Genomic DNA, 61,454 nt, shown 5'->3' with positions numbered 1-61,454 from the left:
CTAACTACATGAGGTAAAAGCATTTTTTCAGCCTTTCGGCTATGTATACCATAAATTCTCACAATACCCTTAATCATGGTGTTATGTGTAATCATACAGTAATGGTGTCTGATAGCAGTATTTTCAAACACTCCAGTGCAGCTACAATTTCATAGGTGGACAAGGAATTTATTTGAAGTTAAAGACCATTTAAAAATAGTCCTCGGGTATTTCTCCCAGTAGTCCATGTGCTTAAGATAGGTACTTGTTGTTCTAGAGTTAGAAGGTAGGGCAAAACAAAACACATGTTATTGTACTTTTCTACATATCTTTTCTAATATTTTCAAGGATTTAGCCAGATCTTTTTTTTCTACTCTTTATTCCAATATGGCCATGGTTTTTTTTTTTGTTTGTTTGTTTATTTTTTTTTTTTCGTACTTAAAATTATGGACCAACTCTTCTCTGGAATGTAGTTTCTTATTTTTTTATAGATTTTTATCTTTTATAAAACATTGTATTCCAGAAGTTCATCCCAAATTGGTCTTATTTAACCAATGTAGGAATCCATATTTATCTTGATCTTTTTAAACTTCCAGTTAAAAACACATCCCAACTTAACATTTTGATCTAATATTATGTCATTTCTATGGCATCTTTTAAGTCAGCTTCTATGAATATTTTTATTAATTTCTGCAAGGTTCTCATTGTTTTAGTAAAGATACTAAGATGAAGACCTCAGTAACTGCCAATTGAAATGTCTCATTCTGGAAATCAGATTACTTCACTTTGTTTTCAACAAATCTTTGGAATTTACAAGCACACTGGAAACTTTATGCTACAGGAAGAAGTTTTCCTCTTTTCATGACAAATGAAAAATGAATGGGATGTAGCTATAAGATACATAAGTAGTCCAGTTTATGTTGAGGTATCTATTAAAAAAAATTTTTTTTATTATTATTATATGGCAACCTGAGTATGATTTTTCACTCAAATCAGTGGATCGCAGTGAGTACGTATTTTAATAATTTATTATCTTGAAATATGGATATTTCCTTATTATTTATATTTAGTATAGAAATAAGTTTAGAAAATAGCTATTATGAAATATTTATTACTTTTTAGTTATTTAAGTATATGTTCCATATTTATATTCCATATTCAATCAGAAGATTGGCAGACAGAATGTGCTATTTTATTACTATGAGCCTTTTTCAGTTAATATACTAGAATTGAAAGTAAGAGAGATACTATACAGTAACCTAAAACTAGGCTACAGTTACATGTGAGGTCATTTATGATGAGCAAACAATGGATTAGGTAACAACGAGGAAAATTCTGGAAGTTTGAGTTTGTATGCTGACTAGCAACCACTTTCAACATTTCTGCAAAGCTAGAGAAGGTATCTTCTAATTTAAATTTCTTTAAGAAAGATCTAATGTGTAATATACTGTCAACAGGAGGTCAGTTTTAAAGGATTATTACTGATAACCTGAAAGACTGTGGAAAAGAAACTTTTCCCCCCTTACACACTGATAGTTCTTATATTTGCATTCCTGCAATTTTTTTAGTTCTTGAGTGTATATATATATATATATATATATATATATATATAAACATTGGATTAGCAGCAAGAGAGTTGAAAATGGCAGAAGTTGGGAATGACTGCTATTTCTTTTTTAATTCCACATGCATAAAGGTAAATATTGTACAATTTACAGTACTTCACACGCTTAAGCTTTTAGTAGGATGAAGGGAGAATAGCAGTAATTTGCATTGTTGAATCAAAATGAACTAATTTCGCACAAAATATTTTCTGTATTTAAAATCTAAAGTAAAAGCTTATCATGTGTTTTTCATATACTGAATTTCTCTAAGGAAATCAGGAATAGTGTAAACTTGTGGTTTGTTTGAAACTGCCCTTATCTATGGCAGCTAGATGCCTGTGACTTTTTGACATGTGATACTTTTGCCTAATGATGGCACTTTGAGACATAAAATCCCTAATATTGAAACATGTTAATGTACATCATACTTTTTTTAGTGAATGTGATTCCAACCATATGAATTCAAATTGTTGAATTCAGGTCACTATCAAGCTTAGTTTAAAAAAGTCTAATTGATTCCCTATTTGAAATTCATTAACCTAATAACTGAATTTTTCCTTGTCAAAAGTCTAAAAAACACCAAATATTTAAATATCGTGGGGGAAAAAAAGGGAAAGAAGTAATATAAACACATTAGTCAAGTTGTAAATATTAATTAACGTTTATAAAGTTAAAACCCAAAAGCCCGTTGCTGTTGAGTTGATTCCGACTCATAGCGACTCTATAGGACGAAGTAGAACTGCCCCCTGGAGTTCCCAAGGAATGCCTGGTGGATTCAAACTGCCAACCTTTTGGTTAGCAGCCATAGCACTTAACCACTACGCCAGGGTTTCCATAAAGTTAAATAGAAAAAAAAAAAAATGTTAAAATAATCCAAGGGATTAGGATTAATGAAACCAAATAAACATAGAAACGGTATGATTGGAGCTTCTTCCTCATGGTAGAATGAACCCACTGAAAAAGACTATGTGTCTGGTTTAAAGTGTTTCATCTTTGCTAGGAAACCTGAATGAAGTCAACCTCTTTGACGGTGGAAATTAGATTCACTTCTGTTACCTGTTATTTCAAGACTATACCCTGATGTGATAAATAATAATGGAAGTTATATTCTGTGTGGGCAGAGAGTGCAGTCTGTTTCACACTGGTGCAGTGGTTAAGAGCTACGGCTGAGTAATGTATTAACTTTGTAACTACGGGCAAGTAGAGGAGCCAGAGATTTTGAATACTGATTTATCTGACTTCAAATCTGCCCACAGCCCTGTTGTTTGAGATTCACAGATATAGTTAAAGGGAGGAGGAAGTGAAGATGGGAGTGAAAGGGGGGTAAATGATAAGGGAAAATGGTGGAGCACCTGTCAAAAGACAGAATAATTTAATGGAGTATTTTTATTACATGTTACCCAGCTCTTTTCCCAAGAGACAGTGGCCTGCAGTTTTTTCCAGCTGTGGATCTCTGTGTGTCACTAGCCTCTTGGCTCTATCCTTAGTGAGCCATACAGGGTTATAAAAGTAGTATTGTCTCAGTGACTTGTAGCTTGTACCATATAATCATTTGATTATCTTATCAGTCTTTCACTAAAATTAGATTAATTTGTTAAAATTTAGACTTACACTTTTAGATTTTATAAGGAGCCCTGGTGACACAGTGGTTAAAGCGCTGGACTGCTAACTGAAAAGTCAGTGATTTGAAACACCAGCGGCTCAGCGGGAGAAAGATGTGGCAGCCTGTTTCCATAGAGATTTACAGCCTTGAAAACCCTATGGGGTCGCTAATCCCAATTGACTCAACAGCACTGTCTTTTATTTTTTTTGGGGGGGGTTACTTGTACATTTGCAGTGCATATTTTTCTGAGTATAATTTGATATTCCATATTTTCTTCAGTTAATTAGCAACTCTAAAAAAATTAGCAACTCTAGCATTAAAATATTTTGAGTTTTCTGCACTGATTACTTGTTTTCTTTTAGGGTTCCCAGTGCCGATTCCGACACTGTGAAGAGGCCCTTGGCAGTGACACTGTGTGCTCATTATGGAGAGAGGGAAAATGTTTAGATCCGCTTTGCAGATTTAGACACATGGAAATGCAGGTAGAATTACTCAGCGTCATCATTTTTGTTAAATGTGTTGCCTTTCAGTAATATTCAACTGTATTTTTACAACACAATGATTGTTCCACTACCAATGACAAGTATTTAATCTCTGGCATTTGGCATTTTGCTAAACTTAAATTCTTGGGAGAATGGAAACATGCTTTAGGAACATCCATTGCATCTTTTAAAGAAAGGGCACAGCTAAGAAACACAGGACGCTGGGCACACACATGATCTTAAATCAGTAATTAAAACTGTTATAGCACACTGCATGTACTGTGAACATGGCATCTGATTGTTACGCTTCCCCTACCCCATCTGTCTAGCAAAACTGCAGCATTTCATGCTTCTGGGAAACTCAGCCTCTTGGTTGTGTGAAGATCAGTTGTATATTTTATCACAGCAAACCTCGAAATATCAATGGACTATTTTTGCCACCAAGTAGCAGTGAGTATATTTTCTGAATAACATGGACATAGCGTATTAAAATCTGGTTTTGGAGTAGCAGTATAGAATGGCATTACATAAAATATGCAGGTGAGTAATGTAGTTTTAAAGCTAATAGATTATTTGAGATGATTCTATGAAGAATCATGACATGTTGCTTAGAATGGGTCGTTAAGGAGCTAACAAGATGTTGAAGTGAACACAGAAGACGTTAAATTTTCTCTGACTTTGTGTGTCTAAAATGGATTTTATTCATCTGAAAAGTGCAAAAACTACTGGTTTCACCAGATAAAAGCAGATTGTGTCCCAGCAAAACGCCATGCAACTGGAGGCAAGCTTAGAGGTTAGGGCCTGACTGATGCTCCTATAAATGTGCAGAAACTTATCTGGTAGGTGGGGAGAGCAAAGGTATGCTCTGGACTGCACACTTCTGCTTCTGGCAGAACAAGCTGTATATTGTACTTCTCCCTAAGACTTCAGTTGTGGAAAAAATAAGATTTCTTTGCTGTAAAAGCTAAAATAACATTGCCTTAGAGCATCCATCTCTATGATAGTGCAGTTGAGTGGCCATGACATGATTCAATTCAGGTGAATGGTACTGGGAGCCCTGGTGGTACAGTGGTTAAGCTGTTAACCAAAAGGTCGGTGGTTCAAACCCATAAGTCACTCCGCAGGAGAAAGATGTGGCAGTCTATTTCCATAAAGATAACAGCCTTGGAAACCCTATGGAACAGTTCTACTCTGGAGCAGCCCTATAGGGTGGCTATGAGTCGGAATCAACTGGATGACAATGAATTGAAAGTGGTACTGAGACTGTATGATGTGGTGAACCTTAAGCTAGTCTCTGGGAAGGGGATGCAGAAGACACCATACACTAAAGGAGTGAATGGCAAGAACCTTACTCAAGAGGTTGGGACATCAGGTTTCCATGATGCCGCAGCTACTCCAGTCTCCTGCTGTGGCCGCCATATTTCTCTTCATGTCTTGGTTCTCAAAATGAGCTAAAGGTATATCAGTACTTGAGGATTTTAAAAAATTCACTTCGGATAATTCTCAGCAAGTGGATAACTAAAAATTAAGTCTCCTTGCTCTAGTCTTCTGGAGAACACTCTACCTCATATTATTCATCATGCACTTAAGTCATCATTAAGTCTTCTCTTCCTCACTAGACTGTAAACGTCACGAGGATGGGGATTATAATCTGCCTTACCACTGCTTTGCACAGTGTCTGGAATGCTGTAGGTAAACTAGCAAGCTCTGCTGAATTATACATTGAATTACCACATCATGTATTCGTTTTGGAAATATTTCCATATCTCAGAAGTCATCATCTGATCCTTGGTAGACCTAATGGCCTACAGTATTTCCAGGAGTACTAATCCAACCAAAGTTTACAGTATGTTAATCAAAATTGGTACATAAATCATCTCACATTAGACAAAGATTAAATTATAAATCTGTGCCTTTATTAAAATTCACCCCTTTTTTGTTTCAGTAAGTACATGTGATAAATTGACAAATTCAGAGTGAGTGGAGGTTATTATAATTTTTCTTGGTAGCAAAATATAACTGGCTAAGTATCACTTCATACATACCAAAAAAGAACTGTTGTTGTCGAGTCGATTCTGACTCAGGACCATATTCGGATTTCCCTAATTGTCCAATTGTGGTCATTAGAGCAGTGCTGCTCAAATCTGATATGCAATGGAATCACCTTGAGATCTCCTTACATTGCAGAGTCTGATTCAATATGTCTGCCTTGGGTCCTGAGGTTCTTCATTTCTAATAAATAAGCCGTCAAATTTCTGATACCACATGGCCTTATAATTTGTTAGTTTTTTTTGGGGGGGGGGGTTTCATTTTCAATCTAGGATCCAGTCAAGCATCATCTGTTGTAATTAGTTATTAAAAAAAAAATTATGTTTCTGTTTCTTTAATCTACATTTCCCAGGTTTTTTTTTTTTTTTTCTTCCATATCACCAGCATTTTTAGAGAATTCAGGTGAGTTGCTTTGCAGAATATCCCTTACATGGGTTTGTTTGCTTGTTTCCTTCTAACTAGATTTATATTATCCATTTTTGACAAGAATACTGCAAAGATGATTAATCAGCATATTTTAAAACCTACACAAGTGTCTCTAATGCCTTAAAAGAGGCATTCCTTATAGGTGTTTTTAATGAATTAATAAAAATACAGTAGAACCTCTGCTCTGTGGATTTTACAAAAATTAACACCTTTTTTGTTCTTCCAAGCACAAAGGGAAAGATAGTGCCTGACACCCAGAAAGTTTGAAAACTGAAAACTATTTGGTTATAAATAATGGAATAATAATAAAAAAAAATAATGGAATAGTTCATGCAAAAGATTCTTACAACACACACATTTTGCACTTGCATTTGTGTCATAGTTCTGGAAGGGACTTATAGCAGGAAATGTTGAATTATGACAATTGTCAAAAATTATTGAAACACAAAGAATGTATATAGTGTTTATTCTAGCAGTTCATCTGCATGCATACAGGGTGACTTTTCTGTTCAAAGAGGAAAATAGAAGGCTAGATGCAGGTTGTAGCAGCCCTGGTGGTGCAGTGGTTCTGAAAATTGTCTTATCAATCCCTGATAAAAAATTCTTAGCACTATCTTTTTTTTCTCCATGCAACAAAAATATTCCCTATGAGCCCTTTGAGTTGACTATGAAGCCGTGGTGGCACAGTGGTTAAGAGCTCAGCTGCCAACCAAAAGGTTGGCCCTTAGAATCCACCAGCTGTTTCTTGGAAACCCTATGGGGCAGTTCTACTCTGTTCTAAAGGGTTTCTGTGAGTCAGGATCGACTCGATGGTATTGGGTACTGGTTATAGTGTTGCTATAGGTTGGAATCAACTTGATGGCAATGGTTGTAAGTAAACACAGTTAAACCTGAGCGTACCTTGTTTACTGTAAGCTCTTGTGTACCTTGCTTATTGGTTAATCCTCCGCTGATTGTAAGGATCATGCAGGAATGGGTAATGTTTCTTACACATAAGGTCACTTCATGGCAACTAACAACAAGAACACTGACTGTGGGTCAGACTGGGTTTAAGTGTTATCTCACCATATACTTGCCACTGTGACTTTGAGCAATTTAATATTTCTCTGCCAGTTTCTTCTAGGGGTGTGTGTGTGTATACACTCACAGTATGTAGTACTGTATATATATACGTATATACATTATATATGTATATATACACATACGCATACACATACACAGTATGTAGTACTTCATACAGCGTATATTGGGTTGTTTTGGAGATTTAATGAATTAATACCTAAAAGTTTAAAACAGTACCTGGCAAAGAATAAGCACTTGGTATTTGTGTTCATCAGAAGCACCATAAAAGGGATGAAAAGGCAAGCTACAAAAGGGAGAGGATATATGAAGTACATATAGTTATATGTCCCCAACGAAGGACTCAGTCTCGAAATTTGAATACAAATTAGCAAGAATGGACAGACAAACCTGATGGAACAGGTTTCTCTACATCAGCACTACTGACATTTTTAATTGGATATTTCTCCTAAGCATCGTAGGATGTTTAGCTGTATCTTTGGCCTTGGCCTCTACCTACTAGATGCCAGTAGCATCCCCCCAGTTGTGAGAACCCAAAATACCTCCAGGCATATAAAAATGGACAGAAAGGATAAACAGGCATTTTGGAAAGAGGAAATCCAGATGTTGCCAAAAAATGAAAAGATGGTCAATCTTATTAGTAATCAGGGAAATACAAATGTGATGTGTTATGACAACATTTGTGCCGATTGTTGAATTAGTACCAACTGTACCAATTCTACCAATTGCTGAATATGAGGACATTAGGAATCATTATGCACTGTAGGTGTAGGGGAAACCCTGGTGGCGTAGTGGTTAAGTGCTATGGCTGCTAACCAAAGGGTCGGCAGTTCAAATCCGCCAGGCACTCCTTGGAAACTCTATGGGGCAGTTTTACCCTGTCCTATAGGGTCACTATGAGTCGGAATCGGCTCGATGGCACTGGGTTTTGGTTTTGGTAGGTGTAGTGTCTCTATGAATCAGAATTGACTCAATGGCAACAAATTTGTTTTTTGTTTTTTTGAGTAGGTGGATATGTAGCTTGGTACAGCCATTTTGGAAAACAATCTCGTGTTATCTAGTCAAGTCAAAGCTATGCAGGCCGTACAACCAAACATTTTCACTTCTGAGGCATACATCCTAGAGAAATTCATTCCACTGTGCACCTGGATTCATGTACAAGAATTTTCATAGCTGCATTGTTTGTAATGGTCAAAGACTAGAAACATCCCAAATGTTTAACAGTGGCATATATAAATTACATGTGGGGTATATGAATTAAAGTAGAAACAGGAGTTTAAAGAGAAGTTTAAGGAGAATCATGTATTCATTCAATGGATATAGTTACGAAAAGTAATGAATAAGAGTATTATGCAAGCAAGAATGTATCTTACAGACATAATGTTGAAAGAAAGAAGACACAAAATAATAACATACTGTTGGATTACACTTATAAAATATTTAAAAATAAGCAAAATTAAACTTTATATTTTGGGCATGAATACACAATAGAAAAACCAGGAAGTGATTACCATAAGAGTCAAGATAGAGGTTACCTATTGTGGGTATGGAAAGGAAAGTGATATAATCTTGAGAGGACATAGAGATTGCTGTTTCTTGACCTGGTTATTGGTGTTGTCATGTTCGTTACATATTTTATGTTTGTGCACTATTCTGTGTATGCGTTGTATTTCACAGTTTAAAAAAGTTAACAAATGCTTGAACAAATTTTTTGTTAACATTTAAAAAATTATCTTTTCCTCTTCTTAAACTCCTGTTTTCATTTTAATTCCTTCACAGATTTTATCCTAACGTTTTTGTGCTTGAAAAAGTTTTATTGATCACTTACCAAGCTTAAATGCAATAAAAAGAAGTATGTTAAATTTAAATTTTGTTTTATTTCTATGACCATAAGCCTCCAAGTGTTAACACATTTCTTTAGGTTTCAGTTATTATTACAACTATTGGCATAAAATTTGTTGAAACAATATAATTGTGTTACAAACTTTGATAATTGTTGCACATTAAAGTACAACTTTATTGTGAAAGTATATCTTTGCGATGAGTAATCAAAATTCTCATCCGTTTATGAAACAGAAAGGTATAGATTTGATAAAACTATTATCTTGAACTAGCATATTCTAATTCTTGCTAAGATAATTAGGAGATATTAAACATTATAAAACCTGAAACAGGATGGTTGGCTATGATTAGAATTTGTAATACTACTTGCCACCACTTGTCTGTCAATTTTTCGTATGGAGGTGGCTTGTGTGTTGCTGTGATAGTGAAGGCTGTGCCACCGGTATTTCAAATATCAGCAGGGCCGTACATGGTGGATGAGTTTCAGCAGAACTTCCAGACTAAGACTGACTAGGAAGAAGGACCTGTCTATCTACTTCTGAAAAAAATCGGCCAGTGAAAAACTTAAGGATAGCAGTGGAACATTGATAGTGTGCCAGAAGACGAGCCCCTCAGGTTGGAAGGCACTCAAAATACAACTAGATAAGAGCCAACTCCTCAAAGTAGAGTTGATCTTAATGGCGTGGATGGAGTAAAACTTTCTGGACCTTCATTTGCTAATAATGATAACATCTACAAACATTATTAGTAATCAGAACATGGAATGTACAAGTTTGAATCTAAGCAAATGGAAGTTGTCAGAAATCACTGTTCCTCTTCAATTTATCATTCCTGGCATAATAGACCATATAATTAACTGTCCAATTCAGAATGGCCAATACCAGTTCACTTCAGCTCACTAATGCCCAGGAGATCTCGATCCTTAAGTGTTCCATTTCATTTTTGAATTTTCCTTGGCAATCTTTTCCAGCATCACAGCAACACACAAGCCACCACAGTAGGACAAACTAACAGACTGGTGGTGAAAATTATAAAAACAAAAACATAACTATTTAAAGTCTCTGGAAATTGTCCTAAGGATATACAACAAATGCCAAAACATTTATTCAAGAAATCTGCTAAGTTTTTGTAAGAACAACAGGAGCCTGTGACATTTGAGCCACAACCCGTTTCCCACCAACTCAGTGTGACAGAGGCTCCACCTGGGGCAGATGCAGCCAAGAACACAGACTCCCTCTTCCCCCAAATCTCAGTGAATGGTTGTGGTATCTCCTTGGGAGGAGCAGGCTGCCAGCATTTCTCAACCTCCCTTACTCTGTGTTGCAAGAGTGGCTGACAAGTCTGGGGCTTTCTTCTTTTACCCAGCCTCACGCAGAGGACAGAAGCTCTATGCCATGTATGGCAGACTGAGAATACTGGGACCCTGATTGCCCTTACCCCAGTTTGTACATAGAATGGAGATTCCATGCCAAAAAGACCAGAGGATACCACCCTTGCCCATTGTTTTACCTGTAAAGCAGGGGTGTGACTCTGAGAAAAGTGGGCAAATGCCCCTTTGCGCTGTTATGAAGCAGTAGCCCTGAGGTTCTGTCCAGGGTGAGAGGCAGGCCATAAGAACAGACAGCTCTGAAACTCTTCCCCAGGGAACTGGCTTTATTTGGAACTGAGTGTGCAAAAATTTAAGTTTATGAGCACTCTGGGAAACAATGGAGATTATAATAGTAAGCAATCCGCCAGCAATTAATGGAGCAATGGTTAAGTGCTGGGCAGCTCTGAGGGAGAAAGACCTGTCGATCTGCTCCCTTAAAAAGTACAGCCTAGAAAACTCTATGGGGCAGTTGTACCGTGAGTTGAAAATCTACTCCACAACAACAATGTCTTATTTAAGTTGTCTTTGTTAGTTTGTTGTAATGTGAATTAGTAATCTTATCTCTCAGAATACAGTACTGCTTCTCAGAATACAGTAATACTTGTGATAATTTTGCATTTATATCAAAAATATGCTATACAAAATCATGCTAATAATTGTTGTCTAAATTTTAAAGTCTATAAGTCTAATTGTTGCCTAAAAAATGAGGAAGACCTTCAACAAGGTGGATTGACACAGTGGCTGCAACAGTGGGCTCAAGCACAGCAACAATTGTGAGGATGGCGCAGGACCGGGCGGTGTTTTGCGCTGTTGTACATAGGGTCACTGTCAGTCAGATCCGACTCATTGGCACTTAACGACAACAACAACAACAAAGTTTGTAGCATCACTATCAGTCAGAATCGACTTGAGAGCAACAGGTTTGGTTTTAGGTTTTTTTAAAGTCTGTTAATTAGTATGGAAGCCCTGGTGGCATAGTGGTTAAGTGCTACGGCTGCTAACCAAAGGTACGACATGTTCGAATCCACCAGGTGCTCCTTGGAAACTCTATGGGGCAATTCTACTCTGTCCTATAGGGTCGCTATGAGTTGAAATCGACTTGACGGCACTGGGTTTGTATTTTTTTTGTTTATTAATTAGCATATTTTCCATGCCTTACAGGCAAAATCTGGTTTCTTTTTATAAGTTGGTTTAATAATCTTTCCAGAAGTAAGAAGGGAGACTTTTTAACAAAATGCAGCTTATTAGGATAATAGTTGCACCTTGAGCATCCTCATCATAGTATGTATCTTGAAAAAACTGAAATACTGCATTTTCTTGGCAGATATCACACTACAGAAAGAAACTCAAGAAGGAATTTCACCCCCAACCCAGAGTCAGGAACCTCTGAAACCTCAGGAAAGTATATCACGACCCATTCACCATCCTTTAGTTTTAAAAACTAATTTTGAGGAAGAAGAGGATGAAGAAGAAGAAGAAGAAAATGGTTAGTAAATCTTTTCTCAGATGTACGATGCACATTCAAAAACTTCACAATACTTTCTACAATAATTGCTTAACTATCAGAGGTTTATAATATACTATATAAAGGAGATTTTGGTAAGAAAGTAGCTGTAACTTTTTGTCTATTAAATTCATTGTGTTTCAATTTATTCTCTGTCTACGTGTGCTTGTGGTCACCTGGGTTGGAAGGTTTTTGTTATATGATGGCTAGGAAGTAGTTATCTTGTAGGTAAATATGTGCATGTGCCTGTAGGGATACTAATAACATTTTTTTTTTATATTTAACTTAACTGTTTCTAAAACACATTGATATATATATGTATATGTATGTATATCTGTCAATTTAATGATCTATCATCTATCTGTTCCACATTTAATCCTTGCACTTATAGAAAACTACAGATTACTTTACAGTTTATAAAGCACTGTCATCTGCATTATTCCATGTAACCCTCACAAGATTATAAACAGGGCTAGAACCCAGGTCTTTCATATCCTAGTCCATCCTTTCCCTTCTACGTCATCATAGCACAGTGGTGCCGGTAAGTGTGAATGTATAAGATAAAGATGCAGAAACAGATTCTCACGCTGTCTTTGCCCTGGAGTGTATCCTTCTGTGGGCAACAGGCCACCATAGTTTCTGGGCTTAGGAATACACAGAATGGTTTTTTACTCTTTTTGTGCAGCATCTCCCTGTTTCCCACGCCTACATCCTCAGCCAAGTAAACACAGATCTCAGTATGTTTATAAGAGTATATACTTTCAGTTCTCATGTCAAGAGACATCATGTATCACATTGTATCATGCAGTCATTTCTTTTCTTTTAACTTAAGCCTTTCTAAAACTTACATTGTAGCAGTTAGAAACATTTACCAATGTGTAAAATTCTTGATTTTAAAAATAGAATAACCAGTAATTCATCCATGAGAACACTGTTCGGGATTTTTCTTTCTGGTTTATAAATTTTCAGATTATTTGGCTATGGGACACTTTAATTTAAAACAAATATATCCTGTAGATGCTTCTAGTTTATGGACAAAGACACCTGAAGAAATTGAAGAAAAAAGAGCAATAAAGGAGATGTGTTATAAATCTGGTAAGAAATCAAAAGTTTGTGAGTTTTCTGATACTTGGTGTGACAAATATACTAACCATTATTTTTCCTGTGGGGAGATTAGGTGAATACTACAGATTTCATACTCCTCCAGATACTTCATCATCAAAGAGCATAGCTCCTACAGTGGAAAAAGAGTTAGAAAAGCCTTTGGAAAATGGCAATGACTTACAAGAAGGTAAGAATTTCAAAGGCAGCATTTCAAGGTGATATATAATTGATACTTGGTGATAGACTGAATTATTTAGTAAGATGTACATGAAGAGAAAACTCAAGGCTTGCATTTTTTCTTCAGTTCTTTCAACTTGAAAAGTGCTGATTATGTTCTTCCCTTTTGGCTTTCTAGCCTTAACTTGCAATATTGAAGGTTTCTATGGGCAAAATATTGAATGACACACGAAACATCAAAAGAAGATGGAAGGAATACACAGAATCACCGTACCAAAAAGAATTGGTCAATGTTCAACCATTTTAGGAGGTAACATACAATCAAGAACCAGCGGTATTGAAGGAAGAAGTCTGAACTGCACTGAAGGCATTTGTGAAAAACAAGCCTCCAGGAATTGACAGAATATCAATTGAGATGTTTCAGCAAATGGATGCAGTGCTGGAAAGGCTCACTCATTTATGCCAAGAAATTTGGAAGACAGCTACCTGGCCAACTGACTGGAAGAGATCCATATTTGTGCCCATTCCAAACAAAGGTGATCCAACAGAATGCAGAAATTATCAAACAATATCATTAATATCACACATAAGTAAAATTTTCCTGAAGATAATTTAAAAAATGATCGGATCAGTACATTGACAGGGAACTGCCAGAAATTCAAGCCGGATTCAGAAGAGGATGTGGAACGAGGGACATCATTGCTGATGTCAGATGGATCTTGACTGAAAGCAGAGAATACCAGAAAGATGTTTATTTGTGTTTTATTGACTATACAAAAGCATTCGACTGTGTGGATCATAAAAAAAAAATTATGGGAAGCATTGCAAAGAATGGGAATTCCAGAACACTTAGTTGTGCTCATTAGGAACTTGTACATAGACCAACAGGCAGCCATTTGAACAGAAGAAGGGATACTACCTGGTTTAAAATAAGGAAAGGATTGTTTCAAGTTGTATCCTTTCACCATACTTAGTCTGTTTGCTGAGGAAATAATCTGAGAAACTGAACTATATGAAGAAGAACGGGGCATCAGGATTGGAGGAAGACTCATTAACAACCTGCTTTATGCAGATGACGCTACTTTTCTTGCTGAAAGCAAAGAGGACTTGAAGCACTTATTGATGAAGATCAAAGACTACAGCCTTCAGTCTGCATTAGGCCTCAATATAAAGAAAACAAAAATCCTTACAACTGGATCAGTAAGCAACATCATGATAAATGGAGGAAAGGTTGAAGTTGTCAAGAATTTCATTTTACTTGGATCCACAGTCAACACCCATGGAAGGAGCAGTCAAGAAATCAAATGACACATTTCACTGGGCAAATCTGCTGCAAAAGACCTCTTTAAAGTGTTAAAAAGCAAAGATGTCGCTTGGAGGACTAAGTTCATCTGACCCAAACCATGGTATTTTCAATCACCTCATATTCATATGAAAGTTGGATGATGAATAAGAAAGACTGAAGAAGAACTTACGCCTTTCAGTTATGGTGTTGGTGAAGAATATTGAATGTACCATGGTCTACCAGAAGAACAAACAAATCTGTCTTGGAAGAAGTACAGCCAGAATGCTCCTTAGAAGTGAGGATGGCGAGACTTCATCTCCGGTACTTTGGACGTTGTCATGGATTGAATTGTGTCCCCAAAAAATATGTGTATCGGTTTGGCTGGGCCACGATTCCCAGTATTGTGTGGTTGTCTTCCATTTTGTGACTGGTATAATTTCCCTATGTGTTGTAAATCCTAATCTCTGCCTGTGGTTAAGGAGGTAAGATTAGATTATGTTAAAGAGAATTAGGGTGGGATGTAATACCCTTGCTCAGGTCACATCCCTGGGGTGTGGCCTGCACCACCTTTTTTATCTTAAAAGAGATAAAAGGAAAGGGAAGTGAGCAGAGAGCTATAGGGACCTCACACCACCAAGAAAGCAGCATAGGGAGCACAGGAGCATAGGGTATCCTTTGAATCCAGGGCTCCTATGCGGAGAAGCTCCTAGTCCAAGGGAATATTGATGACAAGGACCTTCCTCCAGAGCTGACAGAGAAAGACTTCCCCTGGAGCTGGCACCCTGAATTCGGACTTCTAGCCTCCTTGACTGTGAGAAAATAAATTTGTTTGTTAAAGCCATCCTCTGTTAGAGCAGCATTAGATGACCGAGATAGATGTGTTGTCAGGAGGGACCAGTCTGTGGAGAAGGACATTATGCCTGGTAAAAAAGAGGGTCAAGGAATAAAGAGGAAGACCCTCAAGGAAATGGATTGTTACAGTGGCTGCAACAATGAGCTAAAAGATAGCAATGATGATGAGGATGGCACAGGGCCTGGCAGTATTTTGTTTTGTTGTACATTGGGTTGCTATGAGTGAAAACCAATTCGATGGCACCTAACAACACGCAAAGAGAGTTAAAAGATAAATAATACATCAGAACTGAGAGCGAGAAGGAAGTGCTTTTATGGAATGACCTACATTTAATGTGAAAAGCTGCTTTAATGTAATTATGTTTTCCCAGAAGAGCCACTGAATGAATAAACTTCATAAGCACCTGGTAACAGTACATACCACATGCAGTCATTCTGTAAATCATTTGCTTTTGCATTTTGTTTGTCTGTGCAAATAAATTGCCTTGTGAAATAGGTCTTGGCTTTTCTTTCTGAATAGAGAAGATAACTTGGCCCCAGAAGGACAAAAGATAAATCAAGGAATGAGGTTAGTAGCATAATAAGCATATATTTGTTCATTGAATGAGTTTCCAAGGCATGGAAGTGATGCTGGTGGACAATTTGAAGGGTCTGCCCTTCATGGAACTTACTCTCTGGTGAATCAGATTTTGCTGTGGGGAAACACTTTGCCCTTTAAAGAATGACAACAAGGAATGATAAGTTCATCGCTAGGATGAACTTAAAAACAGGTTTTGCAACAGTAGGAATTAGTTGAATCTCCCCCTTTGATCAAAAAAATAAAGATCTGAATGAGTACAGGAAAAATAAAGATCTGAATGAGTACAGGAAGGAATATGTAAACTGCAATACTTGTGAGGCAACACATGGCGCTAGGTGGCAGCAACACACTGTCAGATGGTAGGATAGTCTGAAAGCCCTACCTGATAGGTGGGAACTACCCAGGGAAGAAGAGATTACAGATCCTTGTTGTCGTTGTGTGCCCTTGAGTCAATTTCAACATATTAAGACCCTAAATGACAAAGTAGAACTGCCCCATAGGGTTTCCAGGCTACAATCTTTACAGGAGCGGATTGCCAGGTTTTTTCTGCTATAGAGCTGCTGGTGGGTTCAAACAGCTGATCTTTTACTTAGCAGCTGAATGCTTAAAAATTCCACCACCAGGGCTTCTTGTAGATCCACACTACGCAGATAAGGAAAACACACACACACCAAAAAACAAGTTAGCAACATGTATTACAAATGGCAGATTGTAAAGGCAATGCTACATATGTTTATATTAAGCTTTTAACGCTTTTTATTTTGAAACCTCTTAATTCCTATATAAACTTCACTCGCATTTCCCCCAAATCTTAACATTTTACCACATTTGATTTTTAACTCTTTCTATATATATACATATACACTGTCTTAGATCTAGTGCTGTTATAACAGAAATACTACAAATAGGTGGTTTTAAAGAATAGAAATCTATTTTCTCACAGTTCTGGAGGCTAAAATTCCCAGTCAGGTTGATTCTTTCCTTGTCAGTAGCCCCAGGTGTTCCTTGGTTGTCTGTACTGCTCCTTTTATAACCCAGAAGTGATTAGGTTTAGGATCCACTCAGTTGATTGATTGTGTTATATTAGACTGCATTATGGAAGGTGATTATATTACATCCACAGGTATAGGAGCCAGGACTTCAGTACATATTTTGGGAGAATAAATTCAATCCATAATGTTGACATTATTATTATTGTCTTCTCAACTGTTTCAGAGTAAGGTTGCAGACAGATGCCTCTTTACTGGTACAGAACAATGTTATATACATCAAGATCAAGATATTAACACTGATAAAAAAACATCAAGATCAAGACACTGATACAGTATATTATTTACGGACTTTTTAAAAGAAAGTTTTACCATTTGTCCCATTGATATCCTTTATAGCAAAATGAGTTTTACTTTTTTCCTGTTCTACAATCCAATTAAGAATTAAATATTTCTTTAGGTTGTAATGCCTCTTTTATTTATACCTTTAACAGTTTAAAGAAAATTATGTAAGGATTATAAGGAAAAAAAAGAGAATAATTTAATTATCACAGTATCATTAACAATTTATGAGCAATAGGAGACTCTAACAAAAAAAGCCAAACCCGTTGTCTTTGAGTCAATTCCAACTCATAGTGACCCTATAGGACAGAGGAGAACTGCCCCATAGGGTTTCCAAGGAACAGTTGGTGGATATGAACTGTTGACCTTTTGGTTAGCAGCCATAGCTCTTAAGCACTGTACCACCAGGGTTTCCACAGGGTTTCCAGTGGAATCTTACACTGTTTACTTAAATTGATCAGGGTAAATGAATAAAAACAAAGAAATGTTACAAAATCCATTGCATGAAAAAGACATCAAACATGCTATAAACATGTTATGCACACATAGTAGTGTTAGATCTCTCAAATTCTTTTAATGGGCATTTGAAAAAGTATCTAAACAGAAAAAGAAACTTGCCACTTTGCTGACTTAATTATAAAATTTGCTTAAAATTCATGTGCATTGAAACTTACTGTTCATTAGATCATTGTGCAAATAATACTTGCATTAACTTTTAGACTTTTTACTTTAATTGCGTATTCTATCTTAAACTGGTTATCTGAATACCTGATAGTTCCTCAGCTGACTTAATTTTTTCATATCCAGGGGATGGTCTTACGGTTCCAACAAAATTTAGCCTAATTGAACGGCAAGGTGAGATAAAAGCATCGTTGGATGGGAAACCAAGGACTGACATTGCTCCTTTTGAAAATGGAGGTAGTTTAAAGTCTTACCTGTTGACTATGACTATATTACCTTACAGATGAAAAATGAACCTGAATTTTGTCTCTCATAATTAATTTTGTTTAATGTTTTCCTTTTTTTGTCGTGTTTATGTTAAATGTAGAGACTCTATATATGTGTTACCAAGTCAGACACTTTCTGAGGTCAGTGTCTCACCAAATGCTTTGGGACTTTGCACTCAGTGTGCAAGACATTCCATTCTTTCATATATTTTATGAGAAATCTTCCAGGGTGTGTGTAGACACAAATCCGGGCTATAATAAATACAGGTATCAAGTAAATGCTATCATATACCATCACAAAGCTGTAAACAGATGAGGCACTTAATAATTCCTTGTTTATTTGAATATGCCTACATGCTGTTGTTGTTAGGTGCCGTCGAGTCGATTCCAACTCATAGCAACCCTATGCACAACAGAACGAAACACTGCCCGGTCCTGTGCCATCCTTACAATTGTTGTTATGCTTGAGCTCATTGTTGCAGCCACTGTGTCAATCCACCTCGTTGAGGGTCTTCCTCTTTTCTGCTGACCCTGTACTCTGCCAAGTATGATGTCCTTCTCCAGGGACTAATCCTTCCTGACAACATGTCCAAAGTATGTAAGACGCAGTCTCGCCATCCTTGCTTCTAAGGAACATTCTGGTTGTACTTCTTCTGAGACAGATTTGTTCGTTCTTTTGGCAGTCCATGGTACATTCAATATTCTTCGCCAACACCACAATTCAAAGGCGTCAACTCTTCTTCGGTCTTCCTTATTCATTGTCCAGCTTTCACATGCATATGATGCGATTGAAAATACCATGGCTTGGGTCAGGTGCATCTTAGTCTTCAGGGTGATATCTTTGCTCTTCAACACTTTGAAGAGGTCCTTTGCAGCAGATTTGCCCAATGCAGCGTATCTTTTGATTTCATGACTGGTGCTTCCATGGCTGTGGATTGTGGATCCAAGTAAAATGAAATCCTTGACAACTTCAATCTTTTCTCCGTTTATCATGATGTTGCTCATTGGTCCAGTTTTGAGGATTTTTGTTTTCTTTATGTTGAGGTGTAATCCATACTGAAGGCTGTAGTCTTTGATCTTCAGTAGTAAGGGCTTCAAGTCCTCTTCACTTTCAGCAAGCAAGGTTGTGTCATCTGCATAACGCAGGTTGTCAATGAGTCTTCCTCCAATCTTGATGCCCCGTTCTTCTTCATATAGTCCAGCTTCTCGGATTATTTGTTCAGCATACAGATTAAATAGCTATGGTGAAAGAATACAACCCTGACACACACCTTTCCTAACTTTAAACCAAGCAGTATCCCCTTGTTCTGTCCGAACAACTGCCTCTTGATCTATGTAAAGGTTCCTCATGAGCACAATTAAGTGTTCTGGAATTCCCATTCTTCGCAGTGTTATCCATAGTTCGTTATGATCCACACAAATGCCTTTGCATAATCAATAAAACACAGGTAAACATCCTTCTGGTATTCTCTGCCTTCAGCCAGGATCCATCTGACATCAGCAATGATATCCCTGGTTCCACGTCCTCTTTTGAAACTGGCCTGAATTTCTGGCAGTTCCCTGTCTATATACTGCTGCAGCCGTTTTTGAATGATCTTCAGCAGAATTTTGCTTGCGTGTGATATTAATGATATTGTTCTATAATTTCCACATTTGGTTTGATCACCTTTCTTGGGAATAGGCATAAATATGGATCTCTTCCAGTCAGTTGGCCAGGAATCTGTCTTCCATATTTCTTGGCATAGAGGAGTGAGCACCTCCAGCACTGCATCTGTTTGTTGAAACACCTCAATTGTTATTCCATCAGTTCCTGAAGCCTTGTTTTTCACCAATGCCTTCAGAGCAGCTTGGACTTCTTTGTTCAGTGGCATCAGTTCCTGATCATATGCCACCTCTTGAAATGGTTGAATATCGACTAATTCTTTTTGGTATAATGGCTCTGTGTATTCCTTCCATCTTCTTTTGATGCTTCCTGCATCATTTAACATTTTCCCGTTGGAATCCTTCACTGTTGCAACTCGAGGCTTGAATTTTTTCTTCAGTTCTTTCAGCTTGAGAAATGCCGAGCATGTTCTTCCCTTTTGGTTTTCCATCTCCAGCTCTTTGCACATGTCATTATAATACTTTACTTTGTCTTCTTGAGAGGCCCTTTGAAATCTTCTGTTCAGTTCTTTTACTTCATGAGTTCTTCTTTTTGCTTCAGCTGTTCGACGCTCAAGAGCAAGTTTGAGAGTCTGCTCTGACATCCACCTTGGTCTTTTCTTTCTTTCCTGTCTTTTCAGTGACCTCTTGCTTTCTTCATGGATGATGTCCTTGATGTCATTCCACAACTCATCTGGTCTTCGGTCACTAGTGTTCAATGCATCAAATCTGTTCTTCAGATGGTCTCTAAATTTAGGTGGGATTTTTTTTTTTTTTATATACTCAAGGTCATATTTTGGCTCTCGTGGATTTGCTCTGATTTTCTTCAGTTTCAGCTTGAACTTGCATATGAGCAATTGAAGGTGTGTTCCACAGTTGGCCCCGGCCTTATTCTGACTGATGATATTGAGCTTGTCCATCATCTCTTTCCACAGATGTAGTCAATTTGATTTCTTTTTGTTCCATCTGGCAAGGTCCATGTGTATAGTCGCTGTTTATGTTGGTGAAAGAAGGTATTTGCGATGAAGAAGTCATTGGTCTTGCAAAATTCTATCATTCGATCTCTGGCATTGTTTCTATCACCAAGGCCGTATTTTCCAACTACTGATCCTTCTTTGTTTCCAACTTTCACATTCCAATCGCCAGTAATTATCAATGCATCTTGATTGCATGTTCGATCAATTTCAGACTGCAGTAGCTGATAAAAATCTTCTATGTCTTCATCTTTGGCCCTAGTGGTTGGTGTGTAAATTTGAATAATAGTCGTATTAACTGGTCTTCCTTGTAGGCATATGGATATTATCCTATCACTGACAGCATTGTACTTCAGGATAGATCTTGAAATGTTCTTTTTGACGATGGATGTAACACCATACCTCTTCGAGTTGTCATTCCCAGCATAGTAGACTATATGATTGTCTGGTTCAAAATGTCCAATACCAGTCCATTTCAGCTCACTAATGCCTAGGATATCGATGTTTATGCGTTCCATTTCAGTTTTGACGATTTCCAATTTTCCTAGATTCATACTTCGTACATTCCAGATTCCGATTATTAACGGATGTTTGCAGCTGTTTCTTCTCATTTTGAGTCTTGCCACATCAGCAAATGAAGGTCCCGAAAGCTTTACTCCATCCACGTCATTAAGGTCGGCTCTACTTTCAGGAGGCACCTCTTCCCCAGTCATCGTTGAGTGCCTTCCAACCTGGGCGTCTCATTTTCCAGCACTATATCAGACAGTGTTCTGCTGCTATTCATAAGGTTTTCACTGGCTAATGCTTTTCAGAAGTAGACTGCCGGGTCCTTCTTCCTAGTCTGTCTTAGTCTGGAAGCTCAGCTGAAACCTGTCCACCGTGGGTGACCCTACTGGCATCTGAATACCGGTGGCATAGCTTCCAGCATCACAGCAACACACAAGCCCCCACAGTACGACAAACTGACAGACACGTGGGGGATGTCTACATATATATATATGTGTGTGTGTATATGTATATATATATATACATGTCTATTCAAGTATATTGTATCGTTTGTTCCAAGGCGTAACGTTCTTATTGTGATGTATAGCTCTAATGTTTTGGAACTGCTTCCTATCATCTGTTGACAGAAAATTCTAAGCCTTTGTTTAAAAAAAAATAGGGACTGTTTTTTGAAGAGGAAGGAGGGTGTAGTTAGCAGGAAGAATGTGTGTGGGGAGGAAGGAGGTTACGAAAGGGCGTCAGTATATACTGTCTAAGGCACACTAGTGATGCTTCTTGCAGTTGCTGCTTCATCCATTTTGAATCATTCTCTCCTATCTTTTTTCTGGTACTCAAGTAATTTGGGTCTTTCATTTTCTTTCTCTTGTATCCTTTGCAGAAATTTTAGACTAACTGTTATTGTTTGGCTACCTTGAAGCAATAAGCTTTAGCTATAAATAAGAAACACTGACAGTTTCTCCCAGTGGAGTTTATATTGTCTGTATAACCTAGAGGTGAGCAAAACTGGGATCCACCTAACATGATCAGTTATAATTGTATATTTTGGTGAAATATTATTATATCATATTGCCTTTTTGACTAATAAAAGATTATTTTCCTTAACTGAGAAATGCTGCTTTCATCTAAGAAATAATATTTTTCTTTTGTTGTGACATCAGTAATATATTTTCTACTTTTAGGGGACTTAGAAAATACGAGAGTGCTATTATGCTTTTGTTAACTTGTCTAATAACATTGTTAGAGTAATAAATTGGGTAAACAACCATACCAAGAAAAGGTTAAAATGTTTTCATCCGCTCAGATACTAGGTTTCTGATATAATCAGGCTTATTAATTCTCCAGGCATTGGAACGTTCTCTGTGCCACTAAATAGCATGAACTCCTTGGTTCTTATATGCATGTATGAGAACAATGTAAACATATTTAGACCACTGCATTGATAAAGCATCTTCAGAAATTAAAATCATAATAATTGAGCCTTATTAAATTTGAAGGAAAGCTCTTGAGACCGTCTTTTTAGTTTTAATATTATCTTAGTGTTTTATTAGGATTTAACTTACGTAAGTTGCAAATTGAGAATGTATAGCTTGATGAATTTTACATGTGTACAGCCATATATCCATATTTACTGCACTGCAGGAGGCTCCCTTTCTCCAAATCAGTTGCCACCTTTCAAAGGTAACTGCTACTCTGATCTCTCTATTACATAGGTTCGTTTTGTATTTCTTGACTTTATATAAGTAGAAATGTACACCTTGTCGTCTTTTATATTTGGATTCTTTTACCCAGTACTATTTGTGTGAGACAGATTTTTCTTTTGTGGAGCATGCTTTTGGTCTTATATCTAAAAAGTCATCACCAAACCGTTGACCACTTAAATTTTTTCCTATGTTATCTTCTAGAGCTTGTATAGTTGTGTGTCTGACATTTAAGTCTACGATCCATTTCAGGTCCTTTTCTGTGAAAGGTGTAAGGTCTGTGTCTAGATTCTTTTTTTTTTTTTTTTGGCTTGTGGATGTCTAGTTGTTCTAGCACCATTTGTGGTAAAGACTATCCTTTCTTCATTGATTTGTGTTTAATCCTTTGTTAAAGATCAGTTGACTGTATTTGTGTGAGTCTATTTCTGATGATCTCTGTTCTGTTCCACCGATCTGTTTATTCCTTCGTCAATACCACACTGTTTTGATCACTGTGGCTTTATATTAAGGCTCGGATTTAGGTAGTGTTAGTTCTCCATCTCTGTTCTTCTTCAGTAATGTGTTGGCTATTCTGGGTTTTTTTGGTGCCATTTTTAAGATGGTTATTGGAAACAAATATTTTATGTTAAGAAAAGGGTAGCTTGCATGGTAATGAATATGGAAATTACATATATAAATAATATTTAAAGCAATTATGAATATCCTGAAAAATAGGAGACTCTAAGGGATATAAAAACTGATTTCATGCATCTAAATATGATATATAGAAATAAATTATATTTGCACTGAATAACTCTAGAGGGTGGAGGTGAAGATTGTTATAAGTTAAAAGAAAATTAATTTTTGCTGAATATGAATTTTCTTGTAATTAGCTGCAATATACATGTATTTATATGTACTAATCAAAACATGATATTCACAGAGATGGGGACGTTATCACTGGGAAGTGTTTAAACAAAAGTGGACAAAAGGGATATTTTAGAGGATATTCCTTATTGAAAGATGGTTTTGTATAGCTTTCTGCCATTTTTGCCACTGACTAAGTTTTTTTCGTAGGCGGTGATTGTTATGTTCCACAGAGGATTATATTTCTTGGAGTAGATGAAAGTGAAGCTTTAACTCAAGAAAAAGAAATCACCACATCAAAGTGTTCAAGTACTAAAGGTAATAAATCATTCTATAATTTTGATTCATTTGTAACTTGAATAGATAAAGCTTGATTGTTGTATATACCAATGTAAGAAACAAGGCAATAAATCAAGATATACAATGAATAGGAGTCAGGAGCCCTCAGGTTTAGACCTGACTCTGTCACTAATTGTTTGAGCACCAGACTTTTTCTTAGCCTTATTTTTCTTTATCTGAAAAATTACATTGTTGAACTACATAGTCTCAAGAAAGCTTTCTAGCTCTAAAGTTATGGGTTCTTTTAAATCATAATACCAAATCCTTTTTAGTTTTTTTTCAAATTAAAATACTCAGTATGATGGAATTGTTAGAAAGCTTTGTTTGTAAACACTGAGAATATTAATCTTTGGACAGTGACTTCTTTGTTTTGTAATTGTTGCTAGCTATATCTGTAAATAGCCAAGAGATATGATAAAATATGTCCTTTATAGTTTTACCTGCTCTTACTGTGCTTAGAGTCCCCCAGCGGGTCCCATTCTGCTGGGCATCTCTCAGCCACAGACTAAAAGTATCACTGCCCTGTAATTGGGATGCAGCACATATCCTCCATCCAAATATTAACCAATAAGCACCAGCCACATGTTTAAATTTAAGTTAATTAAAATTCAATACAATGAAAAATTTAGTTCCTCAGTTGCACTAACCACATTCCAAATGCAATAGCCATGTATGACTAACGGCTACCATATTGGACAGCACAGATTTAGAATATTTCCATCACTGCAGAAAGCTCTATTGGACGGCCCAACTCCCTAGCATAAAACAAGCAGAAGTTGTCACGTTTAAAGTATCTTTGGGACCCCAATTTGTACAATTGCAGAACTGGCACATTTGATGTACAATTGGCTGTCTTTTAATTCTTTTGTGTGGAGTTATTAAAAATATTGTCATAATTATATCATTTACCCATTACATATAATGGCTGTAGTTATGGATTTTTAACATTTTGTTAGTGACAGTATTTGATGACCAATGCAGAAATTAGGGAATTTTAATAATGTATTCTAAAGACAAATATATATATATATACACACACCTATTTAGAAATGGGTGTGCCCATCATATAATGTTTGCAAAGTGAAATAGCAACTGAAATATTTCTTTTACTAATAGCGATATTTTATTTTCTTAATTTGCTTCAAAAGATAACAAGGACAGTCCTCATCCCAAGCGTTCCCTAACTACCCGACTAGTACCTACAACGCATGTATTAAATGCTACTGAGAATATCAGTATGAAGTGCAGAGAGGACCCCTTTTCAAGTGAGACATTAGCTCTATCACTTTTTGGCCTTAGATATATTTGTCTTATCATGGATTTGTTTGCTTATTTGAAATAGATTTTTAAAAAGAAAGAAAAAATGGTTTGAAAATTATTCAGGACTAAGACACAATATCCCTGTACTAACTCTGATGATGAATTTGTGATGTAGGTCCTAGTAAATTATGTGCTTTCCTACTTGTTTAACTTAAGTATTAAAATTAATAATCTACTACCTACTGGGAAGATTCATTAGTATAGCATTTTAAATTTCACCCATGGTGGAATACATTGACAACTTTTTAATTATATTTTGGATTCTCCATCTTGATTTGACTTCTTGACATTCAGTACACTGAGCTACTTCACTTAATACAACTAAGGCTCATGAATCTTCCTGCTTCCTCTCCTCCTTCCCTTTTTATTTCATTTATTGAACTCCTATAATATTCTTGGGTCCCTACTAAGCACTAAAGGGAACCATGATGGCTTACCCCCAGAAGCTCAGCTTAGTGGTGCTTGTTAAAAATATGGTTTCCAAATCCTAGGACTGGGAGCTTGAGAGTGAGGGTGGGGTGTGATAGTTGAAGAGGAGATAGTAAATCAGAGCTTCATTGAGAACTTAAAACTAAAACCGAGGCTAAGAGATAGGGCAAAAACAGTCAGTCCTGGTGGTGCAGTGGTTACTACGGCACGCTACAGCTGCTAATCAAAAGGTCGACTGTTCAGATCCACCAGCCACTCCTTGGAAACCCTGTGGAGCGGTCTATTCTGTCCTATAGGGTTGCTATCAGTTGGAATCGACTTGATGGCAATGGGTTTGGTTTTTATAGAGAGTTAAAGGAGCTCAGGTGGCACAGTAGTTAAGCACGTGGCTGCTAACTGAACAGTCATTAGATTGAACCCACCAGCTGCTCCACAGGAGAAAGATGTGGCAATTTGCTTCTGTAAAGAGTACAGCCTTGGAAACCCTATGGGGCAGTTTTACCCTGTCCCGTAGGGTCACTATGAGTCAGAATCTACTCAAGGGCAACATGTATAAAAATATATTCTACATTGTGCACTTGCTGTTCATTTTCTCTGTGCAGTAGTCACTTACAAACATTTAGGAGCCCAGCACTGAGAAATAATACCGAATGCTCCTTTTGACCAAATTACTTAAAGATTCTTTGGAGAAATATACCTTAGAAATTCTTGGAGAATTAAGGATACATAAAAAAAATCTCTTGGTGTAATAAAATATGAAAATGAGAAATGAATAATTTGTTGATCTGAGCACTTACAAATCCTAGTTGTTTAATCTTGTTTGACCAAACTATCTGTACACTCAACTTCTTAAAATTCTGAAAGAATAGTAAATTCACTAAGAGTATCTTGTATGAATCCAACTTTTTCTTTAGTAGTTTTGGATAAAAAAGTACAAAAAGATTTATGTTCAAAATAACAATTCTAAAATGACTTAATAATAGCGTAATAAGATTTATAATTATATTTGGAATGTAATTTTATATTCTTATAAAGTAATCCACACATTCTTTTGAAAGAGCAGGTTTTTTTGAGGAATGCTACTTAAAGTTTTCTCATCAGTCTATTTCCAGGATAGATATTTTCAACACTTAAAAATAAATGTTCTAGAAAGAAAAGTATTAGGGTTCTGCATTTATGTTTTTTCTCTTACTTGACATGTGAATGCACAGATATATAATTATCACCTACAGTGATTTTCAGATAAAAGCATCTCTTAAAAAACTGTAAAAATTTGTATCTTCTCTAAGTGAATGATGTCCAGCCAGTGAGGAAACCTCATTTTAAAGGTGTTAAAAAAAGGAAGTGGATTTATGATGAACCAAAGAACTTTCGAGGCTCAGGAATGCAGAGAGGTAAAGTGTCCCTGTATTTGTTATTTGTAAATTGTAACTTGAAAAGAGATTAAATATCAAATAATATTTTCTATCTGAAGAACAAAGCACTGGCATACAAACATAAGTGTTATTTTAGATGTCAGTCCAACTTCTATAAACTTAAACTTAATGTTTTTTTAGCTTACATTGCCTTCCATCATACTATCAAATGCTTCAAGTGCAATATGTTCTTTATGGTGTGAAACCAGCTTGTTTTGTCCCTCTCTCCCTCTTTTCTTTCTTTTACAGCAGTGCAGGCCCCAAATTCCAAAAATAAAGTGAGTTACCATCGAAACAATAAAAACCGAAATGCTGAGAACACATCCTATGTCCATGCTCAGAGAGACACTGTCAGGACTGTCTCATTGAATGCACCTCCCTGTAGCAGGGCCACAAATGGGTCTAGCAGTAAAGTTGATGTTAACAAGGAACCCAAACTCAACCCCTGTCCAGGTGAGCCTCTTTATGATGTAGTTTACTCTTGTCTGTGGTTTGCATTCCCATGGAATTTCCTGATGGCCTGGCTGGTCTTCATTGCTATCCACCTCCTCTTCATTTCTTAGGGCATCACCACTATAACATCTTAGAAAAGTAGTGAGAGGATTTCTTCCATGTGCGGGAGTGACATGATTTAAATGATTTAAAGGATATGGATAAGAAATCATGTTGGGCACAGATGACTTGATGTCCTGACTCCCTAGAGTTTTGTCTTAGAGCGCTGCACTTTGTTCCCCTGGCTAGCTTTATTTCACTTCTGGGGATTGTTTTTAAGTGGTTGACATTTTCTTGTTCCACTAACTGCATTGTTCAATTATCACTTTCAGGCTATTGCCTTGGCTTTTCTTTGGGCCTTCATGATTACTTTCTGAAAGGGTTAGTTTGGGGTTAACTGCTATCTTTTTGACACCCTGTCATCTATCCCACAATGCACAGATTGCTTATAAATCATTTCATCATGTAATAGGCAAAGTCATGGTATATGTCAGAAAGTACAAGGCCACAGGGAGGGGGGAACCAAATCATTTTCTTCCTTTCTCAGATGGATTTTGCTCTTTTGAGGCTGGGGTTTCAGTTCTCTGAACTTAACAGAGTACCATTTATTTTTCTATAATTTCATGTCTGTATGTTCCCACGTTCACACCTTAGTTATTTGAGTTCCTAGCGTTGTATACTTTTTGAAACATAAAAATTCTTTCTTAGATCCTTTCTTTTACAATTAAAGTAGAAGTTGGCTTTATTTTTTTCTACTCATTTTAGAATACAATGACATAGGGAGATTTTATATATATATATGTATTATACACACGGAAAGCTTGGTAGCGTAATGGTTAAGTGCTATGGCTGCTAACCAAAAGTTCGGCAGTTCGAATCCACCAGGCGCCCCTTGAAAACCTTGTAGGGCAGTTCTACTCTGTCCTGTAGGGTCGCTGTGAGTCAGAATTGACTCGACGGCAATGGGTTTGGGTTTTTTTGGTTTCATAATAAATATATCTATATGTGTTATATATACATATATAGATAATATATATAATATCTATATGTATATATAGATAAAATCTTAAATAATTGTAACATTGCAACCATAACCAGTACTATGAAAAAGAGGTGCTTGGTGCTAATGTATACATACCAGATTATAAACAAGGCTCTTTCCTGTGTCTTTAAGTCTTTAAGTAGAATTTGTAGGTAAATCAGAACGGCTACATACAGTTCTTATTTAGCCTTACTTTACTGCAGTGGTTAAGTGTTTGGCTGCTAACCAAAAGGACAGCAGTTTGAATCCCCCAGCCACTTCTTGGAAACCCTATGGGGCAGTTCTTCTATGTCCTATAGGGTCACTATGAGCCGGAATCAACTCGATGGCAACAGGTTTGGTTTTTGATTTTTTAGTGCAAGCAAAGGCTTGAAGCCTTTTTAATGATTTAAAAGCTGCAAGTGCAGCAAGTGAAGGTGATTGTAATGAAGAATTTGTTGCTAGTAGGGATTGGTTCAGTTGTTTCTTGAATGAGGACAAATTTACATAACATCATTAACCTGAGATATGCAGGTGACACAACTCTGCTTGCTGAAAGTGAAGAGGACTTGAAGCGCTTACTGTGAAGCTCAAAGACTGCAGTCCTCAGTATGGATTACACTTTAATATAAAGAAGACAAAATTCCTCACAAGTGGACCAATAAGCATGATAAGTGGAGAAAAGATTGAAGTTGTCAAGGATTTCATTTTACTTGGATCCACAATCAACACCCTTGGAAGCAGCAGTCAAGAAATCAAAGATCACATTGTGTTGGGCAAATTAGCTGCAAAAGACCTCTTTAAAGTGTTAAAAAGCAAAGATGTTACCTTAAGGACTAAAGTGCACCTGACCCAAACCGTGCTGTTTTCAGTCCCCTCATACGCATGCAAAAGCTGGAGAATGAATAAAAAAGACCAAAGAAGAATTGATGCCTTCAATTATGGTGTTGAAGAAGAATATTGTCTATACCACGGATTGCCAGAAGAACGAACAAATCTGTCTTGGAAGAAATACAGCCAGAATACTCATTAAAAGCAAGAACAGCAAGGCTTCGTCTCATGCTATCATGAGGGACCAGTCCCTGGAGAAGAACATCATGCTTGGTAAAATAGAGGATCAGCAAAGAAGAGGAAGATCCTCAGCGAGATGGATTGACACAGGGCTGCAACAGTGGGTTCAGGCATAACAATTGTAAGGATGGCACAGGACCAGGCAGTGTTTTGTTCTTTTGTACATAGGGTCACTATGAGTTGGAACCAACTTAACAGCACCTAACAAAATAACAACAAAGGGCAAGCATGAGTTGTCTGTAAGTTGGATGTTTGTAACCCTGGGACTGCCTATATATATATATACACATACTGCTCACTTATTGACTATTTTTGTTATCTGACATTTTACATTTACAGCGATAGTAAAAAATCTACTATTTGATTATTCTGCACATTAACAATGTACATCTGGCAGAAGCAAACACCAAGTTTCGAGGCGAGAATAACACTGGCTGTGTTGGTTATATGTGAACTTGGCTGGGCCATGATTCTTAGTAGTTTGGCAGCTCTGTAATGATATAATTTGGCAGTTATGTAATGATGTGATTTGGCAGTTATGAAATGTTGTGGTCATCCTCCATTTTTTTGCATTATGCTGATTTTCACATAATGACCTGGTCTTTGGAACTTAACCACGTCTGTAAGTGAGGAGTGTGTGTGTGTATGTGTGTGTATATACATGTAATTTTCTGTTCTGCATATATATGTTCATGATATTTTTCTTGTATCTAAGAATAGTATCAGTTTTTCTCTAAACAGCATTGTGTATAATGCAGTATCATATGCAGCAATTTTCATTTTAAACAATATGGTACTGTTTCATCAAAGTCTTGCTATTTGCTGTATTTTTTTTTTTCATTCAAGTACTGAGGAAATAATTGATATAAAAATTTGGCATATGATACTTATTTAGATGTAGTGTTCTTTCCATTAATAAAAATAGGATTTTTTTTTTCCATCTGCAAGAGACACTTTTAGTCCCTCAAAAAGCCTTTAATTTTTATGTGCTCCTAATTTTCCATGCATTTCCTATTTCTTTTTTTTCTTTTAATGTACATATGTGTATAATATAGCTTTTAATATTGAAATGTGTGTAGACTAAAAACATTTTGGACATTGTTGGGAGGATACACTGTGAAAAGTAAATCTCCCTCCTATAATAGGTCCTCGTTCCCTAATCTTAATTTGCAGAGGCAGTTACACTTACCAGTTTCTTATGCATTCTATACATATATTCTGTGAAGAGGGGATCATATATATACATATACAGCTCCCTCTTTTCATCTAACTGGAAGCCTGTACCTTTGACTTTTCACATAACTCTGTGATGGTTTCATATCGGCAGATATATTGTTTTAATGACTTTAGTATTACATTGCGTGGTGGTACTATAGTTTAACCAGGTTGTTTCTAACCTTTTGTCACTATATACTATATTACAGTGAATACTTTTGTGTCTTCTGGTCATGTGTTAATTTTACATTAAGGATAAATTCTTAAACAATTCTTAGGAATGAGAATTTTAATGGTAAGACCAAATTTAAATTTAAAGAGATTTACCAGTTTCAACAGTGTGAGACAATTAATAATTTCTTCACAACCTAGCATCTATGATTTTTCTGACCATTGCCTATCTGATAGTTGAAAAATGCTATCACGTTGCTCCTTTTATTTTTTTTTTTAACGTGAGTGAGGTTGAGCCTTTTCTTAAATTTAACATTATTTATATTTTTTTCTATTAACTGGCCATTCAAGTACTTTGTGAATTTTTCCTGTTAGTTCATTGACTCTTTTGTTATTAAATTGTAAAAAAAAAATTTTGTGTTGATAAAAATATCATTTTGTCATTTACACACTCTTTCATTCATTTGAAAAATACATTCTAAAGGCCTACTTTGTGCCAGGTACCATATAGTAGGTACTAGTGTTGCAAACATGATTTCTTTCTTTGTGGAGTTCCTGTTGTGATAGGAAAGACAAATATTAATCAATAATCACTCAAACAAATATAAAATTGTATCTGTAACCTGTACTGTGAAAAAGGGGTCATGGGTACTATGAAAGAGGTACTTGGTGCTATGAAAGGTAATTTGGTCTAATCCAAGACATTGTCAGGGAAGGGTGCTTGAGGAGAAGTGATCTTTGAGCTGGTGTCTGAACATTGAATAGAAGTTATATAATTAAAGTAAAGAATGTGCTGGACACAGGAACCAAAATGTGAACATGCTGTGTGAGAGATGACAATGTGGTGAATATGGAGGACCGAAAGTAAGCTAGTGTGGCTGTGGTGGTAAAGCTGAGGGAACCACGGGTGGTGCACATGGTTAACATGGTCAGCTGCTAACAAAATTGTTGGAGGCCCCTTGGAAGAAAGTCCTGGTGATCTACTTTTGAAAAATCATCCATTGAAAATCATATGGAGCACAGCTCTATTCTGATGCACATGGGGTCGCCATGAGTTAGAACTGACTCCATGGCAACCACTTTTTTTTTTTTTTTTTAATGTGAGTGTAATATGAAGAAAGAGAGAGAGAAAGACTATGTAAGACAAATCTAGAGTTATGTGTTTAATCTGGAGGTAATAAGAAGGCATTGAAATGGTTGGTGACATGGCTGGATTTTCATTTTAAAAAGATAGCCCTGGCTGCTTCTTTGAAGAATAGTTTGGAAGTAGAGAAGTTCACATACACGTAGATAAGGAGACTATCCCATCGATATTTAGAGGCAAAATCCATAAGATTTGGAGAGGGAAAGGGAGAAAATCAGGGATGACTCCCTGGTTCTGGATATGCCACTGTGATGAGAAAGACTGGAAAAGATCTAGATTTTGAGGGGGGAAGTTATCAGTTTCTTGGGTGTTTGCATTGAAAATACAATGAACACAGAAAAAAACTAAACAAAACCTATTACTTTCAAGTTGATCCTGACTCATGGTGACTCATATAGGAGAGGTAAAATAGGCTATTGGATGGATGGGTTAGGAACTCAGCTCAGAAACCTGGCTGGAAATATGCAGATGTACAGATAACATTTTATAGGTGACATTGCTTGGAAAGAGTATACAGTAAGAATAACACCTGGGCAAACTTCTTTCCTTCCTTCCTTTTCAAGGTTTGTCTTTGAAGGGAGAAGGTGAGATACATGGTAAAAATTGGAAAGGGGTGAAGAAGTACAGTGTGTAGTTTGTTTGTTTTGGTAGAGGGAAAGAGTTAAACATATTGAGAGCCAGAGGAAGGTTTTAGGCAAGAGGGATAGGTTGAAAATGGAAGAGAAAATGGATAATCAATAGTGCAAGGTTCTGAGAAGGCAGGAGGATATAGAAGCCAAAGCACAGTGAGGCAATTAACCTTAAGTGGATGATAGAACTTTTGTTACAACAAGTGAGGAGGAAGCAGGCAGACGTAGATTTCTCTGTTTGGTATCAGGAATGTGAGGACATTCCCATCTGATGACTTCGTAATGGAAAGAGTTAAATTCTTCTGCTGAGAGTCAAGGAGGGATGAGGGGAAGTAGGATGAAAGGCATTTGAGAAGAACGGAAGATTGAGGTATTTGTTATGGAGAATGAAATATTAAGTTGATCAGACAATATACTAAGATTACTACTGGGCAATATCGAAGGTCCATGTAAGGTGGGGGATCGTGAATTTATAGTGGAATCAAGATGCCTGGTTTTATGATTTTTTTTTATTCCAGCAACTCTGGGCTTCCTGGATTCAGGCCTGGAAGTTGGGGATCAGTAGATTTATCTGAGGCTTATCCAAATGGGTGTGAGGAGAAGATAAAATGCTTTCAAAATATGGTGAAACCTAAGTTGAATATTTTGATCAATTTAGGCCTAATTATGCCATGATAATATAAGAAACCCAAAAAGCTTGCTAGCTTACAACAACAACATATGGTGTCTCTTATATTCTGCACCACTTATCCTCACTTGAAGTCTGTGCTGATAGAGTAGCACCTATCTGGGACGCCACGGGTCTCTTGGTACAGGGAAGAAAGAATATGGAAAAACAATGTGATGGCCCTTGTGGCTTCTTCTTAGCAATGGTACACTCACTTTTGATCATGTTACACTGAACAAAGTAAGGCACATGGATACTGCTGAGTTCAGCAGAGGAGGATGTATAATCTCACAGACGGAGGTGGGTACCTCAAGTCAAATGACTGAGTCTGACGTGACATAAAGAGGTGGGACAGTATAGTCATCCCTCAGGGACGGGCAGTACATAATTTGAATAATGACACAATCAACCACAATAGATACGTGTGAATGAAAAATAAGAAGGGGAAGGGGGCTGATGGAGCAGGAGAAAGCAGAGGGTCAATTAATTTTTATATCTTGAAAAAGTTGAAGAACAATTGTTGTGGAAATAGTTGAACAAAGAAGGCAGAAGGAAAAGAAATGTTGAGAGCAGGATATTTAAATTAGTGATTTTGGAAGCTTGTGTGGTTGCTAGCTGCCATTGAGTCGAAGCCCAACTCAAGGCAACCCCTTGCACAACTGGACGGAAAGGTGCCTGGTCCTGCACCATCCCCATGATCAGCTGGACATCAGACTGTTGTGATCCAAAGGGTTTTTATTGGCTGGTTTTTGGAAGCAGATCACCAGGCCGTTTTTCTTTGTCTGTCTTAGTCTGGAAGTTCCCCTGAAACCTGTTCAGCATCATACCAACACACAAGCCTCCACTGACGGATGGTGTGGCTGCAGTTGAGGTGCATTTGCCAGAAATCAAGCCTGGATCTCCTGCATAGAGGGAAAGATTCTACCCTTTACCTTAGTTACTAGAAATGACAAAGTCCAAAGTGTGGAAAAGTGGCTTGGGATGATGGTTTCTGGAGGTGAGAAGGCTGAAAAACAAAGAGGTTATGGTGTTTAATGGGGATGTCCAGAGGTATGGTAAGGTCTATGGTGGAAGAAAGAAATGGAATCAGGCAACAAAGTCATCAATGCATGTGGAAGACCTAAAAGTTTGCTGTTGTTATTGCTAGGTGCCATTGAGTTGGTTCTGACGCATAGCTACCCTGTGTACAACAGAACAAAACACTGTCTGGTCCTGCGCTGTCCTCAAAATCGTTGCTATGCTTGAGCCCATCGTTGCAGACAGCCACTGTGTCAACCCATCTTGTTGAGGGTCTTTCTTTTTTTCTCCGACCCTTTACTTTACCAAGCGTGATGTCCTTCTCCAGGGACTGGTTCCTCCTGATAACATGTCCAAAGTACATGAGCTGAAGTCTCGCCATTCTTGATTCTAAGAAGTGTTCTGGCTGTACTTCTTCCAAGACAGATTTGTTTTGTTCTCCTGGCAGTCCATGGTATATTGAATATTTTTAGCCAACACCGTAATTCAAAGGTGTCGATTCTTGTTTGGTCTTCTTTGTTCATTGTCCAGCTTTCACATGCATATGATTGAAAATAACATGGTTTGAGTCAGGCACACTTTAGTCCTTAAAGTGACATCTTTGATTTTCAACACTTTGAAAAAGTCTTTTGCAGCAGATTTGTCCAATGCGATATGTTGTTTGATTTCTCAACTGCTGCCTCAATGGATGTTAACTGTGAATCCAAGTAAAATGAAATCCTTGACAACTTTAATCTTTTCTCCATTTTATCATAAGGTTGCTTATTGGTCCAGTTATGAGAATTTTGGTTTTCTTTATAATAAGGTGCAATCCATACTGAAGGCTGTAGTCTTTGATATTAATCAGTGAGTGCTTCACTTCCTCTTCACTTTCAGCAAGCAAGGTTGTGTCATCTGCATATTGCAGGTTGTTAACAAGTCTTCTGATGCCATGTTCTTCTTATAGTGCAGCTTTTTTTCTAGGATTACTCGCTCACCATACAGATTGAATAAGTATGGTGAAAGAATACAACCCGGATCCACACATATCCTGATTTTAAACCATGCAGTATCCCCTTGTTCCATTCAAATGACTGCCTCTTGGTCTAAGTACAGGTTCCTCATGAGCATAATTAAGAATCCTGGGGTTCCCATTTTTCGCAATGTTATCCATAATTTGTTATGATCCACACAGTTGAATACCTTTGCATAGTCAATAAAATACAGGTGAACATCTTTCTCATATTTTCTGCTTTCAGCCAAGACTCATCTGACATCAGCAGTGATATCATGTGAAATGATGTCATTAAAAAAAGTTTGCTAAATGACAGCAGTGAAATGTAGGAGAGGGTTGTCTAGCTTACTGGTGACATATGCTTTAAAGGAGCAGGTATTTTACAAGAACTGGTCTGGAAGTGGCAGTGGGAAGGAAGGAAACATCTGTTTCATCTTCCCATCCTGGGGTAAGAAAAAATAAACAGCCATTACCTGATGGAGCTACAGAGGAGAGCTAAATATCAGTTAGGGCAAGAAATGAAGGAAACTATGAAAGCACTTTGTTTGCCATAATTATTACAAACATTTTTCCTGGATAGTCTGATTTTGCACTTTGTTTATGCTGATTACATTATTTTCTCCTGTAGAAATTTTCAGTCAAATTATTCAGATTTCTCTCATGTCTTAGTTATATGTCTTGCTTACAAAGGTATTATCCACTTAAAGATTTAAAATAAACAAGAAACAAAGTCCAAGATGTTTTTCTTGTAATACTTTTAATGCTTTCTGTATACTTCTCATTTTTTCACACAGCATATGAAAAAGACATGTAATCATGACTTATAGTTTAGTAACAATAATTTTTACTGCTTCAGTAATGACATTCTTAAGGATATTCTTACGTGAGACTAGCTTTTTTTATTATTTTACTGTCATTGCATAGCTGTGATGAATACAATGATTCTAGAACAGTTTGGTGCTGATGTCTAGATTTGTGCTGAGATACCAGCAGTTTTACTCACTGTTGCTTTTGCACCATTAGTGCAAATGTCAACACAGAGAAAAACACAAGTAAATTTACAGTGTTCCTATGGACTGCATTTTTTTTTACGGATTGCACTTTGAGAACTGCAGCTACATAATATATTTAAAAACAAAATATAATGTTGTCCAATAACAGTTCAAATGTAGAGATTTCAGAGGTAAGCAGGCATTTAAGGAACAGGTTTGTACATAAATTCTTTGGTTTCCTCAAGCAGTGAGTTCAGTATGCCAGAGCCATCACTGTGTTCATGGGAGTCACTTCAGATAAAGAATAGGGAATTGGGCTACACATATAGGATTGGTTTTGTTTTTTATCACTATAAACATTCGAATTGTATGTAAAATCATGGCAAAGCAAAGCAATGCAATATTTCGATCACGTCCAGATATCACAGCTTTTTGCTAGCTCAGCCTCATGGGAGAGAGCCTTATTTGAGGAACTGAACAGCCAATTAAGAGACCTATAACTGTGTTCACTGATAACTTAAATGATCTTAATAAACTGACTTGTATCCGTGATGCTTCCTTCAGCTTTGAAATGGTAAAATGAATTACTTAGAGAATAGCTTAACCCATAGGGTGGTTTATAACTTTGAAACACCCTTAGCATATTTTTTTAAAGTTATAAAATATTTAATTCCAGTTTCCTCTTTTTTTTTTTCCCTCAGACAAACATATGTCAGCATCTTATAATGGTTCAGCCTGGCGGAAAAGAATTCCTTTTTCAAAAACATATTCAAAAACTGAAAAGATATATACAGGTAAATATTTAGTAGTTATTTTAATGTTACGAAGTTCTGAAAACAAAACGTTTTTAAGTTCAAAGGACATTTTAGAAAACTTTAAAATGAATAAAATTTTCAAGATATATATGCACACTTAGTTACTTGGAATTTAGTAGGATTTTTGTCTGTTAGCAATTTAGTTTTTATTTTGTTTTATTGTGTTTCTCTTCACCAGTTTTATGACTTACCAGAGATCTTTTCGTATTTTTCTCTCCTCGTGAACAAGCATAACAGTTGCAACAATTATGTAATGTGTTAAGATGCATTCTTTGCTGAACTACAAATTGTATCAGATGTATAAAATTATAAATCTTTGTCATTGAATTGTACTTATGTAGATATTGTTGAATTTGTGTATGTCCTGTTGTGTATATTCTCAACAAAAATAAAATAAGTTATATTTTAAAATGTTACACACACACATGAAATATCATTTAACTAAAAAAAAAAAAAAAACCCCTATATTTCCACATAAAATATTAAAGCCCTACCACGTAGATCTTAGAGCCCTAGTGACACAGTGGTTAAGATCTTGGGTGCTAACCAAACGGTTGGTAGTTTGAATCTACCAGCTGCTTCTCGGAAACCCTGTGGGGCAGTTCTAACCTGTCCTGTCGGGTCGCAATGAGTCAGAATTGACTCGATGGTAACATTTTTTTTTCTTAACCACATTTATCTTTGACAGATATTAGCTAGTATAGGCTGACAGAGCTCCCAAGATGAAGTTGTCAGTTCAGGAGTTTTGGAGTTACTGTGTTCTCTGCCATGTTGTACCCTGTGCTCTGGGAAGTTACGGGGACCTTGGGAACCTACCCAGAGCAGAGACTTACAGTAGACTGAACCTCAGATTGCTCTTTTGATTGAAGCTTGTTGCCTTTTCCCAGTCTGTCCTGGGCTGGATGAGTAGGTTTAGAAAACCACAGAGAATGAAATGGTTTCAGATACTTGTCAGAAAACCGAACCTATCTGAAAAAGTGCCAGATAGGGAGGTCATACCTAAATCAATAGCTTAGTACTTTCAGAATGATCTGAAATCCCTGAACATCTGCAAATTCCAGAATGAACCAAAACAGGTTCTAGATTAGAAACTTTCCCATTTCCAAACAACAGCTGATCATCTTCTAAAGCAGTGTCTCTCTAAACCTTTTTGACTGCAGTTGTGACTGAGTGTGCATACCTATGTATGTGTTTATATACTGAAGTCAACTTTTTCTTTCCCACCCCGCCATTTCCCACATCATACTCTACTACAGTAGAACTCTGCTACAGTGTTATCTGACTATATTTTCTCTTAACTTTGGGCATATTTGAACATGCAGTTGCACTTAATTTTAGGGGGAGGAGGTGAAGAGTAGACAAAAATCCTGGAGCAGAACTAGAAATTATTGAGTCACAGCTTTTCTCCCGTGGTTTCCTTGTGGCCAAGATGATATTTGGAGCATTAAAGGATGTGCACCTCTCTCCTGTCCCTGTCCTAGTGACTGCACTTGTATATCAGAAGCCTTCTGCCTTCCTATCCTAGATAAAGAATCACAGAAGGATGTGGAAGAAGGAGGAGTGACTTCAGAACTTGCAATATGTACCATCCATGTCTGGCACAGAAAAGTTTGATGGGGGATGTGAGCTGGCAAAACTGCTTTTTTCTTCAAATCTGGGAATTGAGGAAGAGGGTGTGGAGAGTCAGCAATAGACCAGATTCAGTGTGGAGCCATTTATTCAGTATTAATTCCCTTCTCCCCACACCTCTGTCCGTTTGTCATACGGTGGTGGCTTGTGTTGTTGTTGTGATGCTGGAAGCTATGCCACCAGTGTTTAAAATACCAGCAGGGTCACACATGATGGCTGTGCTTCAGCTGAGCTTCCAGACTAAGACTATGAAAAAAGACCTGGCAGTCTACCTCTGAAAAAATTAGCTAGTGAAAACCTTATGAATAGCAGCTGAACACTGTTGATATAGTGCTGGAAGATGAGCCCCTCAGGTTGAGAGGCACTCAAAATATGACTGGGGAAGAGCTGCCTCCTGGAAGTAGAGTTGACCCTAATGAGGTGGATAGAGTCAAGCTTTTCGGACCTTCATTTGCTGATATGGCACAACTCAAATTGAGAAGAAACAGCTACAAACATCCATTAGTAATAGGAATGTGCAATGTACGAAGTATGAATCTAGGAAAATCGGAAGCCATCAAAAAGGATATGAAACATGTAAAAATCTATATCCTAGGCATTGGTGAGATGAAATGAGCTGATATTGGCTGTTTTGAATCGGACAATCATATAGAATACTATGCTGGGAATGCCAAAATGAAGTGGCATCGCATTCATTTTCAAAAAGAACATTTCAATATCTATCCTGAAGTATAATACTCTCAGTGATAGGATAATATTCATATGTCTACCGGGAAGACCAGTTAATACTACTATTATTTAAATTTCCACACCAAAAACTAATGCGAAAGGTGAGGAACTTAAAGATTTTTACCAACTTCTGTAGTCTGAATTTGATAAAACATGCAGTGACGTTCCATTGATAATTGCTGATGATTGGAATGCAAAAGTTGAAAAAAAGAAGAAGGAACAGTAGTTGGGAAATACAGCCTTGGTGATAGAAATGATGCGAAGATCACATGATAGAATTTTGCAAGACCAATGGTTTCTTCATTGCAAATGCTTTTTTTCACCAACATAAACAGCAACTACACATGTGGACCTCACCAGATGGAATACATAGGAATCGAATTGACTACATCTGTGGAACGAGATGAGGGAAAAGATCAATGTCATCATCAGAACAAAGCCAGGGGCCAACTATGGAACAGACCACTGGGGAACAGGCCATTAATTGTTCATATGCAAGCTCAAGTTGAAGCTGAAGAAAATTAGAACAAGTCCACGGGAGCCAAAGTATACCTTGAGTGTATTCCACGTGAATTTAGAGACCATCTCAAAAATAGATTTGACTCATTAAACACTCATGACCTAAGACCAGAAAGAATTGTGGAATGATGTGAAGGACATCGTATACAAAGAAAGCAAGAGGTCATTAAAAAGATAAGAAAAGACCAAAATGGAGGTCAGAAGAGACTCTGAAACTTACTTTTGAACAGAGTAGCTAAAGCAAAAGGAAGAAATGATGAAGTAAAAGTGCTGAACAGAATATTTCAAAAGGTGGCTCAAGAAGACAAAGTAAAGTATTAGAATGAAATGTGCAAAGACCTAGAGTTAGAAAACCAAAAGGGAAGGGCACAATCAGCATTTTTCAAGCAGAAAGAACTGAAGAGAAAATTCAAGCCTCAAGCTGCAATATTGAAGTATTCTTCAGGGAAAATATTTAATGACTCAGGATGCATCAAAAGAAGATGGAAGGAATACATAGCATTACTGTACCAAAGAGTATTTGTTGATGTTCAGCCATTTCAGGAGGTAGCATATTGTTAAGAACTGATAGTACTTAAGGAAGAGATCCAAGCTGCACTGAAGGCATTGGCAAAAAAAAAAAAAGACTCCAGGAACTGGTGGAATACCAATTGAGATGGTTTAACAAATGGATGGAGTGCTGGAAGCACTCACTTATCTATGTAAAGAAATTTAGAAAACAGCTACCTGGCCAACCAGCTGGTAGAGATTCATATTTGTGCCTATTCAAAAGAAAGATGATCCAACAGGATGTGGAAGTTATCAAACAATACCATTAATACCAGACACATGTAAAATTTTGCTGAAGATCATCAAAAATGGTTGCAGCAGTACAGAAATTCAAGCTGGATTCAGAAGAGAACATGGCATGAGTGACGTCACTGCTGATGCAGATAGGTGTTGGCTGAAAGCAAAGAATACCTGAAAGATGTTTAGCTGTGTTTTATTGACTATGCAAAGGCATTCAACTGTGTGGATCATAACAAATTAAGGATAACATTACGAAGAATGAGGATTTCCAGACACTTAATTGTGCTTAGACCAAGAGGTAGACATAGACCAAGAGGCAGTCATTCAAACAGAATAAGGGGACACTGTGTGATTTAAAATTGGGATATGTGTGGATCAGGGTTGTATCCTTTCACCATACCTATTCAGTCCATATGCTGAGCAAATATCCTAGAAGCTGGACTAAGTGAAAAAAAATCTGGCGTCAGGATTGGAGGAAGCCTTATTAACAACCTGCAATATGCAGATGATACAACCTTGCTTGCCGAAGAGGACTCGAACCACTTACTGAGGAAGATCAAAAGCCACAGCCTCCAGTATGGATTACACCTTACCATAAAGACAACAAAAATCCTCACAACTTGACCAATAAACAGCATCATGATAAACAGAGAAAAGGTTGATGTTGTCAAGGATTTCATTTTACTTGGATCCACAATCAATGCTCATGGAAGCAGTAGTTGAGAAATCAGAGGATGCGTTGCATTGGGCACATCTACTGTAAAAGCCCTCTTTAAAGTTTTAATTAAAAAGCAAAGATGCTATTTTGAGGACTGAGGTGCACCTGACCCAAGCCATGGTGTTTTCCATCACCTCATATGCGTGCGAAAGCTGGACAATGAGTAAAGAAGACTGAAGAATAATTGATGCCTTTGAATTATGGTGTTGACAAAGAATATTGAATATACCATGGACTGTGAGAAGAACAGAAACCCTGGTGGAGTAGTAGTTAAGAGCTACGGCTTCTAACTAAAAAGCTGGCAGTTTGATTCCACCAGGTACTCCTTGGGAACCCTATGGGGCAGTTCTCCTCTGTCCTATAGGGTCACTATGAACTGGAATTGACTTGACAGCAAAGGGTTTGGTTCGGTTTTTTTTGGTGAGAAGATCAAACAAATCTGTCTTGGAAGAAATAAAGTGAAAATGCTCCTTAGAAGCAAGGATGGCAAGACTTTGTCTCACATGCTTTGGACATGTTGTCAGGAGAGACTGGTCCCTGGAGAACAACATCTTGCCTGGCAAAGTAGAGGGTCCTCAGAAAAGAGGAAGACCCTCGATGAGATGGACTGACACAGTGGCTGCAACAGTGGGCTCAAGCATAACAATTGTGAGAATGGTGCAGGCTCAGTGTTTTCTTCTGTTGTACATAGGGTCGCTATGAGTTGGAACCTATTTGATGGCACCTAACAAGCCCCTTCCATCCCTCTTCTCCCACCACTACCAGCTATGCCAAGTACCAGGGCATATGGATCAATGATAGAATTCCCCCAGAAATTTGGAAGAATCTGAGTATGTGGAGGATCTATTTTCCAGATCCAACGTAGAGGCAAAAATTTTGGGGAGAATTTCCCAGTGCCATCTGGTGAAGGGATTGAGAGGAGGTGAAGTCATGTCTAGACATGAGAGGGCTAGAGAAAGTTTCTTAAATTTTCCAGGCTTTAACGTTATATGGGAGAGCATGAGACATTCCTGTAAGCCTCAATTAAGAACTCCAGGAAGAGAGGACCAGCAAGTCTACACAAGGTCTTTTGGGTGGGCATTAGGAAGATGGCTTTGTGGTTGGATCCTATAGGTGGAGGACTCAGTGGCAATCTCTGTAGATTTCCTTTGCCAGAGAGCCTAGTAGAAAAAAGGTAGTGTTCACTGATCAAACCCTTGGTATGGACTATGGTCTGAGGACCAGCAGCAATGACACCTGGAATCTTGTTAGAAGAAATCTCTATCTCAGACCTACTGAATCAGAATCTTTAACAATACTCTTAGGTGATTGGGATGTACATTAAAGCTTGAGAAATCTTAGACTAGGTTATTTGGGCTACCATTCAGCTAGAATTAGAGCCCAGCACAGGACCCAGACATAGTAAGATTGTTGAAACGATATTTTCTTTCTGGCTACCCTACAGCAGCAACCCCTTTGGGATCAACAGCAGGGAGGTAGGAGAGAAAGAAAAACATGAGAAAGAATTTTAAATCTGAATACGACTGAAATTATAAATGTGAAGTAAGAAATCACTGAACTGGACTGAGTTTATGTGCAAAGGACTAGGTTAAGTTTTCTACATCAGGAAAAATGGGGACTTAGAGTAAAGAAATGAAATAGAGTCATAACAAAATGAAGCTAACTTTCTTATTTACCCAAGCTTTTGACTGAGATTTCTAATTCCTAAACTCTTATCCTTTCTGATTATTGTTGCCATCACCAGAATAGGAAGAGAAAGATTAACGTGTGTTTTCTCCTCCTCACGTTCCTGTTGGGGCACAGAGCATCAATTTTGGCCTTTCCCTGTGGACAGATAGGCTGATGGAGGGACAGAGGCAAGCTGCCACTAGCCTATTTCTCCAAGGTGCTAGAAGCCAAAGCCACAGAAGTGTGAATGGTTAAGAAGAGCCTTTTGGAATAAAGCTGCTGCATGCTGTGCTAGTTTTCTAGGGCTGCCCCATCAACTGGGTGACTTATAAAAACAGACTTTTATTATCTCAAATAAAGTTCTGGAAGCTAGAAATTTGAAATCAGGGTGCTGGCCATGTTGATTTTTTCTGACAGCGCTGAGATAGAATCTGTTCCATGCCTCTTTCCCAACTTATGGTGATGGCTGGTGATCTTTGATGATCCTTGGCTTGTAGATTCATCACACATGGCTATCTTACCTCTGTGTTTCTGCCTCCATGTCTCTTCTCTTTTATAAGAACACCACTTATCTTGGACTAGGACTCACCCTACTGTAGTATGACCTCATGTTAATTCAACTGATAACATCTTCAAAGACCTTATTTCCAAACAAGGTCAGCCTCACAGGTACAGGGGGTTAAGACTTCAACATGTCTTCTTAGGGGACACAATTCAGTCCATAACAGATGCCATGAGGACGATGTAATAGAAAATGAAATGCAAGTGTGGGAATCAAGGGGCAAGAGCTAGAGGGGACTAGAGATAGGGATATAGCTGGTGGGCTTGGAGGCACTTGTCTCCATTGGATGGATATTTATTCTGGGTGCTCCACAGTAGAGCCTTACATATAGTATTTATTTCAGTCCTTTCCACCCCTTTGCCTAAATCCAAAGCAAGATAAGGATCTGAAAGAAGCAGAATTAATTAGTTGGAGTGGTATTTTTGAAAATTTATGAATTAAAAAGATAAGCTTAGTTTTTGTTTTGCCTTTAGATTTATGATACATAATTACCAAAAGAACTGTGAAATGATGGTGCCCTGAAGAATACTGAGAAAGAAAATTGAAATAAATATTTTGTGCTTTTTATTATTAGAGCCAAGAAGAAATGGGAGCAAGTAAACATGGAGGTTGAGAGAAGAGAAAAATGAGAAAAGAGAAAAGTGCCAGACATCATCTGACTTACAATCAAAAATGAAAATTCAAAGAATGAGATATTCAAGTACTCCATACTATACACTGGATAGCCAAAGATGATAAAATGCAAATTCTGAAAATAGGATGCAGGAAGTACATTGTGCTCTTTCAAAACTGATAAAAATGCAAATTACAAACAGCTGCCTGTGTATTTATGTAGGCCTGGAATTCATTCGATGCATTGCCACAAATGTTTAATAAAATTTAAAACTTTGATAATTAAAGTCATTCTTAATTGTAAACCAAGTTAGATTGCACAGACTGAGGAGTAAAATTGTGCCATTGATCTCTATTGTGGAATATTCTTTTTGGAAGAAACCTCACTGTTTCTTTTTTCTTTATCTAGATTTTAAGTTGAGCCCTCAGTGGTGATAACAGATATAGTGTAAACAAATTCAATGAAACCTCAGGGTTACAGTTTGGTGATGAGTATGTTAGAGAAATTCCCGTGGAAAACATATACTTTGATATATTCTGGGAAGAGGCAAAGGTTGTTTATTATGCAGGGTGGTTGTGAGCAATGTCTTTTAATTGGCAGCTATAGAATCTTTCTGCTGAGATGCGCTACATTCAAAGCTGAAAATAAACATTTTCCTACTATGGAAAGAAAAAGTTTGATCATAATGGAGAAAAGGACATATTTAAGAAAAAGAAACGTGAATTAATATGTGACATCCCAAAAGACATACTGAAGTTTTGAGGCTTTAATAACTCCAGAAATTTAGATGCTTATAAACTTAAGTATTTCCATGTCTTTTGTACTTGTTTATAATTCTGTATTTTGAATAATGAATTTTTAACATTAACTTTTTATTTCAGTAAGAGTGAACCATTGCAGAGTGACTGAAACCAAAACTTAAAATTAACAATTCTTAAAACATCACAAAAAATATGAAAGAAATATAAATAGCTTTTCAAATGATGTTTTTGTGAGTTTATACTTCTGAGTTTAGTAATGTTTAGAACTTCACGAAGATTTTGGGACACCCTGTAATTTTATTTGAATACATTTTGTGGTCATTGGTAGCCTCTTTTTCAGTACTTATGGAGGGAAATCAGGGTTCTTAGAAGTATTTTACTTTAAAACACTTTATAAGCTGTGATTCCAGCTTGTAGGATAATAAACATAGTTTGTGACTTCTGGTGTTACTCTCTGTACCCACTCTCAACAATATGGGGGGATATAAGTGATTTTGTTTTTATAAGTAGAATGGACAGAAATGAAAACTGTGCCAGCAAAGTATCTCAGTGCAATGGATTTGAGAGGAAAGTAAGAAAATAGCTGAGTTGAAAAGCTATGTAACTGGAAGATAATAGCAGACTTCATTTAATTTTATTTAACAGATCTATGTCCGTCCAAAACTTCAACTAATTATGAAGAAGGAAGGGTTCTAAGCAAAAGGCAACCCAGGATTTTTTGCTTAAAGTGCAGATACTCAGCATGTGAAATGCTGAAGAGTCATTGAAGAATGAGAACAATCTGAAGGAAGGCTTGGAAGTGGTTATTCTGAATGCGCACATCTATTGTGAATAAATGGGAATTTTTATTGTGATAATCTTCATCTAAAAGACCAAGTAGACAGTGGCATTAACCAACTCTGTTCTTATGATTTAAGGAAAAGACAATTGCTTTAAATGGGTATAAACTATTAACCAAGAAGGAAGAAAGTAGCAAACCCCAAAATAAGAAAAGCTAGGAGATGACAGAGACAGGTGGACAACACAAAACTTAGAAGCTAGCAAAAAGCTATGCTATGAATATACAAATATCTTATGTACATACAAGTAGTACATTTAAACTTAACGTTGCATGATGCCAATGGTAAGCAGTTGCTTTTCTCACACATTTAAAGGCTTTCAATAGATTTCATAGGTGTTCTGTGATTTTCCTTTCAAAATGCAACAGTAACGAAAATGATAATAAAAATAGCACTTATTGGATGCTTAACAAGTGAAAGGATGTGCTCTAATTTACGCTTAACACATTTCATCTTCACAAAAATCCTCCTGATTTTACAGATGAGAGTATACACAAACACACTTATACCCACACACAAACACGTGTGTGTGTATGTGATATATGTATGTATAATTTCTTAACATATTCACAGGTTCCAGGGACCAGGATGTGGACATCTTTGGGAGAACATTATTCTGCCTACCACAGCTTAACTTTCAGATGCATTATAATAATAGCTGTTACTATATATCAGGCACATGAAATAACTAAACATTACCCCTCCAATTTAAAAAAAAAAAAAACAAAAAACTAAGCTAGAAACTTTTATTACCCCCACTAATGAGAAACTTAAGCCTAGAGTGGCCAAATTATGGATAACATTTTGAAGAATGGGACTTCCAGAACACTTAATGATGCTTATGAGGAACCTGTACATAGATCAAGAGGCAGTCATTCAAATAGAACAAGGGGATACTGATTGGTTTAAAGTTAGGAAAGGTGTGCATCAGGGATGTAGCCTTTCACCATACCTCTTCAATCTGTATGCTGAACAAATAATCTGAGAAGCTGGACTATATGAAGAAGAATGGGGCTTCAAGATTGGAGGAAGACTCGTTAACAACCTGCGTTATGCAGATGACACAAACTTGCTTGCTAAAGCCAAAGAGGACTTGATGCACTTACTAATGAAGACCAAAGACTACAGCCTTCAGTATGGGTTACACCTCAACATAAAGAAGATTTAAAAAAATCCTCACAACTGGACCAATGAGCATCATGATAAATAGAGAAAAGGCTGAGGTTGTCAAGGATTTCATTTTACTTGGATCAACACCCATGGAAGCAGCAGTCAATAAATCAAAAGATGCATTACGCTGGGCAAGCCTACTGCAGAAGACCTCTTGAAAGTGTTCAAAAGCAAAGATGTCACCTTGAGGACTAAGGTGCACCTGAACCAAGCCATGGTATTTTCAGTCACTTCATATGCATGCAAAAGCTGAATGATGAATAAGGAAGACCAAAGATGAATTGATGGCTTTGAATTGTGGTGTTGGCAAAGATTATTGCATATACCATGGATTGCCAAAAGAATGAACAAATCTCTCTTGGAAGAAGTCCAACCAGAATGCTCCTTAGAAGCAAGGATGGCAAGACTATGTCTCACATACTTTGGACATGTTATCAGGAGGGATCATTGCTTGGAGAAGGGCATCATGCTTGGTAAAGTAGAATGTCAGTGAAAAAGAGGAAGACCCTCAACAGGATGGATTGACACGGTGGCTCCAACAATGAGCTTAAGCATAGCAGTGATTGTGAGGATGGTGCAGGACCAGGCAGTGTTTCATTTTGTTGTACATGCTGTACATACGGTTGCTATGAGTTGGAACCAACTCGATGGTAGGTAACAACAACAGAGTGGTCATGTAACTTGTAAGTGGTAGAGGCAGGATGGTCCCACACCTGTCAGTCTAGGTCCACTCTTCTCACTCCGCTAGACTGGATGAAGTTCAGGTTATACATTAGCTCCTCTAGCCCCACTTACTTTAAAGCAGTGCTGGATCACTCTGGGCCAGTGATATCAACCCCAGAGCCATGATGATAAAACTCTTAGTCAACCATGATGGTAAAAATTTTAATTTTTGCCCCATCACCTTCCCTTTCCCCTCCCTTAAGTATAGATATATTGTTCACCTTTCTGTCTTTTTCTCACAGAATGAGGAGCAAATATCAAAACATGAATATTGTGAGTGAGCAGTACAACCAAAGCAAGAAAGAAAACATAGATGGTTACATCAGGAAATTATACTAGTATCCCAAGGATTACTTTTTTTTTGGATAGCACAACACGTGAAATGGAACTCATTAGGTGTAAACAACTATAATTCAATAAACAGTAACAGAGCTCCCTTTGAGGTCTAGATGCAACAGATACAAAGATAAACCAAGTACTGATGTCTACAGTAATGAGTGATTCAAATAAATGATTTAAGAATTTAAATGATGTGTTCTGTAGTAGAGGTATAGAATAGGTGCTATAGGGATGTAAAGAAGGTGCACTTCACAAACACTTAAGTGATGTTTCAGCTGGACACTGAGTGGTCACAGGATTGCTCAGAAACGTGTTTTTGCTGCTGACACTCCTCTTTATGACAGGAGTGTGATTATAGCGCTCCCTGAAGTAGGAGCCTGTGGCTAACAGTGGCACCACTGTGGGATGAAAGGTGAACTGCTACAATCTTGAGGAGAAGTTCCTTTCTGCTTCAGGATAGATAGAAACTCTTGGTGCTCAGGTGCTCTCCACAGAGATGTCACTGAAAACACCCATTTTACAGCAGACTTTCTTACTCAGGCACCTACCTGCCATTCCATTATCTAATAGTATTATGTATAATGATTACTTGATTTTTATTTCTTCTCCCGTTTGGCTATGAGTGTTTTCAAGCAAAAAAAAAAAAAAATGTCATTTGTTCTTTAAATTCCTTCCAGCTGGTATATAATAGATACTTAATATTTGTTGAATGATCTAATGCAAGTCTCCAAGGTTTCTTTTCATTGCCTCAACCAATATAGTTCTTAACCTAAGAATGTAGCATTATTGCCAAAGATTTTGTGTTTTGGGGAATCCTGTACTAGGCAAGGTCTCTACAGGGTCATGAGGACATACCCATGTGAATACGTGATCCCCCTTCTAGAGTATGCTCTGGTACCAGGGATGCTGGGAATTCACTGTCCAAATCACCCTGAGTCCATTTCTAGGACTGTATGGGTCTCTTCCCCAGGATAGGATTCCAAAGGGTGACCCTATCAGAGGGATAACCAAGGGAAGCTGTTTGCAGGGTATTGATGAAGGTGTGGAGCATGGGATCTCCTGCTTATACGTGTGTGTGGTCTTTTAAGACTTGGGACATAGAGGAGGATGAAAAGATAAGCAAGCTACGCCTCAGTCCATGAGCCTGTGGCTCTTTAGGCTCTCAATTTTCAGCACAGAATTCTAAGTTATCCCAGAAATCTAAATACAGACCTGTCCTTCCATATCTTTATGTAGGTATATTTCTTTATTATCTTGATTTATAAATTTTAAATATTTAGCTATATGTGAATCTCCATATCTACTCTTGACCTGGGCACTGCAAATATTTGGAATAGTCCTTGTCCAACTAGCATACATGGGCAAAAGAACAAGAATTTCTATCCAATTCTCATAATTTCCTGTCAATTTCTGTAGCAGTAGGGATCTTAACACTGATGTTTTATGGTTTCCTTTATTATGCAGACTATGGACCGAACAAGACTGTACTAGCCCTAACAGGATTCTGGCCATTTGCCAGGGATTTGTCACCACAGTGAAGGAGCAAGTCTAAGCAGGAGGGTCAGATTTAAAGTTCTAGAATATTTCAGAAGAAGAATACATCAAATAAGAATATAATTTCTAGATCATTTCTGATTCCTCGATACTAACATTTACACTCCCTAGGCAATTTTTTTTAGGCAATTCAGGGGATTACTGCAATATTGAACTGTTATGAATACTAAGGAATCCTGGGAAAAATCAGGAGATCTGTGCACTATCCTGTGAAAAGTAATGCATGCTACTGTTCTTTGCTATTAACCAAAGAGGGATTTGGACAAGTTATTCAAACATGTTTATCTGTTTTCTAATACTTAATATTAAGAATTTAGAGCAAAAGAAGGCTAAGATCTACAGTAGTTTATAATTCACTCCTAGAACAGTACAAGAATCATATAAGTAGTCATTTTTTATCAACTTTTCCCATGCTACTTGCCTCCAGTATCACACTACTATTTGTTGTAATAATAAGGCATATATATAACCTCATGAAAAAAACTATTATATATGTGTATATATACATATGTACATAACACACACACGTACATACATAACTTAGTATAATGCTGGGTACATAGTAACTGTCCAATAAATTGTAGCTGCTATGAAAACCTAGGTGTAAAGGATGGAAGTGTGAAGAGGCTTCAGTTTCCAGTAGTATGGTAAACAACCCATTCAGAGAACCCTTCTTGGAATAACACACCAAAATATGCTGTGTTTAGATGCAAAACAAAAACATCTTTTTCAGTACATGTCTGAGCAGTTGGGAAAGTAAGGAAATTCCTCAGAGGTCAGAAATGACAGAATCCAGAAGAGTAAGGAAGCATTGATGCTGATGTTTGCCTGGAGGTATCTACAGATTCCTGGTGCTACCTAAACTCTGGGTTTTAATGGTCCGCACACAGAAGAAAATAAGAGACAAAGTCTAGGGCATGAACAGGGTGGGAAGTAGGACTGAAAACTCCCCCAACAGTGATGATACCCTCAGAGAGGGAACTAAAAAGCCAACACTCGCTTTGCAGATAACGTAACTATACATCTTTTTCTCTTGGAATTTTATAAGATCTGTTTTCAAGTGAATTTTATGCTTGAATCCACAATATGAGAATGTCTCAACAAACTTCAAGCAAAAAATTTTGTATGGAGAAAGGGACTATTAAATGTTTTGGGAAAATTGAGTATCTATATGAATTGGAATTAGCTTGGCGCCAATGGGTTGGATTTGGTTTGGGTTTGGGTATCTGTATCGAGAGAAAAAAAAAAAAAGGCAATGGATCCTTAACTTCATATACACACACAAATCAATTTCAGATGAATCAAGCTGGTATATGCTAAAATTTACAGAAACTTTGTTGAATGTGTAAATAAGTCCTAGCAAATTTAGAAATGTACTGCTGAATGAAAACTCAAGTTTCAACTTATTAAAATGCTTGCCAATATTTGAGTAAAGGAAGACAGGCAGTCAAGCGTGTTACACTCTCAGAGCCACATAGAATTCCCTACAAATAAACAAGGGTGTTCTTAACAAAAAACAAGGCACTAGTTCTCTGGCATTTATCACTTACAGGCTGTGTTTACATGGTATTTCTGTTCTTATTTAATTTTTTTATCTCACAATACAACTATTATAAATTTTTACCTAAGTTCTCTGAGGTTGCTTGAGGGACCTAAATAATTTGGTTGCCATTCTGATCTTGGGATGTCTCTATGCTGTCTTTTAAGGAAAGTTTATTTATAGACAGCCTTTCCTTTGGAAATAGTTTTTGGCTCCCTTTACTGGTGGCTGACATTTAACCTGAAAATGAGAATTCTAGCTCAACAGCTACTTTTTACTTTCAATTACTTCATCACAAATTGGAGTCTAAACTGCTTGGCAAAAATAAAAGCCACAATTTCAACTTTGCTCCTGGCCTAAACTCAAAGGGACAGTTTGTACTATTTGTAGGCTAGTCAAAACAGATCATCCACAGTAAGGCAGGGAGAACTTCTGATTCTGATTCAATCTGCTTCAGAGCTGGCTTTGCTTGATGGTATTGTTTATAGAGATAGTTGTCCTTATTGCCAGGCTGATGTTTACGTCCTTTTCCTCCAGAGAAAAGATCGCCATAGAACAACTTAAAGGCAATTAGCATGAATTAGCACCAAGGCTAAGTAATTGCCAATGAATTCAATAAACTCACATGGGTTTTTGAGCCAGAAAGGCCCTCTTTAGGCTCTTGGTTTTTCCATTTACTAGATTGTTGACCTTGGAGGAAATAATCTCTCTGAGCATAAACTTCCTTGTTTGTAATAACTTTCTTAACAGGTTGTTATGGGCATTAGAGATAACACAGGAAGTGCCTATTGTGTCTGGGATGGGGTGGTGTCTTAGTTATCTATTGCTACTATAACAGAAATACCTCAACTGGGTGGAAACTCCAGTGGTGTAGTGGTTAACTGCTATGGCTGCTAACCAAAGGGTCAGCAGTTTGAATCCACCAGGCGCTCCTTGGAAACTCTATGGGGGCAGTTCTACTCTGTCCTACAGGGTCACTATGAATCAGAATCAACTCGACAGCACTGGGTTTGGTTTTTTGGGTGACTTTAGTGAATCATTTTCTCATAGTTTAGGAGGCTAGAAGTTCAAATTCAGGGCAATAGCTCTAGGGGGAAGGCTTTTTCTCTCTGTCAGGTCCTTACCTCGTTTGAGCTTCTGCTTCTGGGTGACCTTCTTGTGGCTTGGCATCTCTCTTCCCCCATATCTGCTTCCTAGGTTGCTTGTTTAATCTTTTTTATATTTTAAAAGAGATTAACTCAGAATATATCCTACACTAATCCTGCCTCATTATCATAACAAAGACAACCCATTCTAAAATGGGATTATAACCACAGGCATAGAAATTAGAATTTATAACACATATTTTGGGGGGACATAATTCAATCCATAATAGATAGATTTCAATAAATGTACCCATTTATTATTACTGAAAAATATCTGACAGGTTGTTACCACTTGCTAATCAATATGGTAGAGCTAATGTGATTTAGGAGGTAATCTGATATTTTATTTAATTTGCATGTAGGATATTAAACAGCAACTAAACAGTTGTGAAGTTGGTACAGGACCGGGCAGTGTTTCGCTGTGTTGTACATAGATAGAGCTTTGTTCTGTTGTATGGAGAGTTGCTATGAGTCGGAACCGCTTGATGGCACCTAACAATAACAAGAAAAAAATTAATTTGATACATTATACTAGTAAAGATTCAACAGTGAATCATATACCAGAATTTAAAATGTGTGTTCATTTTTCTTTTTAAAATTATGATTTAATAATCAACATACCCCAGGAATGCTGCCTGGGGAAATTTCCAGCCTACAGCATTGTAGATTGGCATATAGTCAACTAAATGATTTTCATGTGGCTAACCATAGGGAAATAATTTCAAATTTGCTTCCTCCTGACACTCAGAAGCTTCTCTTTTCCCTTCATAGCTGGTGGGTTATTATGTTTAAAGAACATAAAATTGCTTAACTTCATTCTGAGTAAATTATTATTAGAAGCACAAATTGTTTTATCAAAAAAGTATATTTCAAATTAAATAGAAAATATTCATTGGTTGATGGTCTGGCTTATCCGTATTATGCTTATTTCAGGGACATGAATAATCAAGAGATGGCTATTCACTACTGGGGGGAAAGTAAACTGTCGTAAGTTGCATTTTTTAAGTCATCTTCAGAGGAACATTGTATTATTTAATTTGTAAGTATCACACTGGAATATATTAATATATCAATATAAAAATGCTACCATATTAATACCCCCACCCCACTATGTATTAATATCTTAATAGATATATTAAAGATTACTTACTTTCAGAAATGCATAAAATTCAGATTTCACACTGTATCAGACTTTATTCAGTGGTACTGAAGTAGAGAAAATACATTTTCTGTAGTGTTTTAGTATTAAAATAAGAGAGAATGTATTTTCTAGTTTAACTGTATAAGCTGTGATTAAAATCTTTTGTCTTTAAAAACGTCGATTATCTGCTCTGGAATCTCTCAGGATTGTTCCATTGTAGAAAAACAAATTCCATTGCAGAAAAACAAGGTAATCAAGATTTTTGTTGTTGATTAAACCATGTTTCTCTCTGAGGTGACAAAAACAATGAGTGATACCAACAGCAACTGAGATAATTGAGCAAAACCCCGACCCATCCAGTGACCGAAACCAGAATGGCGTAAAGAAGCCTGCAAGACGTCAACAATAAGTCACTTTGTCATTACGTCCCCCTCAAAGAAGAATCAACATTCCTGGGAATTTGTAAACCCTGACCCTCTCCCTATAAAACCCTTTTGTAGTCCTCTTGGGGCAGACAGAATCTGGGGGGAACTTTGCCCCCTTTGTCTCTTGAACACGGTGTTCAATAAAGCCCTTTTGCTGCTTACCTCCTCCTGTCTCACTATTGGCTTGCGGCAGGCGGCTCAAATCCGCAATTTGCGGTAACAGTACGCTGATAAATGATTGATTCTCTGGAAAAACCATGCTGACTTGTAGCATTGCCGATTTCTGTGGTGTGAAGACTACCAAAGGAAGTCACTGAAAGCAGATTTAGGAAGAAATCATACAATTGGCGCTCCAAAGTTGTATGAGCTCCCTCCAGCAACGGCTTTGCACGCTCCCCATGTTATAGTGACCCATTATTTAAAAAAATTTAGATTAATTTGTATTTATCCAGTGCCATGAAGCAGTATCTCTTCAAGATATTGGAGATACTCTAACTATATACTATTTATATTTACTTGTTTTTATTTTATTGTCAGTCTTTGTTATCTAGAATGAAAGCCTCCTGAGTGAAAGGCTTCATCTCTTTATTTAGTTATTAATTTCTCTGAACCTAAAATGATGGCTGACACATTGTTATTGTCAGGTGCCTTTGAGTCGGTTCATAAAGACCCTATGTATAACTGAGTGAAACACTGCCTGGTCCTACGCCATCCTCACAATTGTAGTTATGCTTGAGCCCATTGTTGCAGCCACTGTATTGATCCATGTCTACTTTATCAAGCATGACGTCATTCTCCAGGGACTGGTCCCTCCTGATAACATGTCCAAAGTATGTGAGACGAAGTCTTGCCATCCTTGCTTCTGAGGAGCATTCTCACTGTACTCCTTCCAAGACAGATTTGTTTGTTCTTCTGGTAGTCCATTGTGTATTCAATATCCTTCTCCAATACCATAATTCAAAGGCATCAATTTTTTGGTTTTCCTTATTCATTATCCAGCTTTCACACACAGTATGAGGTGACTGGAAATACCATGGCTCGGGTCAGGTTCACCTTAGTCCTTAAAGTGACATCTTTGCTTTTTAACACTTTCAAGAGGTCTTTCGCAGCAGATTTGCCCAATGCAATGTGTCCTTTGATTTCTTGACTGCTGCTTCCATGGGCGTTGATTATGGATCAAAGTACAATGAAATCCTTGGCATCTGCAATCTTTTCTCTGTTTATCATGGTGTTGCTTATTGGTCCAGTTGTGAGTTTTTTTTGATTTATGTTGAGGTGTAATCTATACTGAAGGCTATAGTCTTCGATCTTCATCAATGAGTGCTTCAAGTCCTCTTTGCTTTCAGCAAGCAAAGTTGTGTCATCTGCATAATGCAGGTTGTTAATGAGTCTTCCTCCAATCCTGATGCTGTGTTCTTCTTCATATAGTCCAGCTTCTCAAATTATTTGCTTAGCATCCAGATTGAAGAGGTATGGTGAAAGAATACAATCCTGATACATACCCTTCCTGACTTTAAACCACACAGTATCCTCTTGTTCTGTTCGAATGACTACCTCTTGGTTTATGTACAGGTTCTACTTGAGCACAATTAACTGTTCTGGAATTCCCATTCTTCATAAGGTTTTCCATTACTTGTTATGATCCGCACAGTTGAATGCATTTGCATAGTTAATAACACATAGGTAAACATCTTTCTGGTACTCTCCACTTTCAGCCACGATCCATCTAACATCAACAGTGATATCCCTCGTTCCACACCCTCTTCTGAATCTGCCTTGAATTTCTGGCAGCTCTCTGTTGATGTACTGCTGCAACCACTTTTAACTGATCTTCAGCAAAATTTTACTTGTGGACGATACTAATGATATTGTTCGTTAATTTCCACATTCTGTTGGATCACCTTTCTTTTGGACAGGCAAAAATATGGATCTCTTCCAGCACATTGCAGGCACTAAATATCACTTTATGAAGCTCTTTCTTCAATGAGCTTACAGTTCATTCAGAAGATGAAAAAGGATACCTTTTAAGGAGAAAAGCAAATTACAGCATATTATAATTAATAAAACTTAGTATTTTCCTAAATTTGAAAATTAAACAGTAATAAGTTGCATCACACTATAATAATTTAAATCTCCAGCAAAAAGATATATTTTAGTGAAATGCTATATGTTGATTATGATTCTGCAAAGAATAACAGCAGTAGCATCAACAGTAATAGCAAATCTCTATAGAGTATTTGTTCCATGGCATTTGTTCCAGGTGCTAAGTGAGTTACATGTTTTATTTAATTTATATCTCATAACACTATCATATATTCACAATTTTACCTCCGCATTTCATAAATGAGAAAATTGCAGCTTCAAATGGTTAAGTAACTTGCTCAGGTCAACAGCTGATAAGTGGCAGAGCTCCGTTTTGAACCCATGTTTCTGATTTCAGAATCTATGTTCTTAACGTCTAGTCAGTCTGTTAAACCCTAATTTTCCTCTTTGTTGTTTCAAAATGGTGTAAGTCCTGTGAGTTCATATATTTATTTTGGTGTCCTACAATGTATATATACATAGGTATATGCGAGATCAGCAATTACCAATGTCTTTCAAAGTAAAAGAAGTTCTACCATTGACAACAGGCTGTGTAAATGGTTCATGGACTCAGCTGCTAATGACAAGGTTGGAGGCTTAAGTCCACCCAGAGGCATCTTTAAGAAAGGCCTGGTGATCTACCCTGACGAATCGGCCAATGAAAACCCTGCAGAGCACGGTTCTACTCGGATAGGCATGGGATTATCACGGAGAAATCCACCTGACAGCAGCTTGTCACCGCTGACAACAGGGCTTCCCACAGGGTTGCAAACTGGCCACGGGATATGAAGTTCCTTATTAAGTTGTGAAAGCAGGGAGTTCTAACCATCTTCTTCTCCTGAGGTTCTCTGCTCCCACTGGCAAACGACTGAATAGCTGCTAAAGATGCCATTTTCTTTAGATGGGTATTTCGGGATCTTATGGCTGAAAGCGCGTGATTATGCTGACTATGTCAACTACTGCTTATTGTCTTATCTAGCGCCTATCAAGATTTTTAAATAATCATTTATCCAATGACTTTACCTGATTCTCTGTAACTATTTTGATTCTGCCACTTACTGGCCATATGGCCTTTGGCAAGCAAATGGGAATATCAATAATACAGCTTCACAGACTTGAAAGAAGTAAGGTTATCCGCGTAAAGTATTTTAAATAGCACCTGGTATTTGGCAAGTACATTATGTATGTTAGCACTTATTATTACTATTTTCAATAATACTGGTGAGACCTAAGTTAAGGGAGAGTAAATTTTTAGCATTTCTAAGTTAGGTGCCAGGCTGCTGACCACTGTTTTGTTCTGAAGTATAGGGTTATTTTATAGGGCTTGTATTGGGGTCATGTGAGGGGTGTAGGCAAGGGCAGTGTAAAGATTCTCTCTCCAAAATCATGCACAGATATAGCTGCTGTTGAGTCGACTCTGACTCATGGCAATCTTACGTACAACAGAACTAAGTGTTGCTCCGTTCTGCTTCATTTTCGTAATTGCTGCATGTTTGAATCCATTGTTGTGGCTATCGTGCCAAACCAACTTACTGAGGGTCTCACGGGCACTTCCTGACCCCTACTTCCCCAAATATGATGTTCTCCTCCGAGATTGATCCGTCCTGATTACCTGTCCAAAGCAAATGGGTTGGACGAGGTTCTGTTGTGATTTCATTGGCTAATTTTCGGAAGTAGATCGGCAGGCTTTTCTTCCTAGTCTGTCTTAGTCTAGAAGCTCTGTGACCTGCTGGTGTTTGAAGTACCAGTGGCATAGCTTCCAGTGTCGCAGCAACGTGAAAACCACCACAGTACGACAAACTGACAGACTCCAAAATCTTCTCCTCCTCCAAATCTTCACGTTAATCAATAGGTCACAAGTTTCTCTGTTAAAATACACCTTCGTTAATCCTTTAGATATTCATTTCAATAATTATTTTTAGTCAATTCTCTAATTTCCATTTCAAAATTTTCTTTCTTATTATAACATTGTCTTGTATAATAGCAATTATATTTTATTCATCACTATAGCCCCTAAAATGTAGGTTCTTCAATAGAGTTGCTGAATAAAGGAGAAATTCAGAAGAAACAAAGGGAACAGATAAACCTATGATGTATTTGTTTCTTCTAGTGGAATCCACTTTTTATTATATCTTTGATTTTACTTATTTTACCTGATACCTGTCCAGGTCTGAGGTAAAATACCATTTGAAATGCAGTAAGATACTTATTTCACAGATTATGCCAATTAAAATACTGACCCTGTACAAGTCAGAACTTGCTGATCTTGGATAACGCCGTAACTGAAGTTACTTTGGGTAACTGAGTTTGGAATTATTAAAGTTCAAATTTTTGCCTGTGAAGAGCCAAAAAGGCCCTGCATTGCCAATGATTTATCAATTAATTTTTGCTTTTTCACTTAGCAGATATTTACTTGAGCACTTCCTTTCTACCTTTATTAAAATGCCAAGGATATAACTCCTTTCTACCTTTATTAAAATGCCAAGGATATAGCAGTCAACAAAACAGAAGGAAAAAAAAAAAAAAGAAAAAAAACCTGCCCTGGTGGCGCCTACATTGTACTGGGGGGAGACAGACAGTGAATATATAAGTTTAAATGGTTAGAAGTGCTATGAGCTAAGCCAAAGCAGGTTGAGGGAGATAGAGGACCTGGGGAGGGGTAGAGTTTGATGTTTTATGTAGCCTAGTGAAGCTCACCCATAGGGTAACATTTCGAACAAAGCCCTGAAGAAAGTGAGGAAGCAAGCCCTGCAGATACATGTAGAGATCAAAGCATTCCAGACAGAGGAACTAGTGTGCTTGGTGTCTTGGTTTAAGAAAGGAGGCCACTGCGGCTGGATCAGAGAAAGAGAGTTGTAAACAAGGTTAAAGAAATGGGTATGAGGCAGGCCCTGATGAGATTTGTAGGCCCTCTAAAGATTTCAGCCATTTCTCTGAGAGTAGTGGGAAGCCATTTGAAGATTTTGAGCAGAAGGATGCCACCATCCACTCTGTATTTCTAAAGGACCCCCATGATTGCTGAGGCTAACAGACTCCACGTAGGAGGCAAATTGTGGCCTAGGGAGACCAGTCAGGAAGTTATCACCACAATAACCCTGGGTGAGAGAGCATGTGGTTTGGGTTAAGGTAATGGAGGGGAGAGGCTGAGAAGTAGTTGGATTTTGGATGTGTTCAATAGTAAAGCCTACAGGTTTCCTCATGGATTGGTAGTGAAAGAAAGGAAAGTGTCATGGCTAATTCCAAGGGTACTCCTCTGAGCAAATGAAAAACTGGAGACTGTAAAAGGAGGAGGAAATTGAAAGTTTGTTTTGGGACTCTGTTCACTTTGAGATGCTTCAAGGGAATGCCTCTGGTGACAATTGAAAATGTGTATATACTTAAAAAAAAAATTCAAATTTAACTAAGTCCCAAAGCCTTAATTCTAATATTCAGTGCTTGAGTTAAAATGCAGTTATTTATTTAATTGCAGTACATAGAATTTTTACCAAATTCCACGAATAATTTGAGGGGACAAAGGCAAGAAGAAAGCTTAAAAATAATAAATAAAAATGAAGTTAAAAAAAAATCAGGGTTCTGAACTCTAGAGGTCAGCATGATTGCAGGGACAGAAAATGCATTTGGAAAGCCTTCACAGAATGACATTTTGTTTGGGCACATTTATTTCTAACTCACTGATGCTAGCCATAGTAGTCCTCAGAAATGAAAATAAACAAAGCATAACTTTTTCATAGAAGACATTTTATAGAAAGAAAAAAAAAATTTTTTTCCAGTTTAGAAGGATCCAGGGAAGCTACAATGTAGCTTGGGGGCTTCTATAGTGTTCAGAAATAAAAGCATAAAGACAGACGGAGCTGGGGACACTCTGGGGCATATTTTTCTCTTGATGCCCTAGCTGAACTCATGCTGGCAGCAATGAATTGCATTTGAGTAGAGAAGAGAGCAGCTCAGACCGCCCCAGTCCAGATTTCGTATTCCTCTCAAGGGCTAGGCTACAGCTTTGGTATATGTGCTTCCTCAGAGAGGTGACATCGCTGCCCGAGGCCCTACTTAAATCAGTTGTAGCTGCTGGGGCCAGCAGGTCATGAGTGTTTGAGTCAGGATTATACCCTTCCCGCCATCAGGGACTGGAGGAGGATGCAAGAAATAAAAGAGGGAAAGAAATAGAAATAATTTTAACTTAAGCACTGAATATTAGAATTAAGGAATCTAGGAAGAAAGCGTAGAGTCGATGCAAAATTAAGAAAACTTTAGAGTGTGCATAAAGGATATTTGACTGCTAGTGAGACACACACACAATTGTGTAAAATAGGTAGTATATTTTTGTTCAAAATGGGATAGGAGCTGACACAGGTAAATAAACTCAGGAGCCAACACACCTCATTTAGATTTAAGGGAGCATAAAAATCGATGGCACTAGAAAAAAAAAAAATTATCTACTGGAGAAATTAAATTATTTTGATAAACAAGTCGAAAAGCTATGTGTGTGTGAGTGAGAGAGAGACGGAAAGAGAGTGTTTCTCCAGGCACAGTTTCACTCTGTTATATTGCTATTTATGGCTGGAAATACATTAAAGATATATTTCTCGATGATGGTATTTTAAAAATGCAATGCTCATAGAATGGCATTATTATATGCAAAAATTGCAGCCTCAATTTTTTGTGGAATAGGGAGGAATATAAATATTTATTTATATCTTTTTTATAGGGATACAGGACAAATGTATTATAATTTATTGCCCTGAAACCCTGAAGGGCAATGGACTAAAAAACCATTAAGGCAAATTAGGCACACATGCTTACAAAGCGCCATAAATACAACTCATTATTTGCACCCACTGAATGTTCCCCTTTTCTCCTTACTTCATTCATCTGTAAAATCAATTATAAACCTTCGCTCC

General features: G+C 37.3%; 1 protein-coding gene across 1 annotated transcript; it reads left to right on the top strand.

Annotated features, from left to right (window-relative positions):
* The first annotated feature begins 3,501 nt into the window (after positions 1–3,501).
* Positions 3,502–44,840, top strand: C4H12orf50 (chromosome 4 C12orf50 homolog). Its single transcript, XM_049881588.1, has 11 exons — positions 3,502–3,668; positions 3,998–4,118; positions 11,759–11,920; positions 12,956–13,033; positions 13,116–13,229; positions 18,075–18,185; positions 24,090–24,197; positions 27,257–27,361; positions 27,632–27,835; positions 37,497–37,589; positions 44,799–44,840. The coding sequence occupies exons 1-11, from the start codon at positions 3,657–3,659 to the stop codon at positions 44,822–44,824; spliced, it is 1,134 nt and encodes a 377-aa protein (XP_049737545.1). The 5' UTR covers positions 3,502–3,656; the 3' UTR covers positions 44,825–44,840.
* Positions 44,841–61,454: the final 16,614 nt, after the last annotated feature.

The sequence above is a fragment of the Elephas maximus genome, chromosome 4 (genome assembly GCF_024166365.1).
Source record: "Elephas maximus indicus isolate mEleMax1 chromosome 4, mEleMax1 primary haplotype, whole genome shotgun sequence".
Taxonomy (NCBI): domain Eukaryota; kingdom Metazoa; phylum Chordata; class Mammalia; order Proboscidea; family Elephantidae; genus Elephas; species Elephas maximus.
Note: the sequence above shows the minus strand (reverse complement) of the source record. Positions and strands in the feature narration are given on the sequence as shown.

What these genes read in the sequence shown, in the direction of transcription:
- C4H12orf50 (XM_049881588.1), top strand. An exon ending in CAAACTCAACCCCTGTCCAG is followed by an intron (nt 27,836 to 37,496) that starts GTGAGCCTCTTT and finishes TTTTTCCCTCAG; the next exon opens with ACAAACATATGTCAGCATCT. An exon ending in AACTGAAAAGATATATACAG is followed by an intron (nt 37,590 to 44,798) that starts GTAAATATTTAG and finishes TTTTATTATTAG; the next exon opens with AGCCAAGAAGAAATGGGAGC.